General features: G+C 37.5%; 1 protein-coding gene across 2 annotated transcripts; it reads left to right on the top strand.

The window, feature by feature from the left end:
* Window positions 1-13,568: 13,568 nt before the first annotated feature.
* LOC116274482 (hyaluronidase PH-20) lies at window positions 13,569-48,037 on the top strand. 2 transcript variants are annotated; one of them, XM_031665206.1, is made up of 6 exons: window positions 13,569-13,742; window positions 35,665-35,749; window positions 37,827-37,937; window positions 41,297-42,456; window positions 42,926-43,015; window positions 47,470-48,037. In XM_031665206.1, the coding sequence occupies exons 4-6, from the start codon at window positions 41,476-41,478 to the stop codon at window positions 47,956-47,958; spliced, it is 1,560 nt and encodes a 519-aa protein (XP_031521066.1). In that variant the 5' UTR covers window positions 13,569-13,742; window positions 35,665-35,749; window positions 37,827-37,937; window positions 41,297-41,475; the 3' UTR covers window positions 47,959-48,037. The 2 variants fall into 2 exon arrangements, with proteins under 2 accessions (XP_031521066.1, XP_031521067.1); XM_031665207.1 differs by lacking the exon at window positions 35,665-35,749.
* The last annotated feature ends 24,052 nt before the right edge of the window (window positions 48,038-72,089 follow it).

Raw genomic sequence — 72,089 nt, 5'->3', positions numbered from 1 at the left:
TGTGATGGCAGTGGCTACCTCAAAATTCTCTGAGATGCCTTCTGGGTCTTCTCCCCATTGTCTTGGCAATTAGCACTTGCCTTCCTTTTAGTTATGCAAATTTCTACAGCCTGCTTGACATCCTCCCCTGAAAATGGGCTTTTGTTTTCTACCACATGGCCAGGCTGCACATTTTCCAAACTTTTACACTCTGCTTCTCTTTTAAATATAACTTCCAGTTTCAGTTTCAGGTTACTTCTTTGCTCACACATATGAGCATGTGTTGTTAGAAACAGCATCTTGAATGCTTTGCTGCTTAGAAATTTCTTCTGCCAGATTCCCTAAATCATCACTGTCAAGTTCAAAGTTTCACAGATCCCTATGGCAGGGGCACAATGCCACCATGTTCTCTGCTAACACGTAACAAAAGTAATCTTTGCTCCAGTTCCCAATAAGTTCCTCATTTCCATCTGAGAATTCCTCAGCCTGGACTTTACTGTTCATATCACTATCAGTAGTTTGGTCAAAACCATTCAACAAATCTCTAGGAGGTTCTAAACTTCCCCTCATCTCCCTATCTTCTTCTGAGCCCTCCACACTGTTCGAACCTCTGCCTGTTACCCAGTTCTAAAGTCACTTCCACATTTTCAGGTATCTTTACAGCAATGTCCCACTCCTTGATAGAATCTCCTCTGTCACCCAGGCTGGAGCAGAGTGGCACAATTACAGTTCACTATAGCTTCAACCTCCTGAATTCAAGCCATCCTCCCATCTCAGCCTCCCAAGTAGCTGGGACCACAGGCACCTGCCACAATCCATCCCCAACTAATTTTATTTACTTTTAGTAGACATGAGGTCTTGCCATGTGACCCAGGCTGGCCTCAAATTTCTGGGCTAAAGAAATCCTCCTGCCTCAGCCTCAAAACGTGCTGGGATTTACAGGCATGAACCACCATGCCCAGCCCAGGGTATTTTATTTTTCAGAAAAACAAGTCTGTTCGGGAGTGAAGTTCAAAAGCAATGCAAGAATACAAGGGAAATCATTTTTTCCTAAAGTAATCTAACACTGGAGTTGGCTGTGAGATGTCTCTGTCTTCCAGCTTAATTCTACGTCAAGAATTCTTAACTATTCTTCTGCCAGACATATCTAACATATGACACACTCTTCCTAGAAAAATGCACATCTATGCATGTAATGTAAGGATATGAATAGATCCTCCTGAAGCCCATCCAAGTGGAAATGTAATGCCAGACTAAAGACACCTTTTTGTGGGGGGTGGACAGAGGACTAGAGGAGTTGTTAGACTGAGATTCCAATTCACCAAAAATAGGCTTTATTAATGCAGTCCAGAATCATGATAACACTCAGATTGAGTTTAGGTATTTAGTTTGATAAATTGCCTCACAGCCTGCTCCTAGCTGGAATATTACCCATGGTTAACCACATCACAAATGTTATAATATGAAAAAATGAACTTAATGCAAAACATTTTGACATTGACAGAAAAAAACTAACACAACAGTAAGATTTAGTAGCTCCTTGGAGTCATTATAGATGACAACTTTTACTGTTTTATAGATAGATCTTTTACTATTTGGCTGTCTCTTTTATGTCATTTAGGATTTCTTGTCATTAGCATTTCATTCATGAAATGAGGATCCACCTTCTGAGAAGTACAATGTGGCTTCTTTTTATAAAAAGCTGAGGCAGGCTTTCTATTTTTCCTTTCTGTTTCAGACCCCATTATTTCTTTTCTGTTTTCAATTTTTAGTCACTGTCTTTATCAGCATTTAATTTTTATAATTCAAAACTCTCCTTATGATTTCAGTCAGTAACAGTGAATGTCTCTTAATGTATGAAATAAAAATGAGTTTCTACTCTATTATTTGCGGTTGTCGTTTTTAAAAATCCTGTCACTTCCTCTTTGAGGGATAAGAACCCCAGGTTGTTGGAGTGGGTTGGCTCTTGATCGTACCGGAGATACTACATACTGATATCAAATTAGTTTCCCTAAAGGTTAATTTCATTCAGCGTGATTTTTTGGTTTATAATGCCACTTGCATGCTAGATAAAGGAAAAACTCTTCATCTTATTGTCCAAAGCCTCCACAATTTGATTCCAGCTATCTTTCCAGCCTTATGTTTCACTATTCAAATACTACACTATTTTCCTGGACTCCAATAAAAAGTTTCCCAGGACTACCTCTTCCTAATCCCCAACACCACTTCCATCTCTGTTGAAATCAAAATTGCTATTTTTTTTCCTTCAAACGTTTATTTACTGTTTGGTTTGTATGCCATATCTTTAATCGGGGGTTTATTTAGCATATTGCTTAATTTTATTTTATAGTTTTATTTAAAAATCAAATTTTGTCTTGTTCTCTATTTTTTATATGTGTTCTAAGAACCCAGCAGTACTCAAGTATGCAGAGAATGTCATTCATCTTGTTTGCCTCCCACTGCCCAAAGAGTTACACTTAACCAACGCTCTAATAAATATTTGTTTAATGTAATAGAAGACTAATCAGTTTAATTCAACAAATATTGTGAAGAATTGACTATGTGGAATATATTTAGTACTGTGAAGGTTACAAAGATTAATAAGATTTCATCTCTTCTCTAAAGGATTTTATCATCATGTAAAAAGACAGGTAATTCAAAATAGATTATTACGACAAGTTCTATAAAAGAAGTATGAGTGAAATATTATGTGAGCAGAGGTGAAAGGGTGATTAAATTGTTTTTTAATGTAAGTTTAGGAACTGATTTATAGGAAATGGAAGGGAATGGGCTAGACACGGTGGCTCACGCCTGTAATCCCAGCATTTTGGGAGGCTGAGGCAGGTGGATCACAAGGTCAGGAGTTCGAGACCAGCCTGACCAACATGGTGAAACCCCATCTCTGCTAAAAATACAATTATTAGCCGGTGTGGTGGTGTGCACCTGTAATCCCAGCTACTCAGGAGGCTGAGGCAAGAGAATTGCTTGAACCCGGGAGGCGGAGGTTGTAGTGAGCCGAGATCGTGCCGCTGCACTCCAGCCTGGGTGACAGAGCAAGATTCTGCCTCAAAAGAAAAAAAAAAAAAAAAAAAGGAATCGGAAGGGAAAATCCATGGTAGGTCATGTTGTTTTTATGTAAAGTTTTACATGATTGTATTTTTATTATTAAAGTTAAATAATCAGATATGATGTGATAGTTCATTTTGTTCTTTTAATATATTTGACATCCCTGAAAGAAAATATAGAACAGTCCCATGACAATTACACATAGAAATATATAGTCTTAGAATATTACCTTCGGACAATTCAAATGTTAGAACGTCAGTCTACCAATGTCTGTTTTATAATAACATTTTTGCATATAATTATGTAATCAATTATGCCATTCTTCTGTCAGTATGTTCCTATCCAGTGTCATCTAGATATTTGTTGAATTCAAATGAAGTGATAAGCACTGGTGAACTAGAACTAGTGACCACAAAATATTTTTTTGCTTTCTGGTGCCAGTCACAAGTATATTATTTACTAAGCTGTGATTTATCAGAAAGTAATATAGACTTGGCATGGACTTTTTTTTTTTTTTTTCCTTTTTTCTTTTTGAGACGGAGTTTCGATCTTTTTGCCTAGGCTGTAGTACAATGGCGCGATCTTGGCTCACTGCAACCTCTGCCTCCCGGGTTCAAGCAATTCTCCTCCCTCAGCCTCCCAAGTAGCTGGGATTTGGGATTACAGCCATGCACCACCACACCGGCTAATTTTGTATTTTTAGTAGAGACGGGATTTCCCCATGTTGGTCAGGCTGGTCTTGTACTCCTGACCTCAGGTGATGCACCTGCTTCGGCCTCCCAAAGTGCTGGGATTACAGGCGTGAGCCACCGCGCCCGGCCAGCATGGACTTTTAAAAGTGTCTGACATATACGATGTCAGGGAACATTTGGTGGTAATCTCCAACTGATGTGAACACATAGTTCAGCCATATGCCTTATGTTTGATTTACATTTTTCAAACCTAGGGGACAACAATTTCAAGGTAACTACACTACCTTAGAAAGAATGGCATTTACCAAGTCATTTCTTAAAACTTCCCATGAGAAGGCCTGATGAAAGTCACATGAACATACATAAGCTTCAGTTAAGAAAAGCAACAATCCAAAAGTCACTGAGCTAAGCTACCTTTCATACTAAAGGACCCTTCATCATTGGACATTGGTAACCTGATGTGTTTATGCTGCTGATAGAAGCCACAGTGCCATAGCAATTACTACTTCTAGTTGCCCTAGTACCAGACCAGATAAGCTCCATGTACCCTTCATGGAAGACTCTAGAGACCCACAGCCTGTGCAAACTGTTTCTTCAAGTGTTAGCAAACATGTATTGAATTGATTTTTTTCAGCATGATATTTACCTTACAAGATAAAAATTTTACTTCACAAGAAGATTAAGAAAGAAGTAAAATTAAAAATGTATTTAGTGGAACCTGTGTATTCTCCAAGAAGATAATACTCTGAGATGCTAAAAAGTCAGTATCAGGGATTATTTTCTAGTTACACCAGAAATAGGGCAAGGATAGCCTTTATTATTAATAGTGCAAGACTACATTCTGTGTTCCTTAACCAAAAACGGATCTTTTCAATCCGTTACCTCTTTTCACAGGTCCCCAAGATCTACATCTACAGTTACTGACTTGGCCTTCAACTTACTGAAAACTGACTTTCTCAATGACTTTGGTACCCTCAGGCCTGACTATGAATATCCAGAAAGAGTTGAGGGGAGAAGGAAATAATTATACATGACTAATCATGAGTGACTAGGTTAGGGTAGACTAAATTTTCCTGACTGGGTGGATTCCTTCTTCTACTTAGTTTAATAATAAAGCCCAAACAAATAGGAAGAGATTTCCACATTAAAATCAAATCCTAAGTTTGAACTTCCCTATTCTTTCCTTACATTGACGCTTGTCCCACCCCTCATTAAGGGACACTTTAGTGCCCAGGCAGATCCCCAAAGTCCCCTTTTATTGCTTGTTGTAAATTCCTTTCCCCAGGTTCGGGGTGCTTCCCTTTCTCCCTCCCTCCCATTCAGTGTGGTTTTGCCTCCTGCAGCCCTTAATTGGATCCCCTGAATGATGAAGTTAAAGCTGCCTTCTGAAGGCCTTTACATACAATTATACATTTTCTTGTCTTCATCTCCTTCTCTGTCCTATTTTTCTCATTCTCTTGAGTTTTTTCCTGAGAAAACTTTCTTAATAAATCATTTGCACATGAAATCTCATAAAAGGATCTGCTCTTGGGGAAACTGACCTAAGTCCAATTTACTCTCCAAATATTTAGAAACAAATTGTATATAAAAAATAAAGGAGGTTGACTTTTGCATGAAAATGATATCATGGGCAAATCAAAATATAAACTAGAAAAACACGTTTGGAACCTGTAACAAAGTACTAATTTCTTCTATTACGTAAAGAGCTCTTAAGCAACCAATTCAAAATGACCGAAAATCAGCAAAGACAATATGAATGATTCAAATTTTCTGAAAATAAATTATGATTAAATTGACAATGAGATACCATTTTTACATTACTCAGGTTGACAGAGAGTTTACAAAGTATTGTAATACAGTGTTTGCTTGAGTGTAGGAAAGTAAGTACTCAATTTTTGAAGGAAGTGGATGCAATCTCTTTAAGAGTCAGCATCATCTATTACGCTATAAAATGGACATTATATACCTTTTCAACCCTAATTGCTTTCTTTGTCATTAAAACGAATTCTGCAATATCAGCTGTCACCCTGAAATTGTTTATTACTTGTTCTCTGTGTCCTCCCACTAGAACACAGGCTCCATGAGAACAGGACTAGCTCCGTGTGGCTTATTACAGTATCCTTCAAGCCCAGGGCTTGGCATGGAATTAATGCTCCATTAATATTTGTTAAATTGCCACATCAATAAATTAAGTAGGTGGCACCTATGGCATAATTTGAGATGCTCCATGACCCTAAAAATGTCTGACATTCTCACTTAGGCAATCAATGAAAACAGAGACAGTCTATTAAAATGCACTAACATGATCATGGTAATATATAACATAAATATATTTATATGCTTATATAAGTATAAATATGTAGTATAAGCTATTACAGCATGACAATCCTCATAGAAGTAAATTAGCTAAGGAACTGGAGCAAAAGAGAAGTACATTTTAACTGCGGTTTGGGGCCAGGAAAGATCAAATAATTTGGTAGAATTTAATTAATTGCTAACAAGTAATTTAATTAATCAACTTAATTTAATGGATGGATGCTAGACCTTGGCTATAGAGTGAAGAGCCTTACGTAGGTTGTAGAGATTATAGTCAAGAGGATTCCTAAAATTAAGATTCTTAAGCACAGAGGCGAAACCAGAATCAAAATCAAAGCAGGCAGAGTACTTTCAAGTGTAGTATAGACAAGCGAAAAAACAGAGAAGTGAAAACACAGAGCAGAACTGAAGGCATCAGTGCAGTCCGAGCACTGAGAAGCAACAGGTTGCAGCAGCAACCAGGATACCAGCAAACCCCGCGGCGCAGGCGCACGAGGGACGATGGGAAGTCCACGGCATTATTGCTGGATGAGGAAGGGAGGCGATGAAGGTAGCAGCAGATTTAAATGGACATATGACAAAAATAATGGATATACCCAATGTTGCCATTAGGAATATAGAAGGGTGTAGAGTTGAGGTGGGTAACAACCTCCGTTCCTTCTGGTAACACCGTTTTCCACTTCTGAGGGGCGGCCGGGGCTGCCCTTGACTATGGACCGCGACACCACAGGAGACTGAGGGTCCTGGGCACAGATTGGTTTTAGCCAAACTTATGGTATGGGTCCTTGGTTCCAGCCACAACCCTTGTGGAGCTTTCTAGAATTTTCTCTCCCTTAGATTCTGAAACGTTGTATCTTTGAAGATGGCCAGAAACATCTCTCAAGCCAGCATTTTGATGGAACACGTGTCTTGAACTGAAGAACTCACGTGGCCTCATCTCCACTGGTTTATTTTCCTCACTGGAACTGCTGAACTAAGGCTCTCTAGGGCTTTGCCAATGGAGTAGATATGGCTCTGAAATCTGAATCCAAGGGATGAGACCGAAACTTGCTTTGTCTGGGGGTAAAAAGTTGAGTGGTATCTGTTAAATGGGGATAATAAGTGTGCCTACCTGATGGAGTAGTATTAGAATTAAATGTGTTGATATATGTAGAGTGAGAGAGAGAAAAATAAGAGAGGGAAGGAAAGAAAGAAAAGTAAAAATGGTGGTGACTATTCAACTCTCTCTTTAGATTTAGGACTTGAGCTAGATCAAAGCTGGTGCCCTTTGTCCTGGTTCCTCATTTGTGCTTTTTTTTTTTTTTTTTTTTGAGACGGAGTCTTGCTTTTTGAGACGGAGTCTTGCTGTGTCGCCCAGGCTGGAGTGCGATGGTGCGATCTCCCCAACCTCTGCCTCCAGGGTACAAGCGATTCTCCTGCGTCAACTTCCTGAGTAGCTGGGATTACAGGCATGCACCACCATGCCCGGCTAATTTTTTGTTTTTTCAGTAGAGACAGGGTTTCACCATGTTGGCCAGGCTGGTCTCAAACTCCTGACCTTGTGATCTGCCCGCCTTGGACTCCCAAAGTGCTGGAATTACAGGTGTGAGCCACCACGCCCGGCACCCTCATTTGTGCTTTATAGCACAACAATTTGTAAGCCAGTATGAGTGGAGGAAGACATCACCCACTCTTCATTGTGTTTTTCTGAGGAAGTTGTATAATAAGTCTGACCTTCAGTTAATCACTTGGCCAGGTTAGAAGGTACTATAACCAGATGATGAAAGATCTCATAAATAATTCAAACTCATCTTTAACTTAGGTAAAATGTTTGTTTCTTAGTTTAAAGGACTTCTAAGTTCTTCCATCCCATGATGTGAGAAGTTAGTAAATATGAGTACAGCACTTCCATTTTCCTGATCAAAATTGAGTTAAGTCAAAACATGAAACATAATTGCGAGACTGACACTTCTAATTATTTGGAGTAAATGAACAAAAAACAATGGTTGAGTGAAAAAAATTAAGAAATGAGGTGATCGCTTTGTTAAAGTTATCTCAATCACTGGTTTCGAGAAAAGAGTACTATACTGGGATATAACTAAATGTTTAACTTTGAAGATATTTAGACTGTGAGTTCTAATTCCTTTTTTAAAAAAGTGAGGTTGATTCTATCAGCAAAATATGATGGCTAATTATACAAGCAGAAAGATTTCCATTATCTACATACTGTATCAGACAATTAAAATATTTTCTCCCTTTTCTAGAAAATGTCTGTGTTTGCTTAATATTTTTATCTTTATAAGATGGTAATTTGTCCACTAGAGGACAAGGTAAAGAGCAACCTTAGAATTAGCTAGAACTGGTTTTTGTAGCTTTGGACTGGTGGACAAGTTATCAAATTTTTTCTAATGCTTATTTTCTCATTTCACAAATGAGGATGATAATTCTTACCCCAGAGTGTTGCTGTAATGTTTAAATGTAATAATTAATTACTTAACTACGGAAAATTGGTAGATGACTTCAAAATCAGTTGTTGATTGGCTGATTTTAGAGATTTGGTAGAAATTGCTTTAATGTTAACCTGTCTCAATGAAATTTTAATGCAAGAGTTGCTGTTTTTATTTTAACATTTAAAATTATAACAAATATCACCTTTCATTAAAACAGTTTAGTCCATCAATAAATGTTACTTGCAGCTTAGATTTTTGAAATCGTAGCTATTGCATGTTAAGAGCAAATAAGCCACACACAAGTGAATAACAACAATATTTTTTGTCAACCATAAACATTCATTAAGTAGCTAAAGTACTAATTACATGCAACCTTGGGAGACTCACTACTCTGTAATTGTCTTTACAACTGAGCATGTGCCTTTTGAAGTTTCTGTTTAGCCCTCTAAAGTTATTTTGCTATTTGCTCTGGTTCTTTTGTGTTGTTTTTAAGCAAAAGAGTAGATTTTATAAAGAACTTGTCTCCATCTCCCAACCTCACGTTTGGTCCAAACTCTTCAAAAATTCTGAAGTGGAACAGCCCCCAATTCTAATAAATATTCTTGGGTTGTTTTTGTTTGTTCATTTGTTTTTTAAGACACAGTCTTGCACTTTTGCCCGGGCTGGAGCGCAGTGATATGATCTCGGCTCACTGCAGCCTCCACCTGCCGGGTTCCAGAGATTCTCCTGTCTCAGCTTCCTGAGTAGCTGAGATTACAGGCATGTGCCACCATGCCTGTCTAATTTTTGTATTTGTATTGGAGACGGGGTTTCACCATGTTGGCCAGACTGGTCTTGAACTATTGACCTCAAGTGATCCTCCTGCCTCAGCCTCCCAAAGTGCTGGGATTACAGGCGTGAGCCACCACCAGGCCTGGCCTTATTGGGTATTGTTTATAGCTGACTTCCCTCAAAGTTCCTTCTTTTTCTGTGCCTTGTCCTAGTTGATGAGTATCAGGGACACTGCTACCTTGTCATCAACTACTCAGATGCTCAGTCGCCTGTTGCTTTAGCATTGAGTTCCTGTTTCTCTTGTCTCAGGTGAGAATCATAGAGCACTCCTATTTTCCTCTGTTCTTGGTGAGGAGGCAAACACAATTGTCTGGTCTTCTCATTCATAAGTGTTAATATGCTTAGGTTATCATGGGATGGTGTAGGGGGACAGAGAGAACTACAAATATTAATACATCTTTGTAATGTCATTAAAAAGCTGAAGTTGCAGTTAATTTTCTTTTTGGAGGGCATGTGCCATACATTTGTGACATACGTTATATGTTAGATCTATTATTTAATAATGGCAATAAAAGCAATACTTGTTATTAATGTTGCTCGTAACTTATAGATGTAACAAACATGCTAATAGCTAAAGTAAGTTGGTATGAGTTTGGTACTGAGAAATAATCTTGTTAACTATTGCTCGTTTGATTTTTGGTAACTGTTCTTCCTCCCATTTTGTGCAATGAAAGTACAACCAGCCTGTTTGGTCAGACTAATGTATAACTACCAAAAACTGCAAAAATATCTGGATTCTATATTAATAATGTTTTTTGCCACTACTTGTTTTAAATGTCACTTACTTAAATGTTATGTACTTATTCCATTAATTCAGTTTAAAAGACTGAAAACTTTCCAGATAAATCACACTTTATAAGTCAGAAAAATATTTCAACTGGGTTGAGGGAAGGAAGCTTGAAGTCTGAGTTTAAATAGAGAGTATTTTTAGTTGACTCCCTTACAAAGTTGCAAAGAGGTAGTCAAAATAATGCAATGTACACTAAGGCTTGGGTTAATCTGACATGCTGATAGAATCATGATCCATGAAGACTTCCTTGAGTAGGTTCCTTCTCAGAAGCACATATGTAGTGATACTCACCATCATGGAGGCACAGCACCATCATCAGATCTGGCTCCACTGCAGTATAAATTTGTTGAGTACTTCATTTCCACCAGAACAATTCCTTCATAGTTCACATATTTTGGTTACTTTTTGTCTCTTAACTTCTTAGAAAAGTTTTAATGTTAGCAGTTCTGTGAATTATTAAATGGTCCTGGCCATGGCCCTTCTTTTTTGATACTTTTTACTGCCTTTCATACAGGAGTGGATGGTCACAAGGGACAATGTTATTCATAATAATAACAGGAACAACTTACATTTATGGAATACCTTCTTTTGGCCAGGTATAAAGACAAAAAATTACTCTCTAAGTTCTGGGGCTGGGGTCCATGAAATGAGTTGACAAAAGACAGATTAAGAAAATAAAAGCATATACGTTATATTTAATATTTTTACTGCACACATAAGCCTTTATAAGAAAAATGAAGAGCCAAAGAAGCAACGCAGGCCAAGAGCTTATATACTTTTTAAACAAAGAATGCTAAATTGTGGGGAAATGATAAAACAAAGGAAAAGAGTTTAAGCTTCTAGAGGCAGTAATTTGTGGGAAAGCGGCAGAAAATACACAGGAAAATCTAATGGAAGATAAGGAATATTTTAGTAGTTTTGTTTGTTCTGATCCATTTCAGTATTGACCCCCAGTCTCCAGTGATAAGAATGTTCTCTTCCTGAAACAGGGAGAGCCTCTTTCACATGGAAAATTTTCTGTCATACCTGAGGCAGAAAGAGGTAAGTCAGAGAGCCCTTCTTGCCTCTGCTGTTGCTCAATCACCTTCAACCCAAAAAAATCAACATGCCGGGCTGGGCACAGTGGCTCATGCGTGTAATCACAGCACTTTGGGAGGCCGAGGAAGGTGGATCACCTGAGGTCAGGAGTTCAAGACAAGCCTGGCCAACATGGCGAAACCCCGTCTCTATTAAAAATACAAAAATTAGCTGGGTGCAGTGGCGCGTGCCTGCAATCCCAGCTACCTGGGAAGTTGAGGCAGGAGAATCACTTGAATCCAGGATGCGGAGATTGTGGTGAGCCAAGATTGCACAACTGCACTCCAGCCTGGGCAACAAAGTGATACTTTGTCTCAAAAAATAAAATAAAATAAAATAATAAAAATAATCCCCATACCAAAGTAGCATATTTTGGGGTAGCATGTTCTGAATTCCTTCATTTCCCCCATCTGAAACTTTACCATAAGTTTCTCATAATAAAATCTGAATTAATGGCTATGGAGAGAAGAATCAGTTTAGTTGCTGAGTGATAGCTCTTCAAAAGAAGAATATACAGCTTAGAATGAGAATAAATAACCAGAAAAGTGCAAACTTAAGCACATTTCTTCATATTCCATTAAACCAATCTCCCAACTGTGGGAATAGGTCAGTCTAATAAAATGGTTGAGCCTCATTGTCTTATGGAGAATATTAATCTTTTTTGTTCAAAGGTATAAATCAGACAATATTTGTACCAACTGATTCACAAAGAGGCAGCATTTTCATCAACCACACAAGATAAAATGATCAGTGTTGTTCATGAACAAAAAGTGGATCCTGTAATTCTCCAGATCTAGTGTGTTCCACAACTGTTGTTATTGGTCATATTAATGTCTCCACACCTTCATTTTCATGTGCCTCTGTCAGTTTGTAAAAGCAGAAAATGTCGTGAAATATTTGACATAGGAGACCTGCAATCTGGCTTTGACAGCTAAAAGGCTTGATTTTGTCACCTGACCAAGTTAATCCAGATTTTTGATCTATTTATATATAATTTCTGGTGTTAAGAAGCCTAATCAGGAGAGCAGCTGAGCTACCCCACCCAGGTTGTGCAAGAGTGGCCTATGAACCAGCCAACACATTTGGTGATTTGGCAAAACTTTGTGCTATAAAAGGTAGTGGTAGTTCTAGAATCACTTATTGTTACCGGATGGAAAGTCTTGACTGTGAGTTTTCCAGGTTCTTGGAGTGTTGAACAAAGAATTGAACAAAATGTGCAAACAAAGCAACAAAAGAACGAAGCAACAAAAGCACAGATTTATTGAAGTGAAAGTAGCCTCCACAGAGCAAGAGCAAGCTTGAGCAAGTGGCTCAAAAGCCTCATTGCAATGTTCTTCAGGGTTTCAAATTAAACTAAAAGAATTTGGTAACACCTCTAAGTACCCTTTAGAGGCCTCCAATTGTTTATACCCTATGCAAATGAAGGATTGGCCTGTGACCAATCAGAGACTGAAGTGGAGGCTTGGTTTGAGACCAATCAGAGGCTGAAGTGGAGGTTGGCCCACAACCAATCAGAGGCAATTCTCATTTGTGACCTAGGGGAGGAGGGTTTTGTAGAGGGCAGGAACTCTGGCCCCTTTTCACTTGGGCATGGAGAGGTGGGGTTTTCCTTTTGGTCTAATTCCAAGAAGTCAGCCACAGTTTGTCCTCAGGCTTCTTGTCTCCCGACCCTATTCTCCTGCCTCATTATGACCTCCATGAAGGGTTTGAGGATGTAGTGTATGGAGTCAAACTACAGGGTTTGATTGCAATATTGTCTTGGCTTGTTACTTGGGAAGAGATCAGTACCATATTTGTTTTTAATTGGAAAGTTTTTTTTTTTCCCCAACATCTTTACTTGAGCAAGGGACAATTGTTGAGCGTGCACAGAGGTTTTTCCTTGCCCGATGAACTCACCAGAAGTAAAAGTAGAGTGACATTGTTTTTCTGGCCCTGGATACCATACTCTTTCATTAATTTATCTTCCATAGTTGGTCTACCTGGTACCCCATGGACAGGAATAAAAACTAATTCAGGTTTGCTCATGCTATACAGATGTTGACATAAGCAATAATTATATTGTTTAGTTGACATGACCAAGGTTTGAGAAACTCGTGCAAGGGTGGTGTCAGGTTTGTGTGAAACCTATGAAGAAAAGAATGAGGTTAATATGAAAGAGGCAGCATTTGAAAGAAAGCCCATAGTGGAGGATCAGAGAGAGAATAGGATAGATTGAGACAAGTAATCTCCAGTGAGCTTCTCAATAAATGGGAGGTTTTGTTGAAAAAGATCCTCCCTTTACTCCCCCCACACACCAGGAAGGAGAGAAACTTAAAGGGGGAAAATAGATGAAAGCAAAGTTTTTTGATCTGTGATCTTGAGGAAAGCTGTTTGCTTTGTGGTGTCATCTTGCTTCTAGAGCCTTGACTCTGAAATCCTTACTATGAGGTCACCTGTAGGGATGGTCTTTCAGTTGTCCTGAGAGTGATGACTGGCTCTACCTTGATGTGGCTCACATGAATTCAGACAGTGTGATAGCAGTGTAGGTGGTTAGCAGTACTTCATAAAGTCCTTCCTAACAAGGTAATAGTACACACTTTTTCTAAAAATCTTGATGTATACCTGATCTCCTGGTTGAAAGAGATGGTTTAATGGATTTTTTCCTATAAGTTCTTTTTATGTCTAGATTTTTATGTTCCACTTGCCCTGATGATTGAGGATGGTATGAAGTAAGAAATTTTAATGAGTAATCCAGAGATTTGGGGAGTCAGTTGTTTATTTCTACTGAAAAATGAGTTTCTTGGTCTGATTCAATCTATAAAGAAATGCCAAGATGAGGAATAACCTCAGTTGTTAATTTCTTTACCACTATCATGGTGTCACTTGAACCTGGGAGACAGAGGTTGCAGTGAGCCGAGATTGCGCCACTGCACTCCTGCCTTGGTTACAGAATGAGACTCTGTCTCAAAAAAAAAAAAAAAGGTGTTACAATGGAGGAATTGGTTAATAGGGCCTGTGTACAGGTGGTCTGCTACTGTGTTGAGAGGTGCGGTGTCTTATTAAGTCATAAAAGAATGGACACAGAATGGGGGAATGGGGAATGTGGAGGTAAAGAAGGGAACCTAATATAAGAATACTGAATTTGCCAACTAAGGTACCAGTTGTGACTACTTCATGCAGGAATGGGGACATGCCTGATGCCATAGAGTCTAATTGACTTGAGAATGCGGGAGGAAAATAAAAACTCAGGACCCCAATTCACCATGCCAAAAGGAAAAAAAAATTAAACTGAAATGTGAGTTGCGCAAGAAACTGCCTTTTCTTTTGTTCCTAAGCAGATAGTTAGAGATAAAATGTTAAATAACTCAATAGGTAGTTACTCTGTGTTCACCTTATCTTATGTAAAGTGCAGATTTACTGAGCGCTGGATGAATACGTAATTGACTATTCCCTACCTACTTCTTTTCCCTTGCAACATGTGGATTATCATACCCTCCTTTTTTCCACAATGGCCTGCCTTTCCCCTTTAAATACTGAGGCCCTCAAATTCATTTTTGGAAAAAGGCGTGGACCACAGACTGTTTCTGTGATTCCATGTTTATTTCTTCTGGGCATATGCTTAACTTTGGCAAAATAACCTTCTAAATTGATTGAGACCTGTCTCTGATACTTTCTTGTTTACAAGAAATATAGTATAGGATACCTGTTGATGAAAAGAGTCAAACTGTAAAATATTTGAAGAGATTTATTCTGAGCCAAATATGAGTGATCATGGCCAGTGACACAGTCCTCAGGAGGTCCTGAGAACATGTGTCCAAGGTAGTTGGGGTGTAGCAGGACAAACCACAGACAAAACCCCTCAGACACTGAGTTAAAGAAGGAAGGGCTTTATTCAGCCAGGAGCTTTGGCAAGACTCATGTCTCCAAAAACTGAGCTCCCCGAGTGAGTAATTCCTATCTCTTTTAAGGGCTTACAACTCTAAGGGGGTCCATGTGAGGGGGTCGTGATTGATTGAGCAAGCAGTGGGTATGTGACTGGGTGCTGAAACAGAACAGGACAGGGATTTTCACAGTGCTTTTTCACATAATGTCTGGAATCTATAGATAACATAACCAGTTAGGTCAGGGGTCAATCTTTAACCACCCAGGGCATGACGCCGGGCTGTCTGCCTGTGGATTTCATTTCTGCCTTTTAGTTTTTACTTTTTCTTTCTTTGGAGGCAGAAATTGGGCATAAGACAATATGAGGGGTGGTCTCCTCCCTTATTTATACAGCTTGGTTTTACGTATTTTAGGAAGGCATGAGACATTAATCAAATACGTTTAAGAAATACATTGGTTTGGTTTAGAAAGGCAGGACAACTCAAAGTGGGGGCTTCCAGCCTGTAGGTAAATTTAAATATTTTCTGGCTGACAATTGGTTGAGGTTGTCTGAAGACCTGGGATCGACAGAGAGGAATGTTCAGGTTAAAGATAAAGGATTATGGACACCAAGTTTTATTGTGCAGAGGAAGCTCTTAGATAGCAGATTTTAAAGAGACCAGGTTGTAAATAGTTTTTTTAATAGGACTTAAAAGTGTGCCTGGCTCTTAGTTGATTATCTCCTGGATCTGGGAAGGAAGAAAGGAAAACAAAAGGGAAAGGGATTCTCTATAGAATGTGGATTCTTCCCACAAGACACTTTGCAGGGCAATTTTAAGGTATGGCAAGGAAATATATCTTGGGGTTAAACATTTTTTTTCCTTGTCTCATAATGTTATGCCAGAGTCAGATTGAAAAGTAAGCCACAATATATATGGTCCAATAAAACCCAACTGATGAGAATTTACAGTTTGTAGGGCATGACTCCCTAGACCCCTTAGGTAGAAATTTGGGTAAGAAAAAAATCAGAGCTTAGTCCTCATATCCAAGAGGCAAGAGGTTGTTCTGAATACCCCAAACAATCCTATTCTTTTCATGGTAGTATAGGTGAAACAGTTTGCCAAAGTTGGGTAAGCCAAGAGCTGGCTATGTGAGAAGTGCTCATTTTCAGGCTTTGCAGTTCAATGGCTCCAAGAGCCAGGAAATGAACTCTGAAGTAGCATCGGGAGGAGGGCATCTATAGAGGTTTAGCATGGGCAGCAAAAGCAGGAATTCATTGGTGACAATAGTTAGCTGCCCCTAGGAATTTATGCAGCTGCTTTTTGTTTTCGGGAGAGAGATGGGCAAGGCTGATTCAAGGCATTTTGTGCTATTTTCAGTGCCCTGAGATATCTCATGTCCTAAGCAGGTAACAGTTGTTTGCATCCACTGATGTTTAGATATGAAGGATTTAAGGCCTCATTCAGCTAGTTATTTTAGGAGAATGAGGGAGTCTATAAGATCACTCTGTTTAGTTTGGCTATAAAGAAAGAGGTTATTAATGTATTGAAAAAGAGTGAAGCCTTGAGTAAAAGCTACAGGGTGGAGATTGGTTTTACGGACTTAGAAAAATATTGAGGGGAACTCATAATATCTATGAGGTATGCATCTATGTTGATTGTCTTCCTCTAAACATAAGTGCAAAGACAAATTTTGAGTCCCAGAGTAATGGAATTAAAAAGAAAGCTGACCAGAGGTTAATTACTATAAACCAGACTGCATCAGCAGGAATTGAGGTCAGAATAGTGGCTGGATTAGGAATTATGGGGTGATGGGGCATTATAAGAGTTTATGACTCTCAGATCTTGTACAAATCTAAGATGGGATTTGATTCCCATCTAAATCAAATTTTACTTTTATTATTGGCAAGATTAGGGTATTGCAGGGTAAGAAGGTATAAGAAAACCCTGCTATAAAATAGTCGATTATAGGTTCAATTCCTTATTTTTCATCTTGAAAGAGAGAGTATTGGGCTACTTATAGGAAAGGTTTATTACTCTTCCAGGTAACGCCCATTGACTGTGCACTCAGTAGCTATCCAATCTCATTTATATGTGAGGCCCAAATACTAAGTGGGATATCTTTTAGGACTGCATCCTCTTCAGAAGATTTTAAATTGATATGGGTTTCCATTAGGGAAGGTAGGAAGCTTGAGGTTTGGTCTGAAGGTAGGAAAATAAAAAACATCTTTATAATTATACTCTATGGTGGCGTTAAATTTACATAACAAACCTCTGCCTAAAAGGTTTGCCAGTAAGAAGTCAGAAACTAGAAAGGTGTGATGGATGTTAAGAGGGCCTACAAATATTGGGTGGCCTAAGATGTAGGCAATGAAACAGGCTTCCCTGGAGTTCCAACAGCTGAATAGAATTAGAGGTGATAGATAGAGATGAATACTTTGAGCCAGTAGTAGAGAAAGTCACGTCAGTGTCAATTTAAAAATTCAGTTCTTGATCTTCTATTTTAAGGATGGAGGATATGCTTCCTCTCTCAGAAAGAGGAAAATGGATCCTCTGAGGAAGTTGGGGTCAGGAGAGATTGTTTAAGCTTTCCTTTCTTTTAAGTGCAGGACAATTGTTTTTTTCAATGTCTGGCTTTGTATATAGTACCTGCAAACATCTTGAAATGAATAGGGGAGGCTCTGGGGCTGGTAAGAAAAATGGGTGGGACTTGAGTTGCCCCTAGAGTCATAGGTGTGTTTTTATAAAGACTAAATTTGCAAGGCAAGGACAGTTGATGTTAATTTTTCCCCCCTCCTCTTTTCCTGCAAGCCTTTTTTCAACAAATGGGGTAGAAGCTTCAATCATAATGTTGAAGAGATTGTCCTGCCCAGACAAAAAAGCTACTGTGGATTTGCTTCCTTATTCCAGACAGAGGATTTCCAATAAAGGTGGAAATAATAAGATTTTTCTGTTCTGGGGCTTTGAGGTTAAATGCAGCATGCCTTTGGAAAGTCTGTATACAACATTCCACAAAAATCTTGGCATCCTTTTCTTTCTGAGTGTACTTTTCAACCTTAGACCAATTCACTTTGGTGGGAAAGGTCTCTACAATCACTTTTATGAGGCCCTAAATATCAGCTGCCAGCTGAGTCATTTCCTCGTCATTTGCAGGCAGGCCTGGGAGAAGTTCTGGCTACCTGTTTTCTTTATGTGTGTTTGCTGCTGGGGAGAGGTAGTTGTCCCTAGGGGGTTGTCTGGCTTGTCTGGTAACCACAGTATCACCCTGGGTAGGAAGAGCCAATCAAAATCCCTAGGAGGGGAGTTGTATATTGTCACTAACTTTTCTAACTTCTCTCTAAGTTTGACAGGATCTTCTGAAAGGTGTGTATTTTGGGGGTGGGGTGGGGTGTGGTATAAAACGACTTTTTATTTTAAAAGATCTGCTGCTGTCCAGAGGACATGAATTCTTTGCTGTGGGCACTAAGGATACATCCACAAAAGGAATTTCATGGGAAGACTTGCAGCTGATGGGATCTGATTATATCGACCCAGAAAGTAGATGGAATTATAAGGGACAATGAAATGAGCCCTGCTGTGTATCCCTGAGGCCTCTGACAAAGTTATTTTCTGACTATCAGCATTTACATAAGTAACCTGTATTCCCTGGCCTGGAGATTAGGCCAGAGTGCTTTCTGCTATTCTTGCAGGGAAAAAGAATTTAAAGAAGGAAGCTGGGTGTTTAGGGACTTTTTTTTTTTTTTTCTTAGAAGTCAGAGGAGCTTCAGGGATTATAGGAATTTGCTTAGGAGTCTGGGCTGGATTTGAGGGAGAGAAACATAAGTCAGGGTCTGGAGATTCAAAATACCTTCTGGAAGGTTAGGGATATGGAATTGAGAATAAAGAAGAGCACAGTTGCAGGGGAAAGGAACATGTACAGTAGATGTGGATTTTTAACTTTTGTTCTAAGCCTAATTTCTGTTCTTAATCTTGAGGGAATCTCTAAGCCTAGCCATAATGCTCTTTTTTGTCCTACTTCCGATTTCAACTTCCCGTAGGTACCAAAAAATCATTTGTTTAGGATGAGATTTCTCTAAAAATCTTTTCTAAAAGTTTTTCTAAATCCATGAATTCATCATGTAGCCATTGCAAATAGGATCTCCAAGCATATATCCACTCTAACAGCAACTCAATCCAATAAATCTTTTCATGAAAAAACCTGGAGGTAACTTTCTAGGCTTAGAATACATTTTTATCATGAATTCAAGAGGTATCCCCAAGAGGTGCAGAAGATACACTCCCAAAAATAGCCTAAGAAAGCAAAAACCCTCATTGTCACAGGCAGTAAGAATAATGTTTGTGAAAATTAGTGTCTCTGGTGTCCTACACAAGTGAGATGCATCCAATTACAGACTCTCTAATCTGTGAGATTGGACAGGTGATGCTGGATGGGACTTCCCGCACTGGCAAAGCAATAAGGGTAGAGACAACAAAGACTCCGTATAGAGTGGGACCTTGAGAGCAAATGAGACATAGGATTTACTGGGGGAACTTACATACAAGGATGGTCTGGTCATGGAGAGCTGGACAGGACAACTGCTCCCATTTGTAAAAAGCATGCAGATTATGTAACATTTTTACTTAGCACCTGCCACCTAGCAAGCTCCATCTAACCCAAAGCAAAGGGCCTTGATTCCCTGTATAGCCTATATTCTAAGGGATGGGTCAGGGGTTCAGATGTCCTTCCTAGCTAAGGAGTGAAACTCTGGGTTGGCTACTCCTGGATTCTTAGACTACAAGGTCATTGTCAGGGTGTTCTTAAGTCATAACTTTCAAGTACATCTGTCATACTGACCCCTCATTAAAACAAACTCTCCTGAAAGCTGGCATGGTTGGACAATGAAAATGCTGCTTACACACTTCATGTTGTTGGGACTCAGAAAGTAATACCCCATAATGAAGGCCTCAGAAGCAAAAGTTTTTATCTGACCTTCTTCTGCCCTCCTGTCTCTCAGTCCCATTTGCCTCCAAGGCTAGCCATAAAAACTAGAATTTCTCTTCCCCTGAACAGGTCATAGATATCAGAACCCCTTTTACCCAAGTCAGCCATAAAACCTAAAAATATTACTCTAACTTTCCCTCTGTCTTTCTATATAAAAACTGGCCATAAAGGAATTATGTGACCTACCTTGTTTGACTGTAGGTCATAAGACCCCCATTCCAGAGAGATTCCTGTCCCTTACCTAGAAGGAAGGAATGCATGCACAGAGAGGCCAAGAAAAATCTAGACAGGTAGGCCTGGCTGGACTTCTCTCCCTCAGTCTATTAGCATTAGATCCTACCCTTTTTGTCCAGTCATATTACTATATGGCTGTTCATACTTTGCTGAACTGAAGCGTAAAAATAGACAATTTCCCCTCTATCCTTGGGACTCCATTCTGAAGGCTCCTGTATGTACACGTTAAATAGATTTGCATGCTTTTTTTCCAATTAATCTGCTTTTGTCCAATTGATTTTTCAGCATACCCTCCAATGTCTAGGGTTCCTAGCCTTATGGTAGCCACTTGATGCATCCCTGATAACCTGTACCCATCAGCTGGCAGAAACCAAAGAGCATATCCTCACTGGTTACAAGCCGAGATCTCAGAACATAAAAAGTGATGAAAGGAGAATCTCATCTTTTTTTAAAAATTGATGACCCACAGCAAAGTTTGTCCAAACACCTGCCCAATGAGGACAGTAAACCCATCAGTCTAAAAAGCCAGTTTTAACAACATGCCTTATAGGACATATGCCTGTGATTCTCTTCCATATGAAAAATTACACAAAAGACAGAGACATAGGAAAACAATGACCATCTCTGGGAGGGAAAGGATGAATTAAAACCAAGAGTACTTCAAATAAAAATCACAAGGAGTCCAGGTTGAAAATGTCCAGGTTGATGTGGTAAAAATGTTTACCTTTTGCTAACTTTGCTGGGTGCTCCCAAGATCTCAGTGGTAACCTCTGGAGTGTGCACGGTGTCCCAACCAATGATATCTCACTCTCATTGCCAGAACCCACTTGCATTCTGGGCTCCTCGGCTATGGGATCAGTCCAATCCCAAATTGGGGCAGCCACATCAAGTGGTATCTATGGCTAGGAGGGCTCAGCTAGTATGTGGAAGACCCTCACCTACTTCATTGTGCTCCCTTGGATGGGAGTGAAGATGATAATTGTCTTCTTGAAGTTGCATCATGGAGAGCACAGGAGACCTGAGTTGATTCCTTACCCCCATCTCTGCATTAGATCCAAGTCTTTTTCTTGAGGAGATGGTAACCATACTCTATTTCATAACCTTCATGTGAATCTGTTTCTAACTGCCTATGAAGATGAATAAAGAGAACCTGAACCATTACAAATCTACTGGGAACCACAGAACTGGTTTGAACCATTACTCTGCACATGGACCAGAAAAAGTGTACAAGACCCTAATCTCACCTTCTTTATTTGTATATAATGATGACCAGTAAACTGATTTGCCATCTCTTTGCTTGTGGCAAAATGTAGCTTAAAGAAATTAAATTTTGATTGGTCACACGCAAAAAAATCATAAGTATCTATATCCAAAGAACTAGTTGACACAAATGGTTTCTCCTGCTAATCTGAATTTGAAAAGGGAAAGACAAGGATAGTCTCTTGCCATTTTCTTTTGACCAGACTCTACAGGCAGAGATTAGGAGGTTGATGTGGTAAAAATGTTTACCTTTTGCTAACATTGCTGAGTGCTCCCAAGATCTCAATGGTAGCCTCTGGAGTGTGCAGGGTGTCCCAGCCAATGATATCCCATTCTCATTGCCAGAACTGTAGGGAAAGAAAAGTAACTTTCCTCTACTCCTGAAGTTCTGTGGGTGAGGCTCATGAATTGAACTGACAAAAACACAGATTAACAGGAGAATAGCAAACAATTTTAAAAATATTATTTATTATATATAATAAAGGTATTTCTTATTCTATCCTACCTATTTTATTCTATCCTATTCTACACTATTATAGTCTATTTTATGGGCTTTTTAAAAGTCTTATTACAAGCAATTAAATTTACTTCATGACTCACTAATAGGTTGTGACCTTCAATCTGGAAAAAATGCTAGGTATAGGCTTACTTAATATCACTTTCTTGTATTACTGTGTTCTCAATTACTCTCTGTTGTGCTTCAAATGAATTGCACTACTTAAGTGAAATTTAGTTGTGGCTTTGCTGTAAGACCAACGGGTTCATATGCTTGCTGCACAGTAACAGTGCAATACACTGAGACAGCAGTGTTTGCAGCAGAGAAAGAGTTTATTGATTGCAGGGCAGCCAGGTGAGGAGATGGGAGGAGACTCTCAAATCCATCTCTTCAAGGATTTCTGGGATGAGGTTTTTAAGGGGATTGTAGAGGACAATGGGCTGGAAGATTGGGGTTATTGATTGGTCGGGGTAAGAGGGATGAAGTCATTAGGATGTGAAAACTGTATTATTTGGAAAAAGGAGACGAGTTAGCTCCTCATGTGGTCCCTAGACCAACTGACATCAGTAGTTTCACTGGTATGCAGGACTTAAAATACATCTCAAAGGGAAAACTTACATTTAATAATGTTCAAGTTGTCATGTTAGAGCAGTTAGGGGGAACTACAATCTTTAACAGTCTATGTGATTCTGGAGCAACAGGGAAACACTGTTGGGAAGTGGGTCAGAGAGCAAGCTAACATAACGTTTAATGCTGAGTGTGCTGCAGGCTTGGTTTATCTTAGTTCTCCCCCTCCCTTCTTCCCTGATACATTTTATAAACTTTATGAGAATGCTTTCACTCTGTAATGCTCTTTCTAAATAGACTTTAGCCACAGATGGTCTCAGAGTGGAGGGGCTGACTGAATTCTGCTGTGGAAGTGTTGTTTTACCTTTCCAATTTCCCTTTTAATGAGAAGCATGTGATCTCTGTGGAGGCAAAACACCAGCAGTGTCTCAGTTTATTGGTGGAGATAAAGGGACAATTGTAAATACATCTTGCTCTGAGTTTCTACAATTCGAAATGAATTTTGCTATGTATAACCCTTCCTCTTCCCACCTCACCTTTCTTATTAACCACATTCTTTACAGAAGACTTAGATTATTGTTATTACCCCCAAGCATCTCTGTATTGTCTAAATCAGTATCCATGGCAAATATTTCTTTAATGTTCTTAGGGTAAGGGTTTACAATGTGTAAATTTTTATACAGATACCCCTATTTGAGTTATATATATATTGGTTTTTATGGCTCCCAAAATGTCAAAAAGAATCCTCTCCATACCTATTACAGTTATCTTTCTTGTAGTTTGGAATAAATGCAAATGAGCCATAATAAGCAAGATTTAATAATATTGGTAGTCCAGGGGAAATAACACTACACTTTAGATTTACATAGTTTCTTAAAAAAACACGTCAGGTCGGGTGCGGTGGCTTACGCCTGTAATCCCAGCACTTTGGAAGGCCCAGGCGGGCGGATCATGAGATCAGGAGATTGAGAGCATCCTGGGTAACACCATGAAACCCTGTCTCTACTAAAAATACAAAAAATTATCCGGGCATGGTGGTGGGTGTCTCTAGTCCCAGCTACTCGGGAGGCTGAGGCAGGAGAATGGCGAGAATCCGGGAGGGAGAGCTTGCAGTGAGCCGAGATCACGCCACTGCACTCCAGCCTGGGCGACAGAGTGAGACTCTGTCTCAAAAAAAAAAAACCATACACTTCATACGTATCATTTTACTCATTATCCCAACATTCCTGGAATTTAGACAGATTTAGGAATTACTGATGTATTTTTAAAGAGTTAAGTGATGCTTAAAGATTGAATAATTTGGATCTTTCAGCTGTTTCTTAATAGAACTACAAATGGAAATAAAGCCTCAATTCTTTTCTGGATCTGAGTTCCTTAGTCTTTTTAGACACGTGTTTCATCAGCTTCCACCTCCCATAGGCAAATGGAGGACAGTAAAGACAGAAAGTAAAAGGTAAAAAGTGGATGTGAGAAGACAGGAAAAAAAGTCATTGTCAAGAAAGACATTAATAAATGTTTCTAGCGTTGTTTTGTGGCACAAGTATATTCTAATCTTGTACTATATCACATTAGTTAGAAAGAATGGTGGCAATTGGTGCTGGGAAGATATTTGATTATGTAAGACTTTAGTCATAGTTTTGCTATCACAAAATGTGCTTTTTTTTTTTTTTTTCTTAAAGAGATGGAGTTTCACTGTGTTGCCCAGGCTAGAGTGCAGTGGCTGTTCACAGGCATGATATTGGCACAGTACAGCCTCAAACTCCTGGCCTCAAGTGATTCTCTGGCCTCAGCTTTCCAAGCAGCTGGAACTACAGACACATACCACCATGCCTGGCTGTACAAAATGTGCATTCTTAAGGTAGACTTCAGGACATAGCTTTTTAGGAAGATAAATAAAAAGCCACTTAACACTCTGACAAGATTTTTAAACAAGTCATCTATCCCAAGGAAAAATTCAGTCTGCATCCTAAGTGCTCCATGTAGAGGCCTGATATCTCTGTAGGCATCAGATACCTTAAATAGATAACAGGAAAAATACTTGTTGCATTATCTTTTGAAGATGAGCTAATATAGATTTATTGGCATTTACCTTCAGCATTGGTTAATATGCTTAGTTACAATTGATGAGATTGGGTCCCTATTACCTTTGGACAAAGGTGTTTTCTGTTTGTGTCTGACTATAGTGACTATTTGGATCTTTAATACAATCCCATATGCAGAAGATTTAGTAACTATGACTTTGGCAAATCATAGAAATAAATCCCAAAAGTCATCTGACTGGTCGAGAGAAGAGAAACACTGGTTATTGCTAATAGACAGTTAATTGCAAACCCATAGCCCTCATTATGGTTATTATACTTTTGTGAACATCATTGTGCAATGCACCAGTAGTAATAAAGGTGTTTGTCATTCTTCTTAAACTTTAGCCTAACTTGGTACCGAGCCTTTTGCCTTAGTGCTAGGCAGCTGAACCACTGTAATCATAGAACCGGGATTGGTCCTAGGTTTTTTTTTATAGTGGGATGTTGGGTTGACTGAAAGTCAAGTATCACTGATCTCAGCCTGGGGTTTGACAAGAGACATTTGACAGACAGCATCCTCAGCAAAGCTATTATGTTTTTAATTAGCATCTTGCATTTAGATGCTCTTCAAGTCTTTTTTGAGATGGAGTCTCGCTCTGTCGCCCAGGCTGGAGTGCAGTGGCGAGATCTCGGCTCACTGCAAACTCCGCCTCCCGGGTTCTTGCCATTCTCCTGCCTCAGCCTCCCAAGTATCTGGGACTACAGGTGCCCACCACCATGCCCGTCTAATTTTTTGTATTTTTAGTAGAGATGAGATTTCACCCTGTTAGCCAGGATGGTCTCCATCTCCTGATGTCGTGATCCGCCCGCCTCAGCCTCCCAAAATGCTGGGATTACAGGCGTGAGCCACCATGCCCGGCCTCAAGCCTTTATTCAATTACTTCATTTCAGTCATATTTGAGTGCGTCAGCCTTATGCTTGCCTGCGAAAGACATGCTAGTCTTCTGAATAATGCTTGTGTTCTGTGGCTTCTGGATGACATACTTGGTTTTTCTTTGAATATTTTGACTTTAAGTTTCATCATCAGCCATAATTTTACTTAAACTCAAAGGACATCAAATTCATTTAGTTAATTAACTAATTATGCACAAGAGGAGAGACAATGATATTCTGCTAATCAAACTCTAATCAGGCTCATTTGTGCATTATTTTTGTCTAAGTTTCAAACTCTGGGCTTGGGTGTCCTTCCATTTGGAGTCCAGTTCTAGCAAGAACCTGCAAGTCAGTTTAGCAGGAATTCCCCATCTTCTATTTCAGATTACTCTTGGGGGTTCCTCATCCTCCATCATCCCCCAGGAGATGTCTGATCACCCCCAGCAGCCTTCAGTAAGAATACTGTTAGGTTGTTTTCACCAGAACCTGCCTTACCTGAGATCTTTCCTCTTAGTAATTTTCTATCCTGCTGATCCCCACCCTGCCTTTTGGCTACAAATTATCGCTTTTCCTTGTTGTTTTTGGAATTGAGCCCAGGATTATACTGAGGTTTTGTTTCCCCTATTGCAATTGTTTTTTTCTGAATTAAATCTGTTTTTACTGCTGTAATTACTGCTTAGTTCTCTTTTTTTTTGTTTTTCCTTTGGCTTCTGATTGGTGGATTTAGTTTGTGTTTGAACATCTTCATTTTAAAGTGTCACCATTGGTCATAATTTTGAGTCTAGTGAAATTTAAAGTATATCAAGTTCATTTATATAATTTACTAACTAACTCATTTAGCACGCATCGATTGAGTACCAATTGATGAGTGGCTCTGAAAGTTTAACAATAAACTAATCCTAATATTAAAGGTGTATTATATATATTCTTTAATAAGCTCTGAAACCTACAAAGATATTTTGGACATAAAATGTTATTCACATTTTTTCCCCAAGGGAATTATCTTCCAAGAATAAGATGAATTATTTTCTTATTTTTAATACAGCATAATTAGTATTGACTTATCATACTTTTTTTGTTTTTTTAATTTAAGAGATGGGACCTCACTCTGTCATCCAGGCTGGGGTGTGGTGGTGCAATCCCAACTCACTGCAGCTTTAAATTCCTGGCTTAGAATGATTCGCCAACCATAACCTCCCCAGTAGCTGGTACTACAGGTTCACACCACCATGCCCAGCTAACTTTTTTATTTTCTATTTTTTGTAAAGATGGGGGTCTTCCTATGTTGCCCAGACTGGCCTCAAACTCCTGGCCTCAAGTGATCCTTCCGCCTTGGCATCTCAAATCTCTGGAATTACAGCCATGAGCCATGGTGGTGCTTAGACCTATAATGCATTTTAAAAATGTGAAAGTACTAATATTTCTTATAATACATCAATAATACTGAGTCATTGCTGAAGGATTCAATATTTCCAATTCATGTTTAATCAGACTGTGATTTTTCTAGTCTCTTAGATATATTAATTCCTAATTACACCATTACAATAGGACAAGTTTGCTGTACAAATTGGACATGTGTGAATTATATCTCTATGTTTCCAAATAGTAATTAAATAAAATTTTATTTTGGGAACTGCTCTTGAAGGATTTCATCATTTTATTCTTCTTTTTCTCCCTCCCCTCTTTCTTCCCATCTTAAGGAAAAGAAGCAGGATTCTGTAAACCAAAAGGTATCTGAGACAGGTCTCAAAACATTTAGCAAGTTTATTTTTCTAAGGCTGTGGACACACCTGTGATGCAGCCTCAGGAGGTCCTGACGTGTTCCCAAGTTGGTCCGGGTACAGCTTGCTTTTACACATTTTAAGGAGAAGTGAGACATTACTCAGTATGTGTAAGATGTACATTGGTTTGGTCTGGCAGGGCGGGACCACTCGAGGTGGGAGCCACCAGGTCATAAGTAGATAAGAGACAAAAGGTGGCATTCTTTTGAGTCCTTGATCAGCTTTCCATTGAATATACAATTTAGTCTGACTCAGTGAATCTGCATTTTTACGTAAACAATAGGGCAGAGGAAGCAATCAGATATGCATGTCTCAGGTGAGCCTCAGTGGGATGACTTTGAATTCTGTCTGTCCTTTGTTCATGAGGAATTCCCTTGTGGGCAAATTGTGAGGGAAGTATGTAGCTTTTTATCTTTGTAGCTAGCTCATTTAGGAATAAAATGGGAAGCAGTTTGCCTGACATAGTTCCTAGGTTGACTTTTTCCTTGACTTAGTGATTTGGGCCTCCCAAGTTTTATTTTTCTTTCACATTTTCCCCTTTTCTTTTAAAAGTCTTTCAGAAAAAGCATTTTAGAAGAAAATGGGCCCCTCGTGTCAGGTTATGTCTCATCCCTTGTGGTTAGGACAGTTTATTCGTAGACAGGTAGGTCCCACGTTATTAGGAAAGCTCATTTTTAGCAAGTTGTGAAATCTCACGTTTTACAGAAAGAATATAGGGAGAGGAAGGGAGAAAAACAAAGAAGTGAGCAATACTGGAAAATTGATATAGGCATTATTACTCTGAACTTTGTGAATCAGTAGGCTGGTGTGAAAGTGGTTTATGTATGTAAATAGGTTCCTGTCATTTTCTTCTAAAGTTTAATTTGTCTAGCTTCAGTCTGCAGGACTTTAAGAAAGCACAGCTTAATTTTTAGTGATTTCAAATCAGGAAAAATGGGGAAAAAAAGGAATAGAAGAAAAAAGAGAATGGATTATTTTGTAGACCAGTAGTCAGGAAAAATTTTAGAATTCAGTCCAAACTGTAAGTTCAGTCCAAATAATAAAAATTGAAAAATATTTGGCAAGACTAGAATCTAACAACAGGTGTACTATAGTTATTTATTTACTGCCTGAGAGACCTTTTTTCTAAAGTGTAGCTTAAAACAAAGGTCTCTGAGATAGTTTGAAACATATTTTTTCTTTCTCCAGTCCTATTTTCACTAAAGACAAGTCATAAGAAAAATTCAGTTGCAAAGTAAGTTTTAGTCTTATTATATTTGGCCGTAAAGGCCTGACAGTATATGCATAAAATCGGCAAGAATAATTGTTTCTTTTTTTAAAAAATTGGCTTTGCTGAAACTTTATTCCATAGGGAATCTCAGATTTGACTTTAATGCCTTAAGCCCAGCCTGTGCCTGCAAATACCTGTATTAATGGAGTGAATTCCTCACCTCTAGGTCCCAAGGAATCTTGGGGCTCCTGGGACTGTCAGAAAGTGACATTCTTTACTTGCCATAGATCAGGAACCTGTACAGGGACTGCGTAGACAAGATAGAAGACCAGCTTTCTGAAGGGACTTTTATTGCTCTTTAATTCAACTTTGATTCCTTAAAGGAGTCTGTATCTGAAAGAATTCAATTCCAGTAAAAAAAACCTTGGTAAAATAACTAGTGTCTACAATTATGTCCTGTTACAAAAGAAAACAGATTCTTATTATACTTATGCAAATAACTATATTGCTATAAGTTAAGCATACTTGCAACTGGTTTCCAAATTTTGGAGAAATCACGTAGAGAGGAATATGCTCCAAATTTTGTTTATAGGCATGTACTTTACTCAATTACTAAAAGCTGTAAATATTTCAAAAGAAAAATTTTTCTTACCTCTGATAAATGAAGGATCAGTAACATTTTAAGCAAAAAGTAATAAAAGGATTTATTTCAGTCTTCCATGGGGTTTAGTCTATGCAGTTAACTCCTGTTCTGCTTGATATTCATGAACACTTCAACTTTCCTTAGGAATCTTGGAAGTTTTTCCTCTATTCTAGTGTCACAATCTTCAAAGTTATCAGAAATCTGCCTTCAAGAGCACCTGTCAGAATCCTGTGCTGGTTATAATGTCACCTTTTGAAAAAGATAAAAATAAAACTGGATGACAAAAGTCTTAGAACAGTCATAGTTAAATACACAATTTACAAGAAAATTGGTTACTTCTGTGAAATACAACAATTTCACATAATAATCATAATTATTACTGATAACATATGCTTAGATGTATTAGAAGCACAGGAATTTCATACAACTCCAGAACACACACTAATAACACATTTATATAAATATAATTCAAAGAAGGTTAAACATTGTTTCATATTTGACAATGCTTCCTGTATGATTTTATTATATCAAATAAACCAAATATCTCTTATAAACTTTAGGGAACTAATATCAATAAATTTACGAGGACCAAAATTAGAATTTGATTTTGGAAAGTTTTTCAAATATAAAATGTTTAGAACACTTGATATCACAAAATAGGATTACAGTCATTATAAAGTAAGTCATTTATTTAGCCAAAATGATAACTCAAAGATTAAAAAAACAAAAGCAGAAACCTTTGTCTTCGAGAGAGGAGATTTAATTTCCCAAACAATAAGCCTTAATGAAGACAGAAGGAGGTCAATTAAATATGTCTCTCAAATCTTATAAACTGCCTATAAAAATTTAATTATCTTGACCATAAGATATGATTTCCATAAGCCTTTTTGTAACCTTTATAATCTTTTATTAAGAAGTGGGTTAATGCTCCAAGAAAACCTTGTTGGCCAGGTGCTATGGCTCACACCTGTAATCCCAGCACTTTGGGAAGCCAAGGCGGGTGGATCACGAGGTCAGGAGATCAAGACCATCCTGGCTAACATGGTGCAACCCCATCTCTACTAAAAATACAAAAAATCAGCTGGGCATGGTGGCAGATGCCTGTAGTCCCAGCTACTCGGGAGGCTGAGGCAGGAGAATGGTGTGAACCCAGGAGGCGGAGCTTGCAGTGAGCCAAGATCACACCACTGCACTCCAGTCTGGGCGACAGAGTGAGACTCTGTCTCAAAAAAAATAAAAAAATAAAAAAATAAGAAAATCTTGTTAATCTAACACAGGGGTCCGTATTCTGGTCTTGCCTCAGCATGCCTTCAACATTAATGGTTAATTTATAGAGAAACTGAACTTATTTTCTCTCAAAATCAGCCCTTATGATCTCACATGCCTAGCTCTTCTGCTATAGTCCCTGGGACTTGAATTGAATAGTTTTAGTTTCTGGCCCTGTGTCTCATGAACACAGTTTATTTTGATTGGCATCTTCTACTGGGTCTGAAGATGAGGCTTTAACTGCTGTCAGTGTTTAAGATTTAGCAAGATTTGGGGTCCTTTTTTGAGTCAGAAGTCAAAGCCCTGTACTCAATGACACAAGGACTGTAAAAGCACATGCAGAAAGTTACAGGGATGTAATAACCTTAATTAAATAAAAATTTAATCTCAGTTTTTTCCTAAGCAAACCCAAACTTAATAATAATGACAGAGAAATTTTTTTGATAAAATGTAAAATCTGTTTGTTAGGCCCAGTTACCAAAAGGCAAAAAAAAAAAGACCTTCTGCAATGTGACTGCTGTTCATTTAGACAATCTTCATGTCAGATCTAATGAGAATGGTACTTGAATTAATTAGACATAGGAGGTGTGTCCTGAGCAGTTTAAAGCCAAGAGCACAGAATATTATGTTGGAAGAAAACATTTCCTTTAGACCTTCAAGATAAAACATTATTAGCATCAGGACAAAACAATTATGACCCAAAGAAAAAACTTACAGTAGTTGAAAATGAATTGAAGGACAGAATTATTATTTCAGTCCATTTAAAAGGGGAGAGAGACCTGAAAACACCGAGACGCAGTAAAAGTTGAACTTTGCATAAAAAAATTTATAAAGTCTTGTGATTTTATTGAGTAAAGCAGTACCTTAAGAAAATCTCATTATTCCAACCAATTATTTAGTGTGTAAGGTGGGGTTTTAAAAATATTAAATATAGACAACTTGATCATATAAAAGTTTTTTCTTTTCATAAACCCTCTTATTATGACTTACACAGACCATTCATGACATGCTTGAACATGGTTGTCCTGAACACCCTTCTTTCTTTAACAACCAGTCATTTTATTCTAGGACAAAAATTTAGTATATAAGATTGTTTTGCATGTAAAATTATTTTTCTTTAAGCTTTCTTACCAAAAATACTACTTTATTTCTTTAACTTTCTTTACATCTCTCTTTTTTCCAGGTTAGTTTTACCTCATTTTATACATAATCTTTAAAATAGCTTTGAATTAGACAAAAAGTATTCATCTTTGAACAAGAACACATTTTTTTTTTTTTTAGAAGGAATGTTTTCCTACTCTACATACTTTTTAATTGGAAAATACCCATTTAATAAAATATCTATTATTTAATTTAATATAACTTTAGGTTCTAAATTATGATATTTATCTACAAGTATTTATCCCATTACATCTACCCAATTATTTTATTTTAATAGTTTACCTGGGTTATTTATGAAAACTGTGATAGTAATCATTTAAGGTTATTTCCCTGTCATCATTTTACAGCATGTGAATTTCAGGAGTTTACCTAAGTAAGAACCTTAAGATTAAATATGTGGTAATTTTACTAAGTAATTCAAGATTTAGCTGTTTTCATTAAACCAATATTAGCATCTTATTTATAAAAAATTATAAAAGCAAAGATCATTCCATTTTGGGCTGAGTTTATCATTTAATTACCCTTATGCCAATGTTGACACCTTATGAAAGGGATAAGGGATAAGTATGAAATCTCTTGACCAATAAATGCAAACAAAAATATACACTGACAATTTTTAAGACATTTCTAATATTACTTACTAATAATTTTAAAACTAGCTTATGAAAGGTTTTACTTAAGTCATGTGAACTTGAAAAGCATTTGGACTTATTTTCTCATTTATAAGTACTCCTTAACTTTAAACCCAATTTGGTAACTTGTGGCCAAAAACGTAACAAAGTATGTGTACATACACACAAACACACTTACACACTCACACACACAAAGATCCTACAGCTTTTACTTCAGAAATCTAGCCATGAGATATTAATAGAAACCCATTGGTTTGCAAAACAATAACAAAAATGTTTGTATGTGAACAGTGGATTTTATCTCAGTAGGAAAGTAACAGCAGACAAAGCAGGCAGGAAAAAAAAAACAGAGATAGAGAATTTAGGAACTTTATAGCTGCAGGTTGACCTTAGGGCTCTGAATTTTCCTTGACATAATTTGCCTGTAAGTATAAAATGTGCACAAGAACAGTCCTAATGTGTAACCAGCTTGAGTATTAGAAAACCTAGCATGCCCTTCCATTTATACTGCCCCTTGCAAGTAGAGACATCATAAAACCAAACAGGGTGCCTGAGAGGAGGTCATCCTCCTTGTCTTTCCTTTCTTAGATGATTTGTTTCCCACATTTTTTCTTAAAAGGAGGAACTTAGCTGTGACCTAAGGTTTGGCATGGGGGAGTCCAAGTGTGCTGGTTGTAGGCGGGACTCCACATTGTACCACTGCTGAGTCGTTTCTGCCCTCTTATTGTTGTAGTTTCTGTCTTCAGAGGTCTAGCACCTCTGGGAGAGCTCGAAGTGTGAAGCGGTCAACTTCCATATGCACTTACTGGATGAGCCTTTTTAAACTAACTTTGTTGGTGGTTCCCTATAAGGCCACTACATGTCACAGGGGGTTAACCCCTAGACACTCCAACTTGGCCCCTGGTACCCAGGGGTGCTTTTTGGCTAGGAACTTGAGAGAGCAAAATGCCCTTTCTCTTCAGAGCTGAGAAAACTCAGTCTCTCATTTATCAATGACAATGACAGTTCAGGTTCTCACGGAAAAGCACAGTCAAGCCAATTTAGATTAATTTTGGGAGTAAAGGTAATGAAAAAGATTCTTCAGAATGCACCTCTGAATTAGAATTAGGATCCTAAACACCAACTTCCTAGGAGGAAAAAAAAAAAAATCAGTGAAGACCACTTCCTGTAACTGTCCTCAGCCAGCTTTAACTTTGTTAGCTTTTGTCCACCATTACACATGCCAAGGTCAAATCCTTTCACAGTACAAGGTAATCTTTGGTACCCTCCAAAGCCAAAGAGGTCAGGTAATGCAAATACAGGAAAGTAGACCTTTAGACCTAGGAAGAATCTGCCCATGACTTTTGAAACTCTACGAAGAAAGCAGAACACCCCAAAAAGGGGCAAGTGGTGCCCATGTTCTGAGTTCTTCTAGGGGTTTGAATCATTAGAAGCTTCTTTAGATTTTTCCTGGTATTGAAGATAGTGAAAGGAGAGGAAGGAATGGGGTGAAGAAAAGTAAACGAAAGAACAGTTGTTTTTTTAAGAAAGGGAACAAACACAGAAACCAAGCACTTTTTTCCCCCCTCTCTTTTGCAGTTATGAGGAATTTTAGCCAATCCATACAGGTCTTGTTCCCCATAATTTGGAATTCTCATTCAGATTTGACCAAGTCAGGTAGAGTTGGTCAACTCTGAGACCAGAGAGAAAGACCAGAACAAACAACAAAAAACCCCACAGTATCATTACTGAGCACTCTAATGGTAAGGAGAATTAAGACCAGCTGACTGTTAATCATAACTTTATCCAAGACAAAATCCCAATTCAGCTACTTACCTAGGAGTGGGTCTCAGGCTGAAGACAGCTCTCTACCATCCTAGAAGCAGGAAAAAATTCAAACTGGCCTTCCCTGTTGGAAAGCGAGCTCAAACTCCAGACATGAGTTACCTGCCTTCCATTGTCATGAAAGCAGAAAAACTTGCCTTCCTTGTTGGAAGAAAGTAAAACTCAGAAAAAGAGTTGTACAGCAAAATAAAGTTTAGATGTCAACCCAATTTTGGGTGATTGGGGATTCTCTGGAGGGAGGGAAGCTTCCAGGCCTCAGCAAATTGTCCTGTTGGTTGGAGCCATAAAAATTCAAGCTGGTACCAAGCCAGTTGGAGATTTGTCAAAGGTCAGGGGCCACCTCCATGTAGAGTCCCTTCCACTGATCACCAAATTGTAAACCAAAAGGTATCTGAGATATGTCATAATACATTTAGAAAGTCTATTTTGCAAAGGTTAAGGACATGCCTATGACATAGTTTCAGGAGGTCCTGACAAATGTCGCCAAGTTGGTTAGGGTACAGCTTGCTTTTATGCATTTTAAAGTGACATGAGACATCAGTCAATATGTGTAAGATGTACATGGGTTTGGTCCAGCAGGACAGGACAACTTGAAGTGGGGGGTTTCCAGATTGTAAGTAGATAAGAGACAAAAGGTTGCATTCTTTTGAGTCCTTGATCAGCCTTCCACTGAATACAAAATTTAGTCTGGTTCAGTGAATCTGCATTTTTATATAAACAATAAGGTAGAGGAAGCAATCAGATATGCATGTCTCAGGTGAGCCTCAGTGGGATGACTCTGAATTCTGTCTGTCCTTTGTCCAGGAAGCATTTTCTTGTGGGCAAATTGTGAGGTGGGTGTGTAGCTTTTTAAACTTTGTAGCTAGCTTATTTAGGAATAAAATGGGAAGCAGTTTTGCCTGACATGGTGCCTATGTTGACACTTCTCTTGGCTTAGTGATTTTGCGGTTCCGAGATTTATTTTCCTTTCAAAACTCTTAAAAGTAGTATTTTTCTATCATAAAAAAATGTCAAACTTGCTTTATCATTTTGAAAATGTTAATTTTAATTTATTTTATTAATTTTTAAAGGAGAAATTACTTTTTCTTTTATAATCAATGCTGTATTTTCTTGAAAACAGTTCCATGAAGTGTATGCTTCATTTGTATTACACTATAGAAATATATTATTAATTTAACCAAAGCTGAGCAATAAGTTCAGGTGCATGGCTCAAGACTGTAATCCCAGCACTTTGGGAGGCCGACGTGGTGAGATCACTTGAGCCCAGGAGTTCCAGACCAGCCTGGACGTCATGACAAAACTCCATCTCTATAAAAAATTTTAAAAATTAGCCAGGTTTGGTGGTGTGCACCTATAGTCCCAACTGCTTGGGAGGCTGAAGTGGGAGGATCACTTGAGCTTGGGAGTTGGAGGTTGTAGTGAGCTAAGATTGTGCCACTGCACTCCAGCCTTGGCAACAGACTGAGATTGTGTCTCAAAGATTGAATTTGCTGAGATTAAAACACCACACACACACGCACACACACAAACACACACACACAGACAGGTTTCCCTACCACATTACACAGTAACATTTCAAAAGATTAAATCTTCCTTTAATTGACTGGGCAAAGGGCTGTTTTTTCTCACCCAACAGGTTTAATACTGCAGAGCTAATAGATTGGAGTGACTTCTGACCTAATCACATCTTAAAGGAAAACTTTTCAGTTTTTACTTTAAAAGTAAGTTGCCTTTTGTTCTTTCTACTGCACAGCTTTGTAGCAAAAAGCAGGTATGGTTTTGTAAAAAAAAGATACAAAGTTCTGTAATGTGCCACATTTTAAGCAGTTTCTTTAACCTCAAGAATATCTGGCTTGTTCAAAACATATCTAGGTGACACTGAGAAAGTTAAGACGAGGCTGAAAGAACCAAAGGAGAGGAATAATTATGACAACAATAATAAAGAGGAAAGAAAAAAGAGTTGATGAAATGCCACCTACAATGGGATTAACTTCTCTTGTTGAATCAAGTTTATGATAATCTATTTCTGGTCAATTTATTTATAAAATACAATAGTTTAAGAAGTTTCCTAGAAAATAATCTTACACAAAAGCTCCTTTCATTCGTGAAAATACTTGTAAATATTTTTACTTTAGGAGAAAAAATACGCTTTTGGGGATATTATGCTGGTCTCTTAAAAGTTTCTTTAAAACTCTTAGCTTGGAGTCACTGTTACTTGTAACTGGATGTATTAGTCAGCCTTTGGGTTGGACTTATGAACTATGTACCTTGGAAATGCCACACATCCTACCAAATGCGATGAGGATACGAGGGCAATCAGCTTGGGACCTACCACTCATGTGGAAATTTGCTTTTCATTTTTCATGTTAAAGAATGATTCCCACAGTATGTACAGAAGTAATTTAGAACACTAAAGTTATCTCAGTATCCTCAGGCTTCCCGAGGCTGGAGGCCATTTTCAGTATTGTAACAAAGTTTGGTAGTTTTGAGTGAGGTCTGTAGAGAAATGGAAATTGACGAGGTGCCTTGTGCATGACTTAGATTTGGGACTCTCTTTGCTCCTCCCCCTTTGGTAATGTTATGGTTTGCTTTCACCAAAGTTATAGTCTTGCCTTTTTCAATATTTGTCCATATTTCTAAATTTTTAAAAATATTTATGATCATAATTTATATCCAAAATCTATAACAATTTTAATGGTAAGAGGATTGTGTCTAAATTCAGTTCTTAATTCCATTGAGATAATGTATACATAAACTCACAGGAAATGGGAATTCCAAAAGGTAGATTCTGAAGGCAGTGTCTTGACTGACATCTATATCCGTTATGATTCTCTAGAGAGAAAGCATTTGTCATGGAAATAAAGCGTTTGTTGTGGAAAAGAAAAGCAGAGGACTAAGCCAAGAAATTTGGCTCTTTTTTTTTTTTTTTCCTGTCTGATACTCTCCTCTCCTTACCTCAAAAATCCTAATCTTCCCAAAACATCATGTTGTATACCTTAAATATACACAGTAGCATTTATTCGAAAAAGAATTTCACAATCATCAACTCCTCTTCCTCTTACAAGAACAAGAATCCCCTGTACAAGCATCCTGGTAGATAATGTGTGGAGAGGTTTATGGTTATTTGTCTTTCCTCACTGAAGGGAAGCTGAGATTCAAATTTGTTCTGGCAAACTATTTTCTAACATTAAAATTTTATTCATTTCCACTTTTTATTTGAGAAACAGGATGATAGTTGGATGAAAGAAAATTAGAAGATCAGAAATATATAATGGACACTCAGAAAATACAAATATTCTTTCACAGTTTTGAATAGTTTTAATTCCTTAAGCATGCACATACATGTTTTTGCATACTTCAACAGTGTGTAGTTTTGTACTTTATTTCACTTCGTATTTTAGGCAAACATATTTACATGTTGTATCATTATCTTTGTAACTAGTTCTGATATCTGCATACATTCTTTCAGGTTGAAATACCATATTAAATCATTTCTTATCATTGGGTATTGAACTTGCTTTTTATTTTTTCTCATTTCATAGATGCTACAATACATAGTGGTGAATACTACATGTGTGAATAACTACACATAGCTACATAATTTTTATTACAAAATCATTTTGAACTTATCCTTAGACAAGGGATTCCTAGTTCAAAGGATTTAGCTAGCATGTGTTCCAGTGATAAAATGCCTTTACAACAGGAATAAGAGTTTAAGTAGAATTTTAGATATATTCAGAATTTAAAGTTTCTAAATCTATTTTGAGAGAAAATAATCTTTTTTATTTTTTTTCAAAGGGATGCTAATGACTAGCCAGTGCTCTAGGAAGACATTGAGACCAGCCAACTTCTTGTCTTGATACTACTGAAGAGACATTGGGTGGCTGGACTTTGAAAGCAGACTTCTGGGTAAGTGCTATTGTTTGGGTTTGGGGGATAGCAAAGACTTAGCAGAAGTGCTTTAAGAAGCAATTATCTACACAATGAGCAAGGAAGACACTTAAAAATGCAACTTTAATAGGTATAAATTGAATATAGAGCTTAGGAATACTAGTGGAAAGATAAGGTCAGGCATTATTACCTGGGGTTAAATTAGTTAAGATTTTCCAGGAAGATGAGGTTCTCTATTAGGGTATCTATGTATTTATTTTTATTTTTTTAATGGTATCTTTTTCATTAAAAGATATTTAAATTTAATTTTATTTTAGATTAAGGGTTACATGTTCAAGTGTGTAACATGAATATATTGCATAATGGTAGGATTGGGCTTCTAGTGTACCCATCACCCAGATTGTGACCAATGTAACCAACAGGTAATTTTTCAATCCTCATCCCCCTCCCAACCTGCTCCCTTTCAGAGTCCCCAATGTCTATTGTTTCCATCTTTATGTCCATGAGTACTCATTGTTTAGCTCTCACTTAAAAGTGAGAACATGCAGTTCTGTGTCTGAGTTGTTTCACTTAGGATAATGACTTCCAGCTCTATCCATGTTGCTTCAAAGAACATGATTTTATTTTTTTTATGGCTGAATAGTATTCCATAGTGTATATACACCTCATTTTCTTTTTCCAATCCACCAATGAGGAACACTTAGGTTGATTCCATGACTTTGCTCTTGTGAATAGTGCTACAATGAAGATTTGAATGAAGTTGTCTTTTTTATATAACGATTTCTTTTCCTTTGAGTAGATAGCCAGTAATAGCATTGTTAGGATGATTGGTAGTTCTATTTTTAGTCCTTTGAGAAATCTCCACGCTGTTTTCCATAGAGGTTGTACTAATTTACATTTGCACCAGAAGTGTATAAGTGTGTCCTTTTTTCTGCATCCATGACAACATTTTTTTTGACTTTTTAATAATAGCCATTCTGACTGGTGTAAGATGGTATCTCATTGCAGTTTTGACTTGCATTTCTCTGGTGGTTAGTGATGTTGAGCATTTTTCATACATTTATTGGCCTCTTGCATGTCTTCTTTTGAAAAATGTCTGTTAATGTCCTTTGTCCACTTTTTAATTGGGTTGTTTGTTTTCTTCTTCAATTTTGTTTGAGTTCCTTGTAGATTCTGTGTATTAATCCTTTGTCAGTGACATAATTTGCAAACATTTTGTCCCATTCTGTAGGTTTCTGTTTAGTCTGTTGATTATCCTCTTTGCTGTGAAGATGCTTTTTAGTTTAATAAAGTCCAGTTTGTTCCATTTTTGTTTTTGTTGCATTTACTTTTGGGGTCTTAGTCATAAATTCTTTGTCTAGGCCAATGTCAGGTTTTCTCTGTAAACAGGTAAAGTTCTCTATTAGATACTTTAAACAAAAAGATGTTATTCTTGATGCTAACTTCTAGGTTTATCCTCAATTTTGTGCCAATTCTCTGTTCCAAGGCTTTGCCTTAGATTTATGCTGAGGAAAAGATATTTCACTGATTAAAATTTTAAGCATAGAAGTGTCCATTCTTTTTTGAAGACTTCTATGGGTAGAGACATTCTCAACAGGCTCATTCTGCCCCATGTTTTTCATTTCTTTTTTTCTTCTTTTTTTCTTTTTTTTTTTGAGACAGAGTCTCATTCTGTCACCAAGGCTGAAGTGCAGTGGTGCTATCTCGGCTCACTGCAACCTCCGCCTCCTGGGTTGAAGTGGTTCTCCTGCCTCAGCCTCCTGACTAGCTGGGATTACAGGAGCCTACCACCACGCTTGCCTAATTTTTGTATTTTTAGTGGAGATGAGGTTTCACCATGTTGGTCAGGCTGGTCTCAAACTCTTGACCTCAGGTGATCCGCCCACCTTGGCCTCCCAAAGTGCTGGGATTACAGGCATGAGCCATTGAGCCCGGTCCCCCATCTTTTTCTTACATAAAATGAACACGTGTAAATAGATTTAAATGTTAATTTCAGTAGGATTAGCTTACTCCTTCCCTGAGATACAGGGAAAGTTAATCCTTTATTCCATTTTCTTTTCCCTGTCCCTGCCATTCAGGCATTAGTATTGATAGTTGGTATTTAAAAGCAATTCGTTTTTCCCCCTAATATTATTTTAGGTGAAGATTATCTAGGTCCTGAATAAAGAAATTTATGAGTATTTAAGCTACAAAAATCTTTAGGTACTTTGTATGTTCTAAACATGAAGGGAAAAATTCACTATCTTCAAAACATGAGACTATAATAGTCTTTATAATTTTATTTTATTCTGATATGGTGATCTCTTTAGAGTCATATATTTTTCAGCAAAGGAAATCACCGGATAATTTGCTATGGTAAGGACACATGTTCCTGGGAAGAATAGTATAATTCTTGTTATACTTTCATAAAGCAGTATACTACTAATCTAATTTAAAAGAAAGTTTCCAATTCCCTCCTAGAATCACAGAACATTTAAATATATCTTCTTGCAGGTAATTTTTGCAAATCCTAAATGCTGAGTATATACATAGTTTAATTTCTTGAGCCCAGACCATTTTATTGTACCACTTTTGTGGTTTAATACAGCCAGAGTATGTGCTATAACACCTTGCTTTGTCACAATCAGAATGACAAGACAATCTTACTTATCAAACACTATAAAAAGACCAAAATCTATATATTGCTTTTCTTAAGTTAGGCTAGAGCCAATCCTTTTAGTAGAAAATGGAAAGTAGTAAAATGTTTTATTAACTTTAGACATGAGAGTACATTATTGTAAGATGTGATTGAGGAGTGTACCAAGGAGCCTTTCAACTTGTTTGGTAGAAGTTTTTGGTTGATTCAATACATTCAGCCAAACTGTTGATTTACTACTTCTGGCAGAAGTGAGTTTGCTCCCCTTTGATAAAAAAAAATGTGAAAAAAGAGAAAAAAGAAGAAAGAAAGAGAAAGATGAAATTTCAGAATTCTATGAAAGGTTGTTTTCAGTATATGGAAGACAGCTAGCAAGTGGTCTTTCAGGAAGCAATAAACAGAATGAGAGGATCAACTTGGAATTTATTTTCCTCCAATGGGCTTTTGCTAAGGCATTGCTTGGTACAGCATTATGTACAGCCAGAAAGGCAAAAGGAAAATAGCTACAGTCTCCTTTCTGTAGGCCCAGTAGTGATTTGGAAAGATGAGAAAAATGTTAACTAGTATAGAGTTTGTATCATACATGAAAGGAAATAATTTCATAGATTCAAACACAGGAGTGGGTCCTCCATCTTCTAAGATGAAATTAAACCCCCTGCACTTAAAGTTGAGAACTTGGTGAAGCTTACATTCTTTATTATGAAATGCATCATAACAATGTATTCTGTATTTCTTTTTTCAGTTATAGGTGACGCAACTTGCAAAACAATCCTGAAACATGAGACAAGAATAATAATATTTAAATGTAACTTAATCATTATACCTCTTTATCTACCAAAGTGAATTCATTCCATTCCCTTTCATCTGTGCTCACACTTTGCATCAAATATTGGGTAAACCAACGTGTGTAGGAAGAAATAAATGTTTTCACAGTCATTACTCTTTACAATGGGAGTGCTAAAATTCAAGCACATCTTTTTCAGAAGCTTTGTTAAATCAAGTGGAGTATCACAGATAGTTTTCACCTTCCTTCTGATTCCGTGTTGCTTAACTCTGAATTTCAGAGCACCCCCTATTATTCCAAATGTGCCTTTCCTCTGGGCCTGGAATGCCCCAAGTGAATTTTGTCTTGGAAAATTTGATGAGCCACTAGATATGAGCCTCTTCACTTTAATGGGAAGCCCCCGAATAAACGTCACCGGGCAAGGTGTTACAATATTTTATGTTGATAGACTTGGCTACTATCCATATATAGACCTAACCACAGGAGTAACTGTGCATGGAGGAATCCCCCAGAAGGTTTCCTTGCAAGACCATCTGGACAAATCTAAGCAAGACATTCTTTTTTATATGCCAGTAGACAATTTGGGAATGGCTGTTATTGACTGGGAAGAATGGAGACCCACTTGGGCAAGAAACTGGAAACCTAAAGATGTTTACAGGAATAGGTCTATTGAATTGGTTCAGCAACAAAATGTACAGCTTAGTCTCCCACAGGCCACTGACAAAGCTAAACAAGAATTTGAAAAGGCAGGGAAGGATTTCATGCTAGAGACTATAAAATTGGGAAGATCACTTCGGCCAAATCACTTGTGGGGTTATTATCTTTTTCCGGATTGTTACAACCATCACTATAGGAAACCCGGTTACAATGGAAGTTGCTTCGATGTAGAAATAAAAAGAAATGATGATCTCAGCTGGTTATGGAATGAAAGCACTGCCCTTTACCCATCCATTTATCTGAACACTCAGCAGTCTGTTGTAGTTGCTACACTCTATGTGCGCAATCGAGTTCGGGAAGCCATCAGGGTTTCCAAAATACCTGATGCAAAAAATCCACTTCCGGTTTTTGTCTATGCCCGCCTAGTTTTTACTGATCAAGTTTTGAAATTCCTTTCTCGAGTAAGTAAATCAAGGTATGAGGGCTATGAAATGAAATTCACAAAATACGTTTATTGAAATTTAATATTATTTTCGAAGGGAGTGAAATCTAGTTTTTAATATTAGGAATGTATACACAAGTAGTTCTACATTATTTTATGAATGCAAAATAAGAATATGCTTAATCTTTAATGTAATGTCTTTATCTCTTAGTAGGCAGGGAGAATTAGGTAGTATAGACAGTGTATGAACTGAGTTTCTTTTTTTTTTTATTTCTTAGGCCTGCTGTCTTTTCAATAGAAGTGATTGAAACAGTAATAGTATCTTATTTGTTTTATAGTAAGGCAATGGCTGTGTAAGAGATAGAAATAATGGGGAAATATTAAAATTATTATTATTGGGTCAGCATGCTTAGCTTCGGTGTTACTGTCCTATGTATAGCACTTTCATTTCGTTTTTATCTGCTAACTCTTTCTGTCACACTTTCCAGGAAGAACTTGTGTCTACGCTTGGTGAAACTGTTGCTCTGGGTGCTTCTGGAATTGTAATATGGGGAAGCCTCAGTATAATGCGAAGTATGGTAAGTTGAATTGGTAGAAAATAGGTGAAAATATTTCTATGTTTAATGTTTTTGGGGATTGTTTTGGTATTGAATAAGAAAATAAGTAGTACTATGCTTAGCAGGCAGTAATAGGTGCTGAAGTATTACTGGCTGAATCAAAATACATTTGTGTGGTGGTTGTAAGGCAGAAAATAGTATACCCGTTTTCCAGTGGGGAAATAGAAATTCAGTGAATAATTGATTTTCTCTAGGCTACATGACTATTAAGTAACAAAAACAAGACTACAATCTTAATTTTCTGGCATGGTGTTTTGTATCAGAAGATAGGTCCTTGTTCCTTTATTTTCATTCTTGTTTAATTCTGTATATCAGATCTTTATCCCCCACCTCATCAACCTTCTTGACCTAAGAGGAAAGCTGTCCTATGGACATTGCTGAGTTGAAGCTGAATTTTTTCTTCTCTGTTGGATGTGGAAATACCAATGATGAACGTGCCATGAAGAATGCCAGATGAAGCTCATGGCCCAAGGGTCCTATCTTAGGATTTTAGCAAATAGTCTATACTCTAGTAGTCTAAGAAAGCCTTTGAGAAGCATTGTATTCATCTCTTATTGTTTGGACAGAATAGACATAGTCTTTATTTAAAAATACTTAACAGCAGTTACATTTATGAGAATTTTTTAAGGTACTCAGAGCCCATCTGCCTATTTTGTATAACTCTTTTGTCTCTAATTGGATCTCTAATATAAAGGAATAACAGGAAATGTAAGTTCAGAAAAAGGTATGTGACCCTTGGTAAAGTATTTTATGTGTCAGAAAATCATTGTAAAATGATAATTTTCTTAAGTAAATTCTTAATTTTTATTAGTTGTTTCCCCAAATCCATAAACTCCCTTCTCAAATGTCCTATTATTTAAAAACTTATACATATTTATAAATTCTCCATACTATTTTCTTTTCTTTTTTTAAAAAACTGAAAACTCCACTCTTACTCTGAGGAGGAGTGAATCAGGCATTCCTCAATGAATAGGATGACATGACATACTATTTAAGTATCACACTTGTTTTTTAGTGGCCCTTTAAGCTTAGATTCAAATTCTACTACTATGTCTCTCAAATCATCTTCAGTATTATCCATACCAGAGACAATCCTTCAACTTTTATATGATTATTTTCTTCTTAGTGGCATTGTCCCAAAATTGTCCCCTATAGATTCTGTTGTATATATTTCTGCTACCTTTCTCAACTTCTGATTATTTTAAATAATAGATCTATCATTACTTCCCCTTTTTTCTATGTCATTTGCAATCAATAGTCATGGATTACTTCTCATGTTTTCTCTGATTCATTGACAACTTAAGAAACTGATAATTGCAGGTTTACTTGCAGTTACTGGAATTGACAGAAAACAAATGCAAATGAGCCATTTCTTTTCATTCCATTTTATTAGATCTGGTGGTGTGACAGAGTCAGCCCTACTGGTCCCAACTGAGACCTAATTGGTAAATATTCAGGGATTTTGTGAGCCAGTTGTTAATCACTGCCATTATTAAAAATTAAATGATAAAAACTTACAATAAAAACTATGTTAAAAACAGGTGACACATTTCAATATATCAATTATTTTACCTCATTTTACCATGGTCCATGCTCTTGAGATTATTTACATCTTTCATACCTTTATAAATGGAAATACTATGTAATAATGTACTACTTCATGGCATGCTACCATAATGTGTAATGGTGGTATACTTGATTCCCAGATCTGCATTCAGTAATGTTTGGGAGGTAGCTTGAAATTGGCCATGGCAGGAGGATTTACACCATGGATATATATATATATAGATATATAGATAGATAGATATAGATATAGATATACACACACACACACACACACAGACACAAAAATGATAAGAACCAAGTCTTACCTGTTAGAGAGCCACTTTTAATGTATTTCCATAGACTACAAAGTATGCAGGTTAATGATTCTCAAGTCATTCTCACCCTTTTACTCCTCTTTGTATAACCCTTGTCTCTGTGGAGTTGAGAAAGCAGCTGCAATGTTATTTGAACTTGGTATAAATTCTCATTTCCCTTGTATTGGGAACATAGTGTTGAAGAATATTGAGAAAGTCTATGTACTCTTGGAACTTATGAGTACTTAAAAAGTACACAAGTAAGAAACATTTTTGATATGGTAAGTGCTACACAGAGAATTAAAACAGAGATGTGGAGAACTTAACAAGGAAGGTATCAGAGAAGGGCGTTGTCTAATTTGAAGCTGCCATCTGAATGACAGGATGAAGTCAATTGTGGTAAAAATTAGAGGAAAGACCATTCCAAGCAGTGGGAACAGTAAGTGCAGTTTGAAATGAAACTGCCGTGCTAGTGAAATAGCTACTATGTCTAAGGTAGAATGGATATGGGAAGGTTGTACAAGAGGAGGAAAGGGTTATACCGTGTCACATTGTGCACAAGTCAAGAGAAGAAGTTGAATTTCATTCTAAACACCATTCAAAACTACTGGATTGTTAAGAAGATGGATGGTGTATTAGTTTTCTATTGCTTTCATAAAAATTACAACAAACTTAGTGGTTTAAAAAAATAGAAGAAATTTGTTATCTTATAGTTCTTAGATCAGAAGTCCAATATGAGTTTCAATGGACTAAAATCAAGGTGACAGCAGGGCTGAATTCCTTTCTAGGAGAAGATACTTGCTCATTTGGGTTGTTGGCAGATTCACTTCCTTGTGCTTGTAGCAATGAGATCCCCATTATCTGGCTGGCTATTGGCAAATGGCTATTTCCAGCTTTTAGAGGCCAGTACATTCCTTAGCTCAGGGCCCTCTTCTATCTTGAAAGTCAGCCAAGGTGCATTGAATCTCTCTTACACTTTGAATTTCTCCTTCCTTCACTTCATCTTTCTAACTCAGCTTGAAAACTTTCTACACTTTCAAAGAGTCATGTAGTTACATTGAGTCCATCTTGATAATTCAGGATAATCTCCCCTTCTCAAGATCCATTCCTTAATCACATCTGCAAAGTCTCTTTTGCCATGTAAGCTCACATTGTCACAGGTTCCAGGGAATTAGGATGCAGACAATTTTGGCAATCAGTTATTCTGCCAACAATAGATGACATCATCTCAAGGAAGATGAAAAGAAATATATTCAGATGGAAGCTGCCGAGATTCCTTCACATGCCTGCATATCTACCACCACCACTTCCTTTGACCTGAAAAAGGACTAGCACAACTACCTCATTCAATGGAACTGTTGAATATGAAAAAAAGTGATCAACTTCAATATTTCTTAGAGGATAGTGTCCAGGGTTTAGAACATGCCAGTCTCAAGATGAATCATTTTAGTTAGTCATCACTCATAGTCTGCCAAATCTGTAAAAGAGTTGTCATTATTCACCCATAACTTGACTATACATAACATTTAGTAGAAAGTATACTCAATTGAACCTGTTTAACGTATTTGAGCCAGCAATTTATAAGCCAAATTATAAGCCTTTTCCATGCTATTTAAACTTGTCTGGCAGGCGAGGCATGGTGGATCATGCCTGTAATCCCAACACTGTGGAAGGATGGGGTGGGAAGATTGCTTGAGCCCAGGAGTTCGAGACCAGCCTGGGCAACATAGTAAGACCTCACTTCTACCACAGAATAAAACCAAAATTAGACAGATTTGGTGGCATATGCCTATAGTTCCAGCTACTCAGGGGGCTGAGACAGGAGGACTGCTTGCATCCAGGAGATCAAAGGTGTAGTGAGCCAAGACTGCACCACTGTACTCCAGCCTGGGCGACAGAATGAGAATTTGTCTCAGGAAAAAAATTGTCTGACAAATGTAGTGTTTCTTACATTTATTTGTAATTTATTGAGGGTCAACTGAAGATATGGTATGCCCCTGTGTTCAGCACATTTATATGTATTGTTCTTTTAAAATCTATTTTCATAACAACTTTATGAGGTAAGCATCATAATTATCCTTATTTTCCAGATGATAAAGCTGAAGCATAATCAAGTTAATCAACTTGCCCAAAGTCACCCAGATAGGAAACTAAGACTTAGAAAGCTTAAGAAATTCCCAAGTTCCTACAGCTAGTCACTAATGGAACTGGGACTCCAATCAGGGCAAATGGATCCTAGAGACCATACTCTAACATACTGTAACAGCTGTAGGATTCTATCCCCGGATAATGTTATGAATTATGGAGGAAGAGCAAGGGTAAGGAATATTAAGCCTCAATTAGTCAGTAATTCAGTGGAATGAAGTGGCATGTGAAACTTGTAAGTCTTACAAAAAGCAATTGGAATAATCTTGTTGGTTAAGGTAAAAAAGAAATTATCTTCTACTTCTTGCTACCTCTGGTTTTGCATTCTTCTGTAAAAAATTGTGTAGTACAGTAAATTAATTCACATATCAACTAACTTGTCCTTTGATATTCTGTCTTATAATTTTACAGAAATCTTGCTTGCTCCTAGACACTTACATGGAGACTATACTGAATCCTTACATAATCAACGTCACACTAGCAGCCAAAATGTGTAGCCAAGTGCTTTGCCAGGAGCAAGGAGTGTGTATAAGGAAGGACTGGAATTCAAGTGACTATCTTCACCTCAACCCAGACAATTTTGATATTCGACTGGAGAAAGGTGGAAAGTTCACAGTACATGGAAAACCAACAGTTGAAGACCTGGAGGAATTTTCTGAAAAATTTTATTGCAGCTGTTATACCAACTTGAGTTGTAAGGAGAAAGCTGATGTAAAAGACACTGATGCTGTTGATGTATGTATTGCTGATGGTGTCTGTATAGATGCCTCTCTAAAGCCTCCCGTGGAGACAGAAGGATCTCCTCCAATTTTCTACAATACCTCATCCTCCACAGTCTCTACCACAATGTTCATTGTTAATATTTTGTTTGTTATCATTTCTTCTGTAGTGAGTTTGTGATTGCACAGGTTAGCTGAAATGAACAATATGTCCATCTTAAAGGGTGCTTTTTCAACTAATTAAATCTCTGAAAAGAACAGCTCTTGTTGAAAGATCATTTTTGGAAAGTTCTGTCTGAATAACTATACTTAGAAAATGATAATTTCCTTTGAACTTGACAAACACTGCTATATTTTATGAATTCTCAACCATGAGTTCAGGGATTTGTATTCCAGGAATCAATAGCTTATGTAAATACTCCAGTTTAGAGTACAGAAACTCCTATTATGCGTTTCACTTGCAAAGCTGCCAGAATTGTTTCAACACTATCATTCTGCACAAGACACTGACATTTTGATAAATAAAACTTGATATAGAGTGTTTAAGAACTTGAAAGTGAAAACCCTTTCAATACAACCCATCAATAAGACTTAGAGTGCTTGGATATTTATGTTTCTCCTCTGCTCATAATCAAGAGAGAGAGGGAGAAGGAAAAAGGATGGTGGAAAAGAAATCAAAAGGAGGGAAGAGATAAGAGAAAAGAATTAGTATTTTTTTGCTTTCTCTGGTGCCATTGAAGACTCTAATTTGCACAGGAATGAAAGGAATATCTTCAGTGTATACAATTAACCTTCGACTCTGTTAAAGCGCAGAGCAGTTGTATTTGAATTTCTTGCCTAGTCTGATCTGTACAAATATTACTATCTCCTCCTTCCTTTCCACATGCCTCCCTAGAAACAAAAAGAGATGAAACCACATATTCCAAATCCAGTTGTCTAGATACTCTCAAATGATGGCACAAGTTTTCAGGATCTTAGTTTTTTTGAGGCATTACATTTTTCATGAGAAAAAAGGAGAATGTTTTACTTGTTACAGATCTCATTTCTTTATGTTTAAGCTTTGTTTAATATCTGAATTGAGACTGAGCTCTAAAAAGCAATAAAAATAATTCAAATGATTATGCATTTTTTAAAAATTAAAAAAAATTATGCATTTTTAAGCTTGAAGTTTTTAAAACTGAACCACTTGTACAGTTTTTTACATTAGATTAGCTTAAAATCTTTTTTATTCTTTTTTCTCTTTTAATTTTAGTTGACATGTCCTAATTGTACATATTTATGGCATAGAGAGTGATATTTTGATACATGCATACAATGTGTAATGATCATGGTAATAAGGGTAACCAGCACCTCAAACATTTCTTTGTGTTGGGAACATGTAAGATTCTCTCTTCTAGCTTTTTGAACACACACAATGTTGTTGTTGATTATAGTCACCCTCCAGTGCTATAGAACACTAGGATTTATTCTTCCCCTCTAGCTGTTTTGTACCCATTATCTGGCCTCTCCCTATCCTTCTCTCCTCCCATCTTTCCTATCCTCTAATACTCATAACAATAATTCCGCTGTCTATGATTTCAATTTTTTTAGCTCCCACAGATGAGTGACAATGTGAGATACTTGTCTTTCCATGCCTGCCTTATTTCACATAAGATAATGGCCTCTAGTTCCATCTGTGTTGCTGCAACAAATGACAGGACTCCATTTTTCTTATGACTGAGTAATATTCCATTGTGTATATATACCACATTTTTTTTTAATCCATTCATCTGTTGATGGACATTTAGATTGACTCCATACCTTGGCCATTGTGAATAGTGCTGCAATAAACACGGGATGCAGATATCTCTCTGATATACTTATTTTTTTTCCTTTGGATAAATAGTGGGATTGCTGTATCCTATGTGTATTAGTCCATTTTCACATTGCTGATAAAGACATACCCAAGACTAGATAATTTATAAAGGAAAAGAAGTTTAATGGACTCTTAGTTCCATGTGGCTGGGGAGGCCTCACAATCGTGGTGAAAGGCGAAAACCATTTCTTACATGGTAGCAGCAAGAGACAGTGAGAGACAAGGGAAAGGGGAAACCTCTTATAAAATCATCAGATCTTGAGAGACTTATTCACTACCACACGAACAGTCCGGGGGATATCTGTCACCGTGATTTGGTTATCTCCCACTGGATCCCTCCCACAACATGTGGGAATTATGGGAGCTACAAATCAAGATGAGATTTGGGTGGGCTCACAGCCAAACCCTATCACTATACTAGTTCTATTTTTAGTTTTCTGAGAAATTCCCTATCTTCATAGTGTTTTTCATAATGGCTGGTCTAATTTACTTTCTCACCAAGAGTTCCCTTTTCCCACATCCTTGCCAGTGCTTGCTATTTTTTGTCTTTTGATAATAGCAATTCTAACTGGGGTGAAGGATATCTTATTGTGGTTTTGATTTGCATTCCCTGGTGATTAGTAAAGATGAGTATTTTTTTTCAAAGACCTCTTGTTCACTTGTATGTTTTGAGAGATGTCTACCCAGATCCTTCAGCAATTTTTTGATTAGGTTGTTTCTTGCTGTTGAATTATTTGGGTTCCTTGTATATTTTATATATTAGTCAATTGTCAGATGCATAGTTTACAAATATTTTCTCCCATTCTATAGATTTTTGCTTTATTCTGTTCATTGTTTTTCCTTTGCCATGTAGAAGCTTTTCAGTTTGTTATAGTCCCATTTGACTATTTTTGTTTTTGTCACCTGTACTTTTATAGTTTTACCCATAAAATCTTTGCCTTAACCAATGTCCTAAAGTGTTTTCTAAGTATTTTCTTCTAGTAGTTTTATAGTTTTGGGTCTTAATATTTAAGTCTTTAATCCATTTTGAGTTGTATTTTTTTTTTATTCTTATAAAGTCATTGCTGCTCTTTATGAAACAATACAAAGTGGAAAACTAAATGTTTCCTTCTCTCTTCCTTCTGCGAGTGACAACTCCTGGTTTCAGTTTTTTTGTATATAATTCCGGAAATTTGCTAATAATATGGAAGCAAATGTGTGCGTATATATACGCAAATAACAAATTGGGCTCTGGTGCCATAATTTTTGGTAACTTGCTTTTTCCATGTAGCAATATATTTTGGGTGTCTGTCCATATCAGTACATTTTTGTACTGACCACATCATGCTGTGATACCACTATATGACAATTTTAAAGGAAATTTCTTGTTGGTGAATATTTATTTTACGGAAATTTTTTCTCTGCCAAAAATTTTATAGTTAATATCATGTACATATATACCATGGCATACTTTTGCCAGGATTAAGTGGAATTGCTGATGTGAAGGGTACATACATTTTAATTTAGATAGATATTGTAAAATTATCTTTCAAAAACTTTTGTTCCAATTAATGATCTCACTAATAGAGATGAACAACACTGGCCTTTATAGAATTCTGCAGTCATTGTTCACCTGATGGGTGAAAATGACATCTTGTTTTAACTTGGTTTATAATCAGTAATGTTGACATTTTTTTCATAGTTTATTATGGGTATCTTTTATTTTTCTTTTCAGAGTAAACTTTGTTTTCTCATTTATACTTAAATTCTATTTTAGTAGACTGCTACCATTTCTAAAATGTAAGATACAACTTTTTAGATACCTGTAGATTATAGTATGAAAACAGAAACCAAAGTTTAGCATTAAAAAGAACATTTGATTTTTTATCCCTTTTTATTTTATATGTGGCATTTGTCTATGAGAATCATCATTATATTTTTAAAGTACGTCAGTTACAAGGAATTACAAATTCATCTATCTACTGACTCTTATTGCTTTTATAAGGGCATACGGCTATACAAAGTTTTGGCAAATTACTTTTTTATAAGAAATATCATTTAAACAAAATTCAAAAGTTAATGAGCTGTTAGTTTTTCATGGGAAGGCTAATTCTTGGCAGCAGGATATAGGGGGAAGAGCAAGCGAATCCCAGTTTAGCAATTTGCAAGCCGCTGACTTTGGGAAACTTAACTTCTCTGAGTTTCTTTCCTCAACTAGGTCAATTGTTTAGAAGACTAGAAAAAGTAAACAAAAGTTAGCTAGTACAGTGCTTGTTATAAGATTGGTAGGTGCCCAAAACATAGTAATGGTTATTTATTTGAAGAATGTATCTATCTTCCAAAATTTTTCCTCTATTAGATGATTTAAGGTTTACATTTGAAATATAAAATTGACAATATTTTTATTTCATAAGGTAGTATATTAAGTAAAATTTATTTATAACATCTTTAATTTGACTGAAAACTACAAATTATCTCATTTAAGCACTATGTGCCATTTTTTAAGTACTATATTACATGTACATGTCAATTATCAGAAAAATATTGGGACCTCCGTGAAGGTGTTTATCTTATGACTGATGTGTTACATCTGTAATTAGACTCTATAAACGTTTAAAACATTATGCTAATACAACTTTGTTCACTTACTTGCTGTCTAATCATTTCAATACAGGATATATTTAACAATAAACCTCAAAGTAGTAGGTAGAATATATCATTTTTATTGAAGCATATCACTTCTTTTATTCTAATTTGCTAATCCTAGATAACAGATATAAGGACAAGGATGGGTTTGGATAAATATACAATTATGTAATTTTTAGACTATATCATTATAAATGATTTTATTTTTCTCTGCTAGGTTTTAAATTTTTGACTTTTTAAAAATGTTTAGTTTAAGAGACAGGATATTTTGCCATTTGACTGTGTTGCTCAGGCTGGGATGCACCAGCATGGTGATAGCTCACTGTAACTTTGAACTCCTGAGCTCAAGTGATCCTCCCGCCTCAGCCTCCTTAGTAGCTGAGAGTGCAGGTGTGACCACAGCTGTGACCCATCACATGTGGCACTGCTAGGTTTTAATTAAAGACTGGAGGTAAAGATATTTCTGGGTTCAATATACTGTGCTTATAACTTTGTAAAAGTAGGAAAAACCATTAAAACTGCAATATGTATTATACAAATGTTTTTGAGGGCTGAGCAGGCAAAATTAAATATATAATTTTTGTATCCTGTAGAAACCTTAATTCCCGAATAGTTAGGGTTGCATAAAAGTAGGAAAAACCGTTAAAACTGCAATATGTATTATACAAATGTTTTTGAGGGCTGAGCAGGCAAAATTAAATATATAATTTTTGTATCCTGTAGAAACCTTAATTCCCGAATAGTTAGGGTTGCCTTTAGTGACGAATACTTTTAGTGATGTTCTGTTTCCACGTGATGCTGCCAATTAGTCTGACTGAAATTGTTAATCACCACTTTACAATTCTTCATAAATAAGAAGAGCTTCTGTTTATTATACAACAATCATATGCTTTACATACAACTTCTCATTTAATAATTTTTCTTCCAGTTGAAATAACTACACCTTAGATAAGTGACTTGCCCTGGGTCAGACAGCTAATAAGTCCTAGAGGCTGAAAGAAGATGGGAGTGGGTGACTTTGACTCCCAAGCCTGTGCATTCCACCATTAGACAATACTGCTCCTGCAAGGATGTGAAGTCAAGTAACATTATAACACAAAGGAACTAGTTCTTATTTCTTTTCACTCCAGGCTTCAGAGTAGCTTCTGACCATGGGTAAAACAAAAGAAACGAATTTTTCTTTTGTTGCATTCGCTTTTGGCGTTTGGGTCATGAAATCTTTGCCCTTGCCTATGCCCTGAATGCTATTGTCTGGATTTTCTTCTAGGGTTTTTATAATTTTGGGTTTTGCATGTAAGTCTTTAATTCATGTTGAGTTAATTTTTGTATAAGGTGTAAGGAAGGGAGTCCAGTTTCAATTTTCTGCATATGGCTACCCAGTTCTCCCAGCACCATTTAAGAAATAGGGAATCCTTTCCCCATTGCTTATTTTTGTAAGGTTTGGTGAAGATCAGATGGTTGAAGATGTGTGGTCTTATTTCTGAGTTCTCTATTCTGTTCCATTGATCTATGTGCTTGTTTTGTACCAGTACAATGCTATTTTGGTTACTGTAGCCTTGTGGTATAGTTTGAAATCAGATAGCATGTTGCCTCCAGCTTCACTCTTTTTGCTTAGGATGTCTTGCCTCTTTGGGGTCTTTTTCCATTCTTTGTGAATTTTAAAATAGTTTTTTTCTAATTCTGTGACAAATGTCAATGGTAGTTTAACTAGAATAGCATTGCATCTATAAGTTACTTTGGGTGATACAGCCATTTTAACAATATTGACAAATGGGATCTAATTAAACTAAAGAGCTTCTGAACACAAAAGACACTATTATCAAGTGAACAACCTACTAGAATGGGAGAAAATTTTTGTAATCTGACAAAGATTTAATGTCCAGTGTCTACAAGGAACTTACACAAATACACAAGAAAAAAACAAACAACCCCATTAAGAAGTGGGCAAACGATGTGAACAGATATTTCTCAAAAGAAGACATTCATGTGGCCAAGAAACAAATGAAAAAAAGCTCAACGTCACTGATCATTAGAGAAATGCAAATAAAAACCACAATGAGATACCATCTCACATCAATCAGAATGGCAATTATTAAAAAGTCAAGAAACAACAGAGGTTGGGCTGGGTGCGGTGGCTCACGCCTGTAATCCGAGCACTTTGGGAGGCAGAGGCAGGGGTATCACAAGGTCAGGAGATTGAGACCACCCTGGCTAACACGGTAAAATCCCGTCTCTACTAAAAATACAAAAAATTAGCCCCGTCTCTACGAAAAACACAAAAAATTAGCGGGACGAGGTGGCGGGTGCCTGTAGTCCCAGCTACTTGGGAGGCTGAGGCAGGAGAATGGCGTGAACCCGGGAGGCGGAGCTTGCAGTGAGCCGAGATCGCACCACTGCACTCCAGCCTGGGCAACAGAGCCAGACTCCATCTCAAAAAAAAAAAAAAAAAAAGAAAAGAAACAACAGATGCTGGTGAGGTTGCAGAGAAAAAGGAACACGTTTACACTGTTGGGGAGAGTGCAAATTAGTTCAACCACTGTGAAAGACAATGTGGCTATTCCTCAAAGATCTAGAAGCAGAAATGATATTTGACCCGACAATCCCATTACTGGGTATATATCCAGAGGAATATAAATCATTCTATTATAAAGACACATGCACATGTATGTTCATTGCAGCCTTATTCACAATAGCAAAGACGTAATCAACCTAAATGCCTATCAGTGGTAGACTAGATAAAGAAAATGTGGTACATGTACATCATGGAATACTATGCAGCCACAAAAAGGAATGAGATTATGTCCTTTGCAGGGACATGGACGGAGCTGGAAGTTGTTATCCTCAGCAAACTAACACAGTAACCGAAAACCAAACACCACATATTCTTACTTATAAATGGGAGCTGAACAATGAGAATACATGGACACATTGGGAAAAACACACACTGGAGCCTGTGTAGGGGGAGAGCATTAGGAAGAATAGCTAATGGATGCTGGGCTTAATACCTAAGTGACGATTGATCTGTGCGGCAAACGACCATGGCGCACATTTACCTACATAACAAACCTGCACATCCTGCACATACACCCTGAAACTTAAAGGTTGAAGAAAAAATAAATATTTTTTTTTTCTGGGTGCTGTATCATAGGGAATAGGTTATCAAGGGTCATCTGTTAATTTTTTACATGCTTTCAATATGGCTTTTATGGATTAAAGGAGACACTGGCAATTGAGAAAAGAGGAAGCTTAGGTTATTAGAAGGTTGCATCACTTTACAATTTCCTGGGCCTCATTTATAACACACAATAATAGCAGCAGGGGGCAGTAAGATAACGGCATCAAGTCCCCTGTGCTTCTTCAGCAGTAACATTTCTGTGTCCTTGAAGCCTTTTGGTTTCAACAAACAGAAATAATAGCTAGTCACAGTGCTAGTCACAGTATGTATCCTGAAGGAAATCAGTCAGCTTATATTTCAGATAAATCTGGTATTACAATGTAAAAACAGTATATGAATAATGTTACTGTTTGGTGATTGTCTGCAAGTTCTTCAGTGTCCTTGAAAGATAATTTTTTAAAATTACTTATAAAACTGATTTAAACTTTTTTCTACAAGTAAATTAATTTTGTGGTTATTTTGTCAGTGAGGGAATTGGTAGGGTAGGAAGTAAGTGATTATATATTCCCTGTGATTGTTTTATATATTCTTAGGAGTTATGCTGATAATTTTAAAACACAGACTCCAATATAGTATTTGTGAAACAGCACGGTGTCTGTGCATGTGTGTGTGCATGTGTGCACATGTGTGGGTGTATGTGTGTGTGTGTGAGAGATGGAGAGAGTGTAAGAGCCTCTGGAGATTGCTGAAATGCAAGAAGGAAGGGGGACATGGTGCAAGATGGGAGTTGGGGCTGGAAAGGTAGGTGTCAGATATGAAGTGTCTTCTGGATGCTGTTAGTGAAACAGCAATTAATCCTTTAGCCCAGATTGAAATGGTCAGATTTGTATTTTAAATCTGCAGAGAAAGTACGTTGTGGAGAAATTGGGTCTTTGAGTCTAGAGGCAGGAAAACTAGTTAGAAGGCTATTGCCATTATCTAGGCCAGAGAGGATAAAGTCTTGAATTAGGGAAGTATTAGGGATAGAGAGAAAAGGATAGAATTAGAAATCAATACTTGGATGATTGGATATGGGAGGGTCAAGGGAAAGCAAGGAACCTAATTTTTTGCAGGGCAGGTAAGCCCCCAAATTGGGTCTTAGCCTCGGAAGGTTCTTGGCTTTGCTCAGGAAAGAGTTCTAGAGTGACCCAGTGGCAGAAGAAAACAGCTTTATTGAGGTGGCAGTGTTAGAGCTTCATGACCGCTACTGCCGAGCAGGGCTTGAGAGTAGCTGCCAAGGGGCAGTTCTGCAGTCATATATACACCCACTTATAATTATATGCAAACTGAGAGCAGGTTATTCAGAAATTTCGAGAAAAGGTGTGGTAACTTCTGAGCTATTGCCATGGAAAGAGAAGGCAACTTCCAGGTGTTGCCATGGCAACAATAAACTGTCATGATACTGGCAGGTGTGTCTTATGGAGAATTGCTTTTGGTGCCTCTTTCATGTTTCAGCCAATCTTCAATCTGGTCTGGAGTAAAGTCTTGCCTCCTAACCTCAATCTGACACCAAGTTCCTTGCCAGGACAATGTCATCGAGTCCTGAAAAAGGAGCACAGGTGGAGAAGCAGGTTTGGGGGATTAGGTTTTGAGCATGTTGTATTTGAGGTGTCTGTAGGGTATCTTGATAATTTTTTTTTCAAAACCATGTGATTTCAAAGCTCAAGAAAGAGATAAAGGCTGTGTCTTTAACAATGGATAATAATAGAGATAGTATGTCTAATAGTTTGAAAATATGGTTTCTAGAGCCAGACTACCTGAGTTTGAGTTCTAGGCCCATTGTTCATTGGCTGTGTAAGCTTGAGCAGGTTACACAACTTGTCTGTGCCTTTGTTTCCTCATCTGTGTGGGAATGAAATTAATTGATATGTGTAAGTTCTTTGATCAGTACTTGGTACATAGTAAGCACCATATGCTTGTTTGTTGTATTGCTGTTATTTTTATTTTAGCTCTTATTTTTTGATTACTCGCTCTGGGCCAGGCCTGTGTTAAAAGATTATAGGCATTTTCTCATTAATCTCCATAATACCCTGTGATGGTGACACTGTTATTATCTGAAGAAATTGAGATTTTACTCTGACCAACTTTCCCAAAGTAACCCACTGGGAAACAAGGGCTAGGGTCAAGATGCAAACCAAGGTTGGAGTGCCCATTTTTAAAATGGGATTATTTGTTTTTTCACTGTTAAGTTGTTTGAGTTCCCTATATATTCAGGATATTAGTCCCTAGTCAGATGAACAGTTTACACATATTTTCTCCCACTCAGCAGGTTATCTCTTCACTCTGTTGATTGTTTACTTTGTTGTACAGAAGCCTTTCATTTAACATAGCTCCATTTGTCTATTTTTGGTTTTGTTGCTTGTGTTTTTGAGGTCTTAGCCATAAATTCTGTACCCAAGCCAATGTAGTGAAGCATTTCCCCTATGTTTTATGCCAGTAGTCTTATAGTTTGGGGTCTTATGTTTGAATCTTTAATATATCATGAGTTGATTTTTGTATATGTTGAGAGATAGGGGTACGTTCTCATTCTTCTTCATATGGATATCCAGTTCTCCCAGCACCATTTACTGAAAAGGGTGTCTTTTCCCCAATATATGTTCTTGGCGCCTTTGTTAAAAATCAATTGTCCATAGAAACATGGATTTACTTCTGGGTTCCCTATCCCGTTTTTTTGGTCTATGTGTCTGTTTTTGTACCAATACTATGCTCTCGCTTTTGGTTACTATAACCTTGTAGTATATTTTGAAGTCAGGTAGTGTGATGCCTCCAGCTTTGTTACTTTTGCTCAGGATTGTTTTGGCTATTTGGACTTTTTTTTTGAATTCACCCACATTTTATGATTGTTTCCTCTATTTATGTGAAAAATGACCCTGGTACTTTGATAGGGATTTCATTGAATCTATAGATTGCTTCGGATAGTATATCTAATAGCTTTCATGTATGGTGAAGAAACTGAAAACTTGGAACCTCAGAGCTAGCTCTGTATTTTAAGAGAGGTTTCTTCTTTCCCTAGGGTGGTGGTCAGAGGAATTAATACATCATATCTTCTTCTGTGCCCCAGCTTAGTGCTTCCTCAAGTCCTTTAGTCTGGGTTCACTTTCTTTACCTGGAGTCTCCTGGGATTTATTCTGTATATCTCTATTAGTTTGCTAGTGATGCTATAACAGAGTGCCACAGACTAGATGGCTTAAACAACAGAAATTAATTTTCTTACAGTGGAGGCTGGAAGTCTGGGATCAAGGTATTAGCAGAATTGGTTTCTTCTGAGAGTCATGAGGGATAAACGTGTTTCAGGCCTCTTCCCTTGGCTTGTAGGTGACTATCTTCTCCTTGTGTCTTCCATATGTTTCTGTTTGTGACCATGTTTCTTCCCCTTTTAAGGACACCAGTTATGTTGGATTAGACAACACTCTAAAGACCTCATTTTCACTTAATTACCTCTGTAAAGATCCTGTCTTCAAATAAGGTCACATTTTAAGCTACTAGAGTTTAAGGCTGGGTGCAGTGGCTAATGCTTGTTATCCCAGAGTTTGGGAGGACAAGATGGGAGGATTGCTTGAGGCCAGGAGTTCAAGGCCTGCCTGAACAACACAGAGAGACCTCATCTCTACAAATACTACTATTACTACTACTACTACTACTACTACTACTACTACTACTACTACTAATGATAATGATAGTAAGCTACTAGGGTTTAAGAACTTCATCATATGAATTTTGAGAGGACACAGTTCAGTCCATAACAAAATCAGTACCTTTAGGATGTTTATTTTAATTGATAAAGACTTTGACTTTGATGAACCCAGTATACAAATGCCTGCACTACAAGTAAAGAAACATATTCTATTCCATAATTTTGTGGTAGCAAACAAAGGAAATACATTTTTGTTCTACATCTTCCCAGTCTGGTCTTCCTTTTCCAATTCATAAGATACTAAATAAAGAGGTTTTCTTCCTTGACTTTATAAGGAAGACAGTTTTGAACTCAGTTTTAAAATTAAAATCCATATATATTTCTGTTTACTCAGCTAACTCTGTCTCATGATCAATATCCTTTAGGAAATGAAAAAACCATGATTATCATCACTAACATCCTTGAGTATTAAGTGCGGTCACTCTCCTAGATTCTGTGGGGAGAAGGCAAGTTACAAAGATAGACTTTTCCTCAAGATAGTCAGATTTTCATGGTATTATCCTTAACCTTTTTAACATCATGGAGGCTTTGGAAATCTGATGAAGCCTATCGATTTTCTTCCAGAAGATTTTATATAAGATTATAAGAAAAATTACGTACACAGCTTATTTTATTGCATTGGATCAAAATGCTGTTTATAAAGAATTACACCTTTTCTGTCAATTTTAGCAAGGAAAAGTAATTTCAGGCAACATGCTTAAACATTGGGGAAAGAAAAAAAAGTCTATAACGTGCAAATAAAGTTAAAAATAAACTTTGGTTTTGCTAAAAAATAAATTTCAATGAGAAAGCATCTCTTCCTTATCTTTTTTTTTTTTTTTTTTTTTTTTTTTTTGAGATGGAGTTTCACTCTTGTTGCCCAGGCTGGAGTGCAATGGCGTGATCTCGGCTCAATGCAAACTCTGTCTCCCCGGCTCGAGGGATTCTCCTGCCTTAGCATCCCAAGTAGCTGGGATTAGAGGCATGCACCACAACGCCCAGCTAATTTTTGTATTTTTAGTAGATATGGGGCTTCACCATGTTGGCCAGGCTGGTCCTGAACTCCTGACCTCAAGTGATTCGTCCGCCTCGGCCCCCTGAAGTGCTGGGATTACAACTATGAGCCACCACACCAGGCCTCTTCCTTATTTTGAATGAGAATCTGAAATTGGAGAATGGTTTTTGACATGGCAGTATGTGCACTTTCCTGCAGACTTTCTGTTTTGATGGTAACACATTCTAAAAAGCTGGGCTCAAAACAGCATGTTGTAGCAAATAGAATCAGTTCACGCTCACAGATGACACAATGGGCTTGTGACAAGGGGACGACAAAATATTTCAAGACTATCTGAATTAGATTTGCATCCTTTAATTTCCATTGGCTTCACATCACTGAGTTTCATTTTCAGCAAGGGGAGGTTGATGTCAACAAAGGAAGAATTAAGAGCCCGGGTTTCAATTTTAGGGTTATCTGAGCAGAAGTACTTTAAAAAGAGTTATGCTGAGTTTTGGGTTGTCTGCATATTTCTATATCATAGATTAAAAAAAAAAGTTCATGTTCTGTTTTCATTTTCTGACAAAACATATTCAAAAGGCAATGATTCAAGGCCCTAGCATTAGTGGACACTTCGCTATAGACAAGCAGGACCATAGAAAGCAGTGAGTCAGATCTACTGCGTGAAGATACTTCCTCCTCTAAAACTGTGAAACTCCAAGATGTGCTACCCTGCACCACAGGAGTTCTGTTTGTTCACAAAACGTCCAGTGAGGTTTATGTGTAACAGAAACTTATCAACATTCCGAAGATGTTGATGGATTTTAAATTTCAAAAAGGGCTTGTTAAATAGGAAATCATCTTTGAAGGCGTTAGCCGGCTGCATAAAGAATCTTCTAATTCCTTCATCACATGTCTCACAATATTAATTTTAAAACGTCAGTCGTCACGTAATTATTTTATTTTATTTATTTTTTGAGATGGGGTCTCAATCTGTACCCAGGCTGGAGTGCAGTGGCGTGATCTTGGCTCACTGCAACCTCTGCCTCCTGAGCTTAAAGGATCCTCCCATCTCAGCCTATGCAGAGGAGCTGAGACCACAGGCACGTGCCACCATACCCAGGTAACTCTTTGTATGTTTGGTAGAGATGGGATATCACCATGTTGCCTAGGCTGGTCTTGAACTCCTAACCTCAAGTAACCCTTGCGTCTCGGCCTCCCAAAGTGTTGGGATTACAGGAGTGACCCACCGTGGTTGGCCGATAATTTCATTTTAAATAAGCACTACTTTTACCTGCTTCTTCTGCTTCAAACCACACAGTAAATTATTTCTGGGGTACATGGCTTTTACCAATTACCTTGTTTCTATTTTGACACTATGCTGCTGCCTAGTGTCAAATCAGATCAAATTTTGGCGAAGTTTTTCCTTTTCAACTCCAGCCTTCCCTTCTTAAAACAGATCTATGCTAATATATTTTTGGAAGAAAAAGTATGAAATGACCCTTCAGCATTTTTGGCTTGATGCTCCTTCCATTAGCAAGAATGTTGTCATAAACAAAGCACTTGGGCTTTGGTGTTCTATCATATATAGTAGAAAGCAAAGGCAAAGGATATTTGATATTTTTTGTTAGGGTTTTTTTTTTTTTTTTTTTTTTTTTACATTTTTCTAACTTAAGCCAGTCCTAAAGTAAAGATAGGTGCTCATGATAATCATCACAGGACACAGATTCACTAATTCCTACCAATGGGAAGCTGTTGTGACATATCATGACAACACTGATGAGTATACAGTGCTTGTCTACAGGAGCAGCCCTTAATAGACATGAAAATAATGTGTACAGCAAGATAATTTTGCAAAATAGAATAAAAATCTCTGCTGCGTATCTGTGTGCATTTCTGTTTGTGACTGTATGTGTGCATGCAGGTACATAACCACATGCCTGATTCACAGACCTCCCTTCGATGCCCTTCTGCAGACATCAGGCTAAGATCCCTGCTGTAAGGGAGTGGACAGCCCCTTCAACTGACCCCAAATTAAATGTGATGACAAAGAGCCGTGCGAGCCCAATGAAAGGAGAAATCCCCTTTCCTGGTGGCCTTAGAAAAGGCTTCACAAGGACCCGGTAGATAACATTTGAGCTGCAACTTCAAGGTTGGGTAGAAGTTTATTAGGTCGAGAAGAGGAGAAAGGATGTTCCAGGCAGAAACTAAAAAGGGAGATGTCGTAATCTGGGAAATGTCGGGGAGTGTGGATGACGCTAAGAAACTAAAAGGTTATGTGGGAATGTTTAGATATCGAGACACAGCTGACTGCTCAGGCTTGAATTTTAACTCTGCTATTTATTTTTTTGACCCTGGACAAATTATTTAATCTCTTTTTTGCCTCTGTTTTCTCATTTTTAATATGGGAGAGCAGTTGGGGTCAACATGTGCTAGGCATCTTGTGTTTGCCCAGGTAGGATTTCTTTAATCCCTCCTTGCCACACTAAATGCATGAATGCCCTATGAATATGGACACAGCGACTCTCCTCTTTGTTAAGGGTGAGCAACAATAACAATAATAGTAGTAATTCTAGTAGATGAAATATAAGGAACCTCTACCTTATGCCAAGTATTCTAATTAGTGCTTTGCATGTATCTTCACATTTGTTCCTCATAATACTTGAGATAGAAGCTGTCATTATGTCCATGACGAGGAAATTAAGACTTAGATATGCTAAATGACATAGCCACAATTACACAGATAGCAGTGAGAGAGCTGGGGCTGAAATCAGATATTTTCCTCTCTGCTGTGTTTTAAATTTCCTCTGGTGGCTGATTTTCAATTGTATTCTGTGAACTTCATGCTCTGCCCCACAGGTTGATGCCTCCCTTGGATGGTCTGCTCACATCTGATTCGCTTCTTTCCATGCTTCTCAGATCATCCTCTCCTGCTGGCGGCCCACACCTCAGTCTGAGTGCAGGTAACACATGCCCCCACTTGACCTGGAATTGAGGGAAACAGCTTCAGCTACAGCCCAGGGGTATAAGAACCTGCTTGTCTGGGAGAAGAAATTTGAGGGAATAGTGAGCTATTGTCAGGCCTGAGTAAAATACTTTTGGCCATTGAAAGTAATGGCCAAAACCATAGTAACTTTTGCACAAACCCAGTAGTATCCCTGATAGGTCTGTGTGGCATGACAGTGTATTGTAACTGCCTTGGATTTCATATGTATGATCAGGAAACAAAATACAGAGAGGAAAGAAAAAGAACACCAAATAATAACACAAATTCTTTTAAAAGAGGCTTATAGCATCGGGGCATGGTTCTTTTCTGGGGTCCATACAAACACGTGCTGTTCCTTTTCACTCCTTCTGAGGAATTCTGTCAGGCTACAATCAATGGAGGAGCCTGTTCTGCCTGGGGGAAATTATTCCAGCTGGATCGAGCTTCATTTATCTGTTGTTTATATTTTTGAATTTCCTCCTTCATATCTTTTCCTGTAAAATTATCCATCTGGCTTAAGGTTATAGAAAGGGAGTGTTGATTTCTGCCATTTTTATTTATTTAGGTCGATTCTGTGAAGTAGCATGGTAAAGAGTAAACTGGGACAGAGCAGAAAATGGGGCTTGCCCCCTACTCTATTACTCTCAGGAAGATTAGGGCTAAGGGTGCAGTTGTCCACAGCCCTGTAAATCCCCTGGACTGCTTTCTGATTCTGATTCTCATTCTAAAACAATGTCTGAGGCTTCCTGCCACAGTGGATAGAATCCGTCCTCCTGCTTAAGATAGTTACGTTGAAAGTCACACAGATGGACTTTCCGGGTGGCATCATCTGCTTCTCTTAGTATCCCTCACCCACATTTTGATTATACAATATATTTTGAGCTAGATTGTTGTCACTTCAAAGGCATATTTGTAGATATAAATTAGCAAGGGATTTCATTCAGTCAAGTAACATAAGAGAAACTTTGGCCTGAAACCTCTCTCCAAGATTACCTTCTTTACCACAAAAAAGTATTACTACATATTCTTGCATGTATTAACCATTGGGTCTCCCACATGAAAGCCTCTAAATGAAGAAATCAGAATAAAGAAAATATATCTGAATCACTTTGAACACAAAAAGGGGTGCTATACAAATGGATACTTGCATTAGGGTTGCATTTGAAGTGATGGCTGGTCACACTGCAGTTTCATTTTAGTCCATTCCTACCTTGAGGAAGTTGCTCCTAAAAGCCAGACATGTTTACAAGGATCCCGGCAGCCAGGCTGTCAAGAACTTAGGTTTCCTAAGAATGGAGCAAGTTCTCAAAAGACCTCAGGAGGTTTTAATTAGTCCTCACAACTCTCCCATGAAGTAGGACATTTTTTACCCGCCTCCAAGCAAGCGGTAAAACATCTATTTGATTTAAGGTCACAGAGAGAGAGGGGGAGTGCCAGAGAAGACCAAAACAAGAACTGAGCCTGATGCGAAGCCTAGCTCTGTTAGCTCAACAAAGTCAAGGAGATGAGCACAGGGGCACTTGGCAGTGCAGTTGGTGTTTTTCACAGTGATGATGTTACAATTAAGCAGACAAGGATGCTAAATGTATGCCTTGTGCGTTTCCTTAGACTGAAGAGACTCAGAGAATGGGGTGGGATGAGGATGGGCCAGTGTAGGTGAAGAGGAAAAAGCAGAGATCAAAAGTCCTTGTGTCAGGATAAGTAGCAGGTAGAGAGAGAAACTGAGGCTGAATGTAGACGTGATGAGGATGGGGAGAGTGGGATAGAAAAATCCATCAGAAATAGATCTAGAAAGATGGTAGAAGAGATTTGATTGGCCTAGGAGTCAAGGTAGAAAGGTCGAAGTGGGTAGGTATGTGGCTTAAGATCATCCAGACTATGATGCTTAGAGACTACCATGCCAAGGGTAAGAGTGGGAAGTTATTCGCCAAAGACTTGGACTCACATTCTTTCCCTAATGTAGATGTGCTCTATCTATCATGAGGGTTTTGCTATTTTGTCTGTAGAAATATTTGCTGGCTTTCTTGGGGGTATAACGGAGTTTATAATTCTCAGTGTGGAGAAACTATAGAAAGATTCTATCTTCAGCCTACAAAAACTACCACTTTACCCCTTCTCAAATCTGATTTAATTCTCTAGCACCAATTTGATCTTCTCTTTAGTTGGGTCTAGATCTTGCTTGTGAAATCCTCTCCATCCTACCTGTCTTCTCCTCATTCTAACCATCATTCCCAGAGCTGTCCATGAAGCCTCTTTAGCCTGCCCCAGGCTTTACCTCAGGTATCTGCCTGTACTGACTGACTTGGTTCTACTCCCTAAGTCTTCCTTCCCCTCTTGTCCTTGGAGCATCTATCTTGAAGTGCTTGTCTCCTCCTTCTCTGTCTTTTATCTTAAACTCCAATCCCAATATTGTATTGCCTTTGTGTGTGAATTGTTAAATGAGTTTCCCCATCTTTCATATGGAAACCAGGTAAACCACCATCTTGCTTCTTGCCAATGGATTTGGTATCTGGGGTATGTGGGGATGGAAGAAGTGGACACACTCCCAAACCATTCTTTATTACACTCTCCCCACTAGTGCCATAAAACAGTTGCAACAAGTCTCACATCTCCAGAAAGATTATTTACAGTGTGACCACATAGCAAAAGTTTTCAATTCCTTTTTGAGTTAAGATAATAATAACAGTAAGAACAATAACAAAAAAACGAACTAATCTTTATTAAACATTTACCAAGCCCCAGACATTGTTCTAAGTGTTGCACATGCAGTCATGAGTCACTCAACAATGGGAATACATTTTGAGAAATGCATCACTAGGAGATTTCATCATTATGTGAACATCATAGGATGTACTTACACAAACCTAGATGGTATGTATATTTGCATTTACTTATTTAGAGACAAGACCTTGGTATGTCACCCAGGCTGGTGTGCAGTGGCACAATCATAGCTCACTGAAGCCTCAAACTCCTGGGCTCAAGCAATTCTCCTGCCTTAGCCTCCCAAGTAGCTAGGACTACAGGTGTGTGCCACCACCCCTGGCTAGAGACAGGGACTTGCTATTTTGCCCAGACTGGCCTTAAACTCCTGGCCTCAAGTGATCTTTTTGCCTCTGCCTTCCAAAGCTCTAAGGTTACAGATACGAGCCTTTGCACCCGGCTCATATTTATATTTACATGTTTTTTTCATATAAAAAACCAAATGTTCCAATGCCACTTCTGAATGTCAGTCATTTCCACACCTTGGTCTGCAATGCCAATATCAAGTGCTGTATATCAGGTTTCTATATATGCTCCATTACAATTTTGTGGAACCTCCTCATATACGCAGTCTTTCATTGACTGAAATGCAGTCATGTGACATATGACTATGCTTAACTTATTTAATCCTCACAACCATCCTATGAGGTTGGTATTATTATCAGCTGCAATTTAAAGCTGAGGAAACCAGGCCTACAGGGCATTAAGTAACTTGTCCATGATGGCCAAAATACCAAATGATGGTGAAAGTATAGAACAACCAGAACTCTCACACACTGTTGGTGGGAATTAAAAATGCTACCACCACTTTAGAAAACTGGCAGTTTCTTATGAAGTTGAACATATATCTACCATACAATTCAGCCTTTCCAATCCTAGGGATTTACAGAGGAAAAAGTGAAAAAACATGTTCCCACAAAGACTTGTTGTGAATGTTCATATTAATTTGTGTTATGTTATGCTTTATGCATAACAGCAAACAACTCTAAACAACCCAGATGTCCATTAACCGATGAATGTATAAGCAAGTTGTGGTACATCTGCACAACGGAATACTCTTCAGCATAAGAAAGAACAAACTTCTGATACATGTAATAACGTGGGTAAATATCCAAAGCACTATGGCAATCAAAGGAAGGCAGACACAAGAAATTATAGAATATGGGATTGTATTTATATGAAATTCTAGAAAAGGCATAACTCTAGTGACAGAAAGTAGGTGAGTGGTTTCCAGGTGTTGGGAGTCAGGAGGGGAAATTGACTATAGAGGGTAAGAAGGAGCTGTTTTTTTCTTAATTTTAGTGATGGTCACACAGCCGTACGCATTTAACAAAACTCATTGAATTATACATTTAGAATGGACGAATTTTCTTACCTGTAAAATAAAACTTAATAAATCTGCTTTTAAGGAGAAAAATAATGCACAGTTCACTTAAGAAATAAATCTAACTATTCCAGTCCCAGAGATAGAACCAACATCCTCTCAGACTCTAGGCAAATCACCTCAATATTTATGGCAACAATTTTCTTCTCTAACATGAGATTGCTAATAAAAGTCTTATCTAACACATGTAATTATTGTAAGGACAAATTAAGATAGTGAATACTAGATGAGAAAATAACTTAAGAATGAAAGAATGTCACTTTCTGGAATAGGACCTCAAGGTCTCCCAGAAAGTCCCCTCCTCTACCCTATTCTGTCATGAGGAGGCTCTGCTCAAGATAAAGCAGCCCTTTGGTAGCTATCACATGATACTGGAAAAGTGACCACGCCAACTCAAATTAACACTTTCTATTTTAAGATGTGTTTATGGAAAATGAAGCAATATGAGAAGAAGAGATAGACATACCTAATTCTAAATTGTTAAACTTATTCTTGCAGTGTAACTAACTAGCATTGTTTGTGGAACCAGATAGATGTAGATTTAAGATCTGGATGCACGCTTCTGAGCTGTGAACCCATCTCTAAGGTTTTTTCATTTGTACAATCAGGAAATTGTAATGAAGTTTACATGAGATAAAGCACAAAAGAACTTAGTGTGATGCCTTGCATAGAAGAAATATTTCATAATAATAATGATAAATTACTAATTACTGAATTTATTATTATTACTGGGAATATTGCAACCGATATTTCCAATTTAGTTTACGTATAGCTTCTGCTTTATCATTGCTAAAAATTTTTTTGAATCAAATTTCCGGTGTCTAGCTTGCTATTCCCATTTGACAAACAATAAGTGTTTTAAGATTAAAGATGTGTTTATTCTAGGAATAGGAGGATACCTGGAAATTACTATTGACTATTATTAGATAAGATACTCATTCTCCTTAGGCCTCAGTCTCCAGAGGGTAGAAGAAGTTGCAACCCACCTTCTAAATTTTGATGAGGATGTCATCCATATTTAGGAAGCTGCTAACCACATTCTAACCCCTGAGAAAATTGAGAAAATTACTCCACAGGAGGAACAGTCTTGATGACAGATGTGTTTCTTTCTCAGTGATCATTTCTAATTTGATAGTTTATTCATCGATCCTTTCTTTTGTCTGAGATCAATAGAACACTCCACAAAGCTGGGTTCCTTGTAGGCTTCCTAGAGCCCTGATGTCCCTATCTTCCTTCTATTTGCATACTTGTTCTCTCCACATAGTTGATGGCAACTCCTCTGATTGCTCAGGCCTAAGTCCTTGAAGTCACTCCTGACATCTCTCTGACACCACACGTTCAATTTATCAGAAGTCCTGTTGGCTCTGCCTTCAAAATATGTCCACAATCTGACCACTTCTCACCACCTCTGCTGCTGCTAACCTAGTGTGAGTCACTATGCTCTCCGGCCTGGTTGACTGCCACAGCCTCCTACCTGGTCTCCACGCCTCTAGTACTTCTATTTTGAAGATTTTTGTTTTCTTTCTTTGCCTGTAAAAATCAAGTAGATATAGTAGTGTGTTTTGGTCTATTCAGGCTGATCTGACAACATACCATAAATTGGGGTAGATTTTAAACAACAGAAATTTATGTCTCAGTTTTGGAGGCTGGGAAGTCCAAGATCAAGGTGTCTTGAGACTTGGGTGGGGACACAGTCAAACCATATCACTGTGCTATCCTGGAGAGGGTCCCCTTTTGGTTCATAGACAGCACCTTCTAATTGTGTCCTCACATGGAAGAAGGGGGCAAGGCAGCTCTCTGGGAGCTCTTTCATAAAGACATTAATTCTGTTCATGAGAGAAGTGCCCCAAAAGCCTACTTTCACCTTGGGGATTAGGACTTCAACATATGAATTTTGCGAGGACAGAAACACACAGACCATAGCAAGTATGTATTCTCTAGAAAAATGAGATTAAAAGGTTCCATAGTCTGTTAAGCATATGAACTACTGAATTTTTTACCTTTATGATCAGAGAAAACTACAGAATATAATTTCTATTGAAAGCCTAATATTAGAGAATTAACCAGGAAAAAAGCAACTCTGAAGAAAATTTGCAATTCACCAAATTGCTCCAGATTAATCTATGTTATAGAAGCAAACTAAATAAAAATAAGAATGATAGGCCAGGTGCAGTGACTCATATCTGTAATCACAGCACTTTGGGAGGTCAAGGTGGGAGGATCACTTAAGCCCAGAAGTTTGAAACTAGCCCGGGCAACATGGCAAGACTTATTTTTTAGAAAAAATTAAAAAAATTGGCCAGGTATGGTGGCACACACTTGTGGTCCCAGCTATTCAGGAGGCTGAGGTGGGAGGATCACTTGAGCCTGGGAGGTCAAGTTTGCAGTGAGCCGTGATTGCACCACTGCCCTCCAGCCTGGGTAATAGAATGAGACCCTATCTCAAAAAAGAAAATAATAATAATAAAGTTTAAAAATTAAAAATACCACCTGATAAACTTATTCATTACTTCAAAATAAAACAAATTTTATCTAGAATAAGATTAATATACTAACAAATATCCTCTGTAACCAGAAATGTGTACAGTCACCTTCAGTAATTGTTTTAGCTAAAATTTATTGATTGTTTTGGATCATTTACAGTTCACAACTCTATTAATTCACAATCAGTTCTACAATTCATGATGATTACTATAATGTTTTTTATTTTATTCTTTTTATAACAATAGTCTTATTGAAGTATAGCATACATAAAGTATACAGATTACACATCTGCAGGGTCAAGCATTTTTACATTGAAATCTTTTTGTGTTCTTTCCCAGTTACCACCCTCCCCGTCAAAGGCAATTACTGTCTGACTTCTATTACCCTAGATTTTTTGTTTTATAAATTGATATAGATAAAATCGTAATAGCATACACCCTTTTGTGCCTGCCTTTCCCCCTTCGACTTATTTTTATGAGGTTCGTTCATGCTGTTTTGATAGTAGTTTGTTCATCTTCATTGCTGTTTAATATTTGATTGCATACAAATACACACACACACATGTATATATGATTTATATAATAAACCACTCCTAGGCTATACCTAAGAGAAATGTATAGAATGTGCACAAAAGAAGAGGTTTAAGAGTGCCCATAGCAACACTAGTCCAAGTTAAATGTCTACTCAACATTTTCTCCCATTCTGGCAGCTTGCCTTTTTATCTCTTAATAGTCTATGTTAAAGAACAAAAGTTCTGCCATATGCAGTGGTACGTGCCTGTATTCCAGCTACTTGGGGTCTGAGGCAGGAGGATCACTTAAGGCCAGGAGTTTAAGATCAGCCTAGGCAACACAGGAAGATCCCCCTCTTTTTTCCTAAAAAGAAAGGAAGAGAAGTTCTTAATGTCAGTGTTGCCTGATTTAACAGTGTTTTTCTGTAAGGATAGTATATTTATGTCCTGCTTAAGAAATCTTTGTTTAAACCAAAGCCATTAATACTATCTAGAGGATAACTACGTGTATTAGTCCATTTTCATGTTTCTGATAAAGACATTCCTGAGACTGGGCAACTTACAAAAGAAAGAGATTTAATGGAGTTACAGTTCCACATGGCTGAGGAGGCCTCACAATCACGGTAGAAGGCAAGGAGGAGCAAGTTATGTCTTACATGGATGGCAGCAGGCAAAGAGAGAGAGAGCGCCCATGCAGGGAAACTCCTCCTTATAAAACCATCAGATCTCATTGTGACTTATTCACTACCACAAGAACAGCACAGGAAAGACCTGCCCCCATGACTCAATTACCTCCCACCAGGTCCTTTCCACAAAACATGGGAATTCAAGATGAGATTTGGGTGGGGACACAGCAAAACTATATCACTATGCTATTCTCAAGAAACTTTATTATTTTACCTCTCATGTTTACACCTGGAATATACCTAGAATTTTTTTTTTTTTAATCATGGAAGATACAGTGGAAATTAATTTATTTTCCTATATGGATATCCAATTTAATCAGTGCCACTTACTGATAAGACCATTGTTCTTCAGTATCATCTTAATCAACTGGTTTTAAATAACACTAACCACAGGAAGTAAAAGCTGAGAAAAATGTTCTTTTTCATCACTTATACTGTATCTTTTTGCTTATGTATCTGAAATCTATGGTAAAAGATTTCTCTAAAGTTTTTATTTTCTTTATTTTCTTCTAATGCAGACTAATCAGTCTTAAATTTTAATGATTCTTAAACCAAGGTGACAGCAAGGTCTGACTATGGTCTTGAGAAAGTGACTTTTATTGATTTTTGTTTTACTTTTGTTTCTTTTTGAGTAATTGTCAAGAAATAAAATGGATAAATGCTTAAGGTCAAATATTTTTCCTAAGATAGAGCATATTTTTGTTGAAAAAATCTGGACTTCTATATAAAGAAAAAAGAAGCAGCCTAGTCACCAAAATGTAGTTAGCACCATATATCTGGAAGATACTTAAGTTCATAGATTATTGAAATAATATAAACATAATTTTTAAAGTGTTGACTTCTAAGGTTCATGGAAATTGTACACTCTGCTTAGACGTCAAGAGATGTAACATAATGTGAAGAACACTGGACTCAGAGCCATGCTCCTGGGTTCTTCTTCCTGTTCTGTCACTAAACAGCTTTGTAACTCTTCTTCATTTTCTTCTTTTTTAAAATTAATTGGGCCAGATCGATAGTCCTGAATTCTTTTCCTGCTATGACTGTCACACATGGTTCATCATGCAGCCTACCCCTATGTGCCGGCATGGATCACAGTCTGACCCCTATTTCTTAGTTTCATTTCCAGCTTTACCTCTACCACAAGGAAGCTTTCCTGAAAGCAAGACAATAAAAGGTTCCTATGTAGCAATGCAGTGCCAT

This window comes from Papio anubis, chromosome 4 (genome assembly GCF_008728515.1).
Source record: "Papio anubis isolate 15944 chromosome 4, Panubis1.0, whole genome shotgun sequence".
Taxonomy (NCBI): domain Eukaryota; kingdom Metazoa; phylum Chordata; class Mammalia; order Primates; family Cercopithecidae; genus Papio; species Papio anubis.
This window is presented reverse-complemented; position numbering and strand designations above follow the sequence as displayed.

Bases quoted from the DNA above. Each gene is read 5' to 3' on its own strand.
- LOC116274482 (XM_031665207.1), top strand. From the start codon at position 41,476: ATGTTTTCACAGTCATTACTCTTTACAATGGGAGTGCTAAAATTCAAG. The intron at 42,457-42,925 runs GTAAGTAAATCA...CACACTTTCCAG, and splicing joins TTTTGAAATTCCTTTCTCGA to GAAGAACTTGTGTCTACGCT. The intron at 43,016-47,469 runs GTAAGTTGAATT...ATAATTTTACAG, and splicing joins TCAGTATAATGCGAAGTATG to AAATCTTGCTTGCTCCTAGA.